The 72,089-nt window shown below is 37.2% G+C and overlaps 1 protein-coding gene and 1 pseudogene across 1 annotated transcript; one reads left to right on the top strand and one right to left on the bottom strand.

The window, feature by feature from the left end:
- Positions 1 to 32,273: 32,273 nt before the first annotated feature.
- LOC129464433 (shieldin complex subunit 2-like) lies at positions 32,274 to 35,115 on the top strand. The gene is given in 4 exon segments (XM_055245652.2): positions 32,274 to 33,361; positions 33,364 to 33,726; positions 33,729 to 34,305; positions 34,307 to 35,115. Coding segments are annotated over 4 exon segments (2,373 nt in total). The 5' UTR covers position 32,274; the 3' UTR covers positions 34,653 to 35,115.
- A 17,542-nt stretch (positions 35,116 to 52,657) lies between these two features.
- On the bottom strand, positions 52,658 to 53,175 carry LOC129464577 (large ribosomal subunit protein eL21-like; annotated as a pseudogene).
- Positions 53,176 to 72,089: the final 18,914 nt, after the last annotated feature.

Below are 72,089 nucleotides of genomic sequence, written 5' to 3'. Positions count from 1 at the left end.
CATGCACACGTATGTTTATTGTGGCACTATTCACAATAGCAAAGACTTGGAACCCACCCAAATGTTTATCAATGATAGACTGGATTAAGAAAATGTGGCACATATACACCATGGAATAATAGGCAGCCATAAAAAGGATGAGTTTATGTCCTTTGCAGGGACATGGATGAAGCTGGAAACCATCATTCTGAACAAACTGTCACAAGGACAGAAAACCAAACACCGCATGTTCTCACTCATAGGAGGGAATTGAACAATAAGAACATTTGGACACAGGGAGGGAAACGTCACACACTGGGGCCTGTCCTGGGGTGGGAGGCTGGGGGTGGGATAGCATTAGGAGATATACCCACTGTAAATGACGAGTTAATGGGTGCAGCACACCAACATGGCACATGTATACATATGTAACAAACGTGCACATTGTGCACATGTACCCTAGAACTTAAAGTATAATTAAAAAAATAAAAAATAATGGAAAGTCCAGAAATAAACCCATGTATTCAGAGTCGACAGATTTTTGAAAGGGGCATGAAGAACATTCAATGCAAAATGATATTCTTTTAAACAAATGACTCTTGGACAACTGGATGACCATACTGCATAATAATGAAGTTGGACATTATGTCTCACCATATGCAAAATTAAATAGAAATACATTCAATACCAACATGCAAGAGCTGAACCTATAAAACTCTTAGAAGAGAGCGTGGACTACATTTCAGTATCTTAGATTTGGCAAAATGTTCTTGGATATGACACTAAAGCATGAAGAAGATAAAAATAGGTAAATGAGACTTCATCATAATTAAAAACTTTTAAGATTTAGGGGAAACTGTCATGAAAGTGAAAAGACAACACGAAGAGTGGGAAGAAATTTGTAAGCCACATAAGGACCTTCTATCCAGAATACGTAAAAAAAAATCTTACAATTCAATAATAAAAGAAACCCCATTTTCAAAATGGGCGAGTGATACAAATAAACAGAGATTTATCCCAGGAAGATATACAAATAGCCAATAAGTACATAAATGATGCTTGTCATCATTGGGTCATCATGGAAAGGCAAATCAAAACCACAATGAGATAACTAACACTTCATACCCACTGGGGTGCTTAAAATCTTGCTTCTGTCACCACAATTCCTACATTAACTTTGGCCTTCTGACTCTCTCTTACAAAGGCCCTTGTGATTACATCAGGACCAGCTGTATAATTTAGGATAACTCTCATCTCATGATCCTTAATTTAATCATATCTGCAAAGTTCCTTTCCCCATGGAAAGTAACATATTTTCATGTTCCCAGATCTAGGATGTATACATCTTTGGGGGCCATTATTCTGTCTACTACAACCAGCCTGTTAAACAGTTGTGACAGGTATTATTTTCTTCTAATATCCATTCTCCCCCTTCTTCCATAGTGAAAAAAGTTTCAGATGGACATAGGTCAATCACATAAAAATGATACGTCCTAACTTTACTTGCAGCAAGGAGTGGTCATGTGACTTGCATTGAACAATAAAATGTGAGCAGTAATGACGATATCACTTGTAGATGAAAGTCTTTAGGAATTGATGCACAATTCATCTCTTTTTCCTCCTGTTATGGCAACCAGTGAAGCTTCAGCCTGAATTCTCGAATGAGGTTTATACTCATCAGGATCCCCACCAACAACCCAAATAAAATGAACATCAAGCATGAGCCTTCAGGATTATTAGTTACTAGATAATAATCTAGTTTACCCTGACTAATAGAGCATGTTTACATAAAACAGTGTATATCACACATGCGGTGATATATACTGCTGGATGCCCGCTCAATAGTCATTTTCTTTCCCCTCTCCTGGTTGGCATAGTCTACTTCTTGTGACAGAGTCTGTAAATGCCAAAAAGTCAATTTCCTTGCAGCAAGATCGTGGGAACACAAACCAATCTTAGTCAATAAGACCTTTTTGTGTTAGGCTGTTCTTGCATTGCTATAAAGAAATACTTGGGTGGGGCGTGGTAGCTCGTGCGTGTAATCCCAGCACTTTGGGGGGCCGAGGCAGGTGAGTGGATCACCTGAGATCAAGATTACGAGATCAGCCTGGCCAACATGGTGAAACCCCATATCTACTAAAAATATAAAAATTAGCCGGGTTTGGTTGCACATGCCTGAAATCCCAGCTATTTGGGAGGCTGAGGCAGGAAAATTGCTTGCATCCAGGAAGCAGAGGTTGCAGTGAGCCAAGATCACACCACTGCACTCCAGCCTGGAGGACAGAGTGAGACTCTGTCTAAAAAAAAAACAAGAAATGACTGAGACTGGGTAATTTATAAAGAAACTAATTTTAATTAGTTCATGGTTCTGCAGGCTGTACAAGCATGGTGCCAGCATCAGCTGAGCTTCTGGGGAGACCTCAGGAAGCTTTTATTAATGGCAGAAGGCAAAGCAGGAGCAGACACATCACAGGGCCATAGTGAGAGCAAGAGAGAGGGTAGGGAGGTACAATGCACTTTTAAACAAACAGACCTCATAAAAGCTAACTCACTATTGCGAAGACAGCACCAAGCCATAAGGGATCCACCCACATGACCCAAACACCTCCCACCAGGCCCCACCTCCAACATTGGGGATTACAATTCAACGTGAGATTTGGGCAAGGACAAATATCCAAATTATATCAAGATCTAATTGAAATCTGTGAGGAATTTTCTGGGAAAGGTTTTTCTATCTAATCAAATATGACCATTTCCTATTTTCTCATTGTGGTTTTGGTGTTATCATATAAAGATATGTAACTTGGAAGTAGTGTAGTCATGGTTCAACCATAAGAGAAAGCCAAAAATCTACTGAAAATAGTTTCATAATTTCTGGCATTATCAAACTGCCAAACCAAGTGTGTTAAATAGCTAGTTATGGATGTCGTATTATGTGGGAAAATATTGTTTGGTGTCAATTAATGTGGATTATGTCACTTAACACTGGAAGACAACAATCCCAGTACTGGGTATTTACCCAAAGGATTATAAATCATTCTGCTAAAAAGACACATGCACACGTATGTTTATTGCAGTACTATTCACAATAGCAAAGACTTGGAACCAACTCAAATGCCCATCAATGATAGACTGGATAAAGAAAAAGTGGCACATATACACCATGGAATACTATGCAGTCATAAAAAAGGATGAGATCATGTCCTTTGCAGGGACATGGATGAAGCTGGAAACCATCATTCTTAGCAAACTAACACAGAAACAGAAAACCAAACAGCGCATGTTCTCACTCATAAGTAGGAGCTGAACAATGAGAACACATGGACACAGGGAGGGGAACATCACACATTGGGGCCTGTTGGTGGGTGGGGGGCAAGGGGAGGGAGAGCATTAGAAGAAATACCTAATGTGGATGACAGGTTGATGGGTGCAGCAAACCACGATGGCATGTATATACCTATGTAACAAACCTGCACATTCTGCTCATGTATCCCAGAACTTAAAGTATAATAACAATAATTAAAATAAACTGGAAGCATACAGTATTTGACATATTAGTTATTTATCTCAAATATGGTATATCAGAAACCAAATAGATTCAGATGAGATGTATTTTGTGATAAATCTGTTGCTAATCGAACTCTTGCTATTCTCTCTCCAAAACTCAGAAAACAAATTCCTTCAGATAATGCCCAGTTCCTTGATGGCAAACAGTCACAGTTCAGACCCAGAGACTGATGATATTTAAAGGTTTATGTGTATATGGTAAAATATACACACATATCCATTCACACACTGTCAAAGTATAGTTAGAATAAGATTTTGGGAGCTGAATGAAGAGAACACAAGGACACATGGGTTGGGGGAACAACACACACTGTGGCCTGTCTGAGGGTGTGGGTGGGAGGAGGGAGAGCATCTGGGAGAATAGCTAATGGATTCTGGGCTTAATACCTAGGTGATGGGATTATCTGTGCAGCAAACCACCATGGCACACACATTGTTTACCTTTGTTAGAAACCTGTACACCCAGCACGTGTACCCCTGAATTTAAAATAAAAGTTGGGAAAAAAAGATTTTATTTTTAAATTAACTTTCACTCTAAGTATAAATATTGACTTTAAAAGAAGTGGTTAGTATGTTAATAAGGTATGTGTTCATTTTATAAAAATATATATATGTATGTATAAGTAATATATTGTGCATTTTATACTTGAGGTATTTTTCATAAAAAGAACAAAAGAAACTAGAAAATACCTGTTTTCTCTTTCTTTGAGTCCATGAAATGCCACCGAGAAGTATCAGTGGGGTAGAAGCAGAGAAAGGAGAAGCAGAACAAAGTTTTACGGTGTGTTCTCTGTAGCTTTCACTGTTTTAATTCAAGTGATTTCTGGTCTTTTAGGTATAACCAATTCCATACAATGATACTTCTATGTAACTTAGCATTTAAGTTTATTTTACAAAATATCTAATATTTCAGAGGCATATAAACTAGCTAAGAGAAGACAAATACGGAAATAAACTTTCACGTTCCATATGAGATAATGGAACAGAATAAGAACAACAATTTTTCCTCAAACACTTATTTTTAATAACAGCTTTTTGAGGAGATAATGCCAATTACAATGTCAAGGTTACTTAAGTCACTCTGAACTGCAGGTCCAGCATGACCTCCTTCTCAGGAAACAAACACAGAGAACAATATAAAACATTGCAGATCAAGGGTGCATCCTGACACCAGTAGCCTAGGAAATTTGTCAAGGTCATGACCATGAGATCTTTCAGCTTAGGCTACAGCATAACAATATGTGACCTTTACTGGGATAGTAAAAGATTCATGCCTTCAGATGCTCAGTGGACAGATGTGCTCTGTCCACTGAGACAACATGAACAGCCACTAAATGCTACTTGTTGAAGTTGGTAGCAAGGGTTAGATTTTTCCCCCCATTTTCCTTCATCTCCTGGTCATTTAATTCATTCTTGCAGCTATTGAACTCCAGGATACCACTTAACTGCTCTACTTCCCAAGAGGCAGCATATGCAACTTCTATTTCTAGTATGGTACAGGATTGCAGAATGTGTTTAGTTCCAACAAAAATCCTTTGAAAACCTAACCCAGTCTAGAAAGTGTATCAAACATGTTTTATGCAGAATGAATTATTTCATGCAATATGGTGTAGTACAAAATGTGAGTTTCCCTTAAGAAGATGAGAAGGGAATATAACCTACCAAGGAGAAAAGAACAGAAAATGGGGAAAAGGAAAATAACTTGACAGAACTAATCAGGAAATAAGTAAGGTGATTATTGTCAAAAGGTAAAATTACAATAAAACCACAGTTAGAACACACTGTTGCATTATTACATTAATTTTATTATTTATATAGTATAAAATTCTTTAAAATAAGTTTTCTATTATAAATACTGATCTGTGTTAGAATTAAGTTGCATAAATCATATGCCATATTTCTGCAGTCTTAAATATTTTTGTAGTAATATTGCATTCTTTTAATCTACCTCCATAACAGTCTATATATAACAGTTCTCATTTGCTTCCTGGGCACAAAATTAGACTACATTTCCCAGCCTCCTTTGCAGTTAGATGTGGCTGTTAGACTTGCTTTTGTCTAGTGGACTGTATAAACCATTTCTGGAACTGGCCCAGAAAATTCTTTCTCACATGATATTCTGCTTTTCTCTTGACTAGAAGCTGAAAGCAAAGGATCAAGTATACATTTCTGCAGCCCTAGAGAACAGCAGAACTACAAGATGTATAGTGGGTATCTCTGAAAAACCATAGGCAGTTCTCCCACCATCAAGGAACATCCGCGTTAGACTTGACATAGCAAGAAATAGACTTTTGTTGTGTTCAGACGATAAGAGTAGTTTTGTTTTCTGTGGAAGCTACTATTAATTTCCCTAACAACAATAATACCATATAGGAGGCTTTATTGCCTTGTATGCAAATTCTTCCATCATTGCTCAATATCAACGTCCATTAGATGAAACATACAAATTCAGCAGATAGGGAAAGAAAAACCTGTCAGTGAGACACAGGTGTATTAGGAAATATTCTATAATGTAAATAGATTGTATATCAAATTTGTCCCATTATAGGAAAATTCCAAATAGGTATCAATAATATTGTGCAGAGTTACTTCACAATGTTTCCAGAGCCACTACAGGGCCTGCTTGTAGAGTTGATGTCTTTCTATGTTTTTCCCTTTAAGCTGTGTTCTACATTGTACAGAACCACCTGCTTGAGTGATTGAGGCAAAAACAACGTCCAACGTGCTTGTGGGTTAAATCAATACTACAAATGGCCTTCGAAGGAAACATAAAATAACCAAAGCCTTTACGTTTCAGCTAGTTAACCATAGAAGCCACAAACATTTATTCTAAGTACAAGTAAGAGCCTGAATAAAGGAAAAGGAGTACCTTTTCTACAACAGTAACAGTGATTGTGACTTCTTTAACTTGATCTCTAGCAGGTGAAGGAGGGTGTATGAAAATGCATCAACTCCTTGGGGTTTGTTTTCAAGATAGTTTACCTCAATTTTTAAGGAATTCATTGTCCCTACATGAATAATGAGATGTTTCATTGATAATGAGGATCAAGAGTATAGAGCATTTTTATAAGTTACTTATTGTTGTGAAACAAATAACCATAAGTTTAGCAGCCTAAACAACATGCACTTATCTCACAGTTGCAATGGGCCAGGACTCTGGTCACAGCTTAACTGGGTCCTCTGATTCATGATCTCTCTTTTTTTTTTTTTTTTTTTTTTTTTTTTTTTTTTTTTTTTTGAGACGGAGTCCCGCTCTGTCGCCCAGACTGGAGTGCAGTGGCGCAATCTCGGCTCACTGCAAGCTCCGCCTCCCAGGTTCACGCCATTCTCCTGCCTCAGCCTCTCCAAGTAGCTGGGACTACAGGCGCCCGCCACCACGCCCGGCTAATTTTTTTGCATTTTTAGTAGAGACGGGGTTTCACCGTGGTCTCGATCTCCTGACCTCGTGATCCGCCCGCCTCGGCCTCCCAAAGTGCTGGGATTACAAGCGTGAGCCACCGCGCCCGGCCCCATGATCTCTCTTTAACCTGCAATGAAGGTCACAAGCTGGGTTGTGAAAGTTCAACAGGGGAATTATATGCTTCGTTGGTTACTTACCTGATTATTGGCAGGATTTCATATATGGAATATTGTTGGACTCAAGGACTTGTTGAGTATTGACCAGATTTCTCTTAGTTAGTTACCATATTTTCTTCTCAAACTTTTAAGATTTCTTCTGTCAGCAAGAGAGAGAGAGAGCATGAAATTCTACTAGCAAGAAAGAGAAGTCACAATATTATGAAGCTGAATCATGGAAGAAATATCTATTCCTGGAAGCAAATAACTAAAACCAACCCATACTCAAAGAGTGGGTATTACACAAGGAGCTTCTCCTTTAGCTTGCAGTCATCCTGTTTAACTTTAGTGTATAGGTTCTGGTGGACTTTTGTGGACTTTAGTTCCAATGAAAGTTTACTTACCTTGTTTTCTTTGTTCTTATTGCACTGCTGGGGCCCCAGCTCAATCCTTTCTGGTGATGTAGAAGGTATCTTCTGAAATTGCCTGCTATTGCTGATTTATGTGGTTTGGATCTTCCTCCCCACCAAATATCATGTTGAATTGTAATCCCCAGTGCTGGAGATGGGGCCTGGTGAGAGGTGATTGGATCATGGGGGTGGATTTCAAATAAATGGTTTAGCACCCTCCCTTTTGTACCATTCTTGCAATTGTGAGTGAGTTCTCATGACATCTGGTTGTTTAAAAGTGTGTAGCACTTCCCCAGTTTCTCTCTTTTGCTCCTGCTCCCACCATGTGAGATGCTTTCCTCTCCCTTTGCTTTCCACCATGATTACAAATTTACTGATGCCTCCCCAGAGATAGAAGCCTGCACAGCCTAGAGATAGATGCTTCCTGCACAGCCTACATTATCATGAACCAATTAAACTACTTTTCTTTATAAATTACCCAGTCTCAGGTATTTCTTTATAGCAAAGCAAGAATGGACTAATACAGAACATTGGTTTCAGAAGTGGTACATTGCTGTAAGGATACATGAAAATGTGGATGCAACTTTGGAACCAGGTTATGGGCAAAGGTTGAAAAACTGTAGAGGACTCAGAGAATATATGAAGATGAGGGAAAGTTTGGAATTTCCTAGAGATGGGTTGAATGGTTATGACCAAAATGATGGTGGTGATATGGCCAGTGAAGGCAAGGCTGATGAGGTCTTAGTTGGAAATGAGGAACTTATTGGGAACTGGAGGAAATGTCACTTTTGTTATGCTTAGCAAAGAGCATGGCAGCATTGTGCCCCTGCCCTAAGGATCCATGGAACTTTGAACTTCAGAGTGATGATTTAGGATATCTGGTGCAAGAAACTTCCAAGCAGCAAAGCAGGGGTGCCCTGGCTGCTTCCAACAACCTATGCTCATATGAGTGAGCAAATAAATGACCTAAAGTTGGAAGTTAGATTTATAGGGGAAGCAGAGAGTAAACATTTGAAAAATTTGCAGCCTGGCCATGACGTAGCAAAGAAAAGTCCATTTTCATGGGAGGACTTCAAGCAGGGTGCAGAAATTTGCATATGTAAAAAGGAGCCAAGTGCTAATACCGAAGACAATGCAGAAAAGGCCTCAAAGGCAATTCAGAGAACTTGTTGGCAGCCCCTCTCATAATAGACCCAGAAGCCTAGGATGAGAGAATGGTTTTATAGCCCAGACCCCATGCCCCACTTCCCTGTGAAACCTTGGGACACTGTTCCCTGGATCCCAGTTGCTCTAGCTCCAGCCATGGCTCAAAGGAGCCCAGGTATGGTTCAGGCTGCTGCTTCAGAGGGGGCAATCCATAAGCCTTGGCAGATTCCATGTGGTGTTAAGCCTGTGGGTACACAGAGTCCAAGAAATGAGGTTTGGGAGCCTCTGCTTACATTTTAAGGATGTATGGAAAAGCCTGGATATCCAGAGAGAACCCTGCTGCAGGGATGGAGCCCTCATGGAGAACCTCTACTAGGGCAGTGCAGAGGGGAAATTTGGGGTTGGAGCCCCTACAGAGTTCTCACTGGAACACTGCCGAGTGGAGCTGTGAGAAGAGGGCCGCCATCCTGTAAACTGCAGAATAATAGATCCACAAACAGCTTGCACCCTGCACCTGAAAAGTCTGTAGGCACTCACTGTCAGCCTTAGAGAGCAACCGTGCTGGCGAAACCCTGCAAAGGTATAGGGGCAGAGATGCTCAAGACCTCGGGAGACCATCCCTTGTATCAGTGTGTCCTGGATGTCTGACATGGAGTTAAAGAAGATTATTGTCGAGCTTTAAGATTTAATGACTGCCCTGCTGGTTTTGGAACTTGCAAGGGGCCTGTCATCCCTTTCTTTTGGCCAATTTCTCCCTTTTGGAATGGAAATATTTACCCAATGTCTATACCCCCATTGTAGATTGGAAGTAACTAACTTGTTTTTTTATTTTATAGTCTCATAAGCAGAAGGGACTAGGTTTGTCTCCAATGAGACTTTGGACTTTTGAGTTAATGTTGAAGTGATTTTAAACTTTGAGGATTGTTGAGAAGACATGTTTTTGTTTTGCAGTGTGAAAAGGACATGTGATTTGGGAGGGGCCAGGAGCAGAATGATATGGTCTGGATCTGTATCTCCACCAAATCTCATGTTGAATTTTAGTCCCTAATTTTGGAGGTGGGGCCTGGTGGGAGGTGATTGGATCATGAGTGCAGATTTCTCATGACTGGTTTACACTATCTCCTTGATACTGTACTTGTGATCATGGGTGAGTTCTCATGAGATATGGTTGTTTAAAAATATGCAGTACTTCCCCCCTTGCTCTCTCTTGCTCCTGCTCCCACCGTGTAAGATGCCTTGCTCCCGCCTTGCCTTCTGCCATGACTGGGAGCTTCCTGAGGACTCCCAAGAAGCAGAAGCCACTATACTTTCTGTACAGCCTGCAGAACCATGAGCCAATTAACCCTCTTTTCTTTATAAATTGCCCAGTTGCAAGTATTTCTTTATAGCAGTGTGAGAACAGACTAATACACTGAGTGATCTTTAAGTGGGGAGTGAATTATAAGCTGCTGAGCCTGCCTCTTCCTATGCTATTTGGTAGAGGGTAGGGAGGCAGAAAGTTTTGCTATTGCTGTTGCTGCTGGCAGATCAGCTTTCACACTCTAAAAGTCTGATTCCAGTCTAACCCGGAATGGTTGTGGAATGGGGACTAGTCAGCTCTAATTGTGGCTACTGTAAGGGGATCAACTGCCTGCTGATAAAATGTAATACATTATTTTATAGGAGAAATAGAATTCTATGTAAGAGTAATGAAAAATAAATAACATGGGGTTGATGATAAGAAAATTTTTCTGATAAGTGTACCTAATTTGTATGACCATATATCCTAGTTATCCCAGAACAGTTACTGTGTATGTCTGTTCTTTTGGTGTAATTATTACTAATTCTTTTGCTACTGTCAAAAGAATCTCATCTTGAACAGTAAATTATGTGGTCACCCTTTCTATAAGTGAAAATAGGGATGACTTGCAGTTATCCAGATAAATGGCCAGAGGTAGAGAATTTTTTGACAACAGTAAATGTCATGCATGTAGATCTTCAGACAGAAGAAAATATAGTATGTTAAGAGTATACTACTAATAAATAATTACTGTTAATTGGATGTACAGTGTGATTGAAAACTAAAGATGAGGATAAGTACTTAATTGGGCTTCACAAATAGAAACTACACAAGCTTACTTAAAGACTCTGCCCTTTACCTTAATACAATGGGGAACCTTTTAAGCACAGTAAAAGTTAGATTTGACTTTAGAAATATCACTGTGGTTGAACTGTAGATAGTGGATTTTGGGGATTTGAGTGAGATAGAAGAATGGCTATGACAGAATTTCTTGGTGATAGAAATGACAGATCCTGGGAGGCTAATCCAAAATACTGGCCATGGGGATGAATGAATGAAAAAGAATTTGAATAATATTTTATAGTTAGAAGTTGTAGAAATGGGTGGGTTGCTGGAATTTAGGGGTTAAGGGAGTGTTAAAGAAGTCCAATTGCCCAATTAAAGATGGGCCTCTCTGACTTGAGCAACTGAGTGGTTGGAGGTATCATTCAACGAGCAAAGAGGAAAAGGAAAAGTGGTATTCAAGATAATTTGTAGAGAAAATGATTCAAGTAATTGAGAGTTAAACATGGGGGAGAATGATAACTGACTGGTGCCTTATATTTCCAAATGCAGGTGGTTTGAAAAAATTATGACAGTTAGCATGTTTAAAAGGAAGAGAGAGCCCATATGGGAATAAGGAGGTTGTTTTTAGACATGTTTAGAATAGTTTTAAAGGAAGAAAAGGTTTAGGTGTTAAATTTTAACAGTTAGTTATGTCTAACAGACCATTAGAAAGGTCCAGGCAAATCTCAATAGACAGAGTAAGACCAGACACAGAAAGCAGGCATCCACTGAGAGAGGTAAAAACCCTGAATGTGCTAATTTCCCAAGAGATCATGGGAATAAGATGCTGGGACATGAACTGTCATGGGAAGAAAGACTGGCAGTGCTAGTTATTGTAATTTTAGCTACAATTCTAGTGCTAAAGAGCAGTCAAAAAGTGTAAATTTAATTTGACCATTTCAACATGAGTGATCTCTGAGAAAATATTTATGTAGAATGAAGGAGATGAAAAATTGAATGAAATGTTTTATAAGTAAAAGAGTAGTGAAAAAGAAGATCCAAAGGATCCAAATTACTTTTGTAGCAGAATTTTTTTGTCTGTAACATACAAAAAAATGACTGTAGATTAAGGCCATAGAAGAGGTGAAGCATTGTTCCTCATGGATGCATCAAATGGGAATGTATTCATAGGTAGAGATGAACCATTGGAGAAAGAAAGTTTCAAAAGAAATTTCAAACAAATCAGTGAAAGTAATGGACCAAGTTCCATAGATTAGAATAAAAAATTACATAGTATTTATAATCCAATAGAAAGACATTTTTATTTAAGAGGTAAGAAGGGAGTAAAAGTGGACTGGTGAAGATATGTTGGACAGGGGTAAAAACCAATGGAGAAATATGTGAATAATATTTTTTAAACTTCTTTTGTGAGTGATGCTTTGTACTGGTTCTATCCTAAGTAATCCTCACTAGAATTCTTGTAATTATAGATCTACTTAATCAAGTTATGTTACCTGATGTAACAACAATAAAAACAACAACAACATTCCAAATATTAGTGGCTTAAATAAACTACAGTTTACTGCTTACTCACATGAAGGTAAAATGCAGTCATTTGGAGGCCATCCAGACTGACTGTCCTGGACCATTGGGTCCTTAGTATTCTCCACTGGATGGCAATGGCCAATAGACCAGGGAAAAGTGAATGTGAAATGGATTGAACCTAAGCTTTTAAGGGTCAGGCCTCAAAGTAGCATGCATCATTTTCACTTAGTCACATAGCCCTGACTCACTGGCAAAGCCTGAGAAGGGAACCTCTCTGAGTGCTTAGAAACAAAAGACCAAACAGGGCCTGGTGAGTTCATGGTAATATCCATGAGACAGCATGTATTGTTATCCACTTTGCAGAGAAAGAAACTAAGATTTAGAGAGTGCTTAAGAAACTTGCCCAAAGGTCACATGGTTTAGTAAATTGAGTCTGATCAAGTCAGTAAATCAGAGCATGTTATCTTCCACAAAAAGTGACAACAGACCACAGAAGAGTGAGAAGCCTTTACTATTGGGGTAAAACAAGTACATATGATGTGGGAAGAAACTCACTGAAGAGGAACTAAAGCTAGAAACAGACATCTCTCTTGAATCCAATTATCTCTGCTTTAAAGACCCCTTTCAGGACACTCAGCATATTTTATTCATTCATTTTATATTTAAAAACAATTATTAGATGCACACTGGCTATCACACACTATTCCAGATGTTTAATGTACCAAACAGATTTTCTGACCTCATGGGGCTTATATTTTGGTTTGCAGATCCAGAGAAGGATAACCATGTTTTCTGATTTTGTTTAACTTATAAGAGAAAGTAAAATAATGTATTGAGAGAATATGGGTTAACTTAATGTAAAACAAACAAAAAATAACTAAAGAATTAAATTTGTACAGAAACTATGGCTGCTCTAAGTATCTATATAACAAACTAATGGGGAATGTCTTCGGTGTGGAACAATTGGGATAAATGGACTCCAAACATTTCAGTCTTTAAATACTTTGATTGACACTCAATTCCAGGAAGAGGTAATCTAAGTGAGCTGGATGATATTTCAACCTTTTGGCTAAGGTTGAAATATTTCAACCTTTTGCCTTCAAGGAAGGTCCCACCAAGACAGTTAAAAAAGAAAAAGAAAAAAAAAGGCTGGACGTGGTGGCTCGCGCCTGTAATCCCAGCACTTTGGGAGGCTGACGCTGGCGGATCATGAGGTCAAGAGATCGAGACCATCCTGGCCAATATGATGAGACCCCGTCTCTACTAAAAGTACAAAAAAAAAAAATTAGCCTGGCATAGTGGCACGCACCTGTAGTCCCAGCTTCTCGGGAGGCTGAGGCAGGAAAGTCATTTGAACCAGGGAGGCAGAGCTTGCAGTGAGCCAAGGTGGTGCCACTGCACTCCAGCCTGGCCACAGAGCGATACTCCTTCTAAAAAAAAAAAATAAATAAAAAATAAATAAATAAATAAATAGAAAAGGTGGCCAATAATTATCTAAAATCATGATTCATGAAACAATTACTACAAAAATAGGAAATAGATGTAAACAAACAAAAAGCATCAGAGTTACCAAAAATCCCTAAAAATAAATTAATTTTAAAAATTACTTCAAAATGTTAAATATTATGAGAAAAAAATTGAGTGACAGAATAGAAAATAATTGAGAGAGTAAGGTAGTTTAGATAAGATGGATAAGGCAAGCTGCCTTAATTTCCTCGGCATTTGAGTCCTGAAGGAGGGGATGCCAGTCATGAAATCAGCCAGGGCAAGTCTAACAACACAGGCAATAACAAGATCCTGGGGCAGGGCATGTTTTTAGGAGCAGAAAATTTGCTACTATAGCTCAAATATAGTAAGAAGCAAGGGTAGAGAGTGTGTGGAATTCACACCAACATATGGTGGATTGTTAAGTTTAGATTTTATTCAAGAGGCTGTTGCTATTTTTAAAAAGTGCATATTAACTCAGGAGTGTCAAATAACTGGATTCTTCTTTTCTTTTCTAGGAGAACATAAGAATTCCTTTTGTCTTTTGCCTACTCTTCTCCTACTACCTCTTTTCTACTACAATGTTATGATAAGAGCAGCTTCCTTGGCAGTTTGTAATTGCAGGTAAGAGTCTTAGAGGTGCCATCTGTTCTTGACAGCTCCTTTGGTTGATAACTCTCCTGTCCCAAGGGTAACAAACACATTGGGAGTAACTCCTTGGAGTAACTCAACCCAGGATCAGTTCTAGCTGAGCCACTTCCTACTCACGTGGCCTTGGGCAAGTTATTTAGCCTCTGTAATCTCAGCGGACTCATTTTTTAAGGAATACAATAATACCAAATTCCCAGGGCTATGGAACAGGCTAAATGAAATAACATATTTTAAGTATCTAGTCTATTCCCCAAAACATAGAAAGGGCTCAATAAATAGTAACATTGAAAAAACATTGTGAAACACAGAATCAGGTGCTCAAGGAGAAATCCAGCAGCACTCACTGCAGATGTCAGAGCACTTCAAAACAGAAGAATGAGATTTCTGGAGTCCTGTCACAACCAGATGATTCTTTGTGTTATTTGGAAATTGACACTCATACTTTTGTCTGCTTTTCTCTGACCATGTTTCAGCCAAAAAGGCTCATCTGGTGGATATTGTGGGAACGTTTGAAGAAATCATTGGTAAAAATTTGATTTTCAAAAAGTTGAGATTGGCTTTATAACAGTCCCAAACTCATTTCATAAGAGATTTAAAGTAGCTACAAAATGATAAGTGAAAATACAATATAAAAGATAAGATATACTTAACTAATACATTAAGTCAAATTTAATCAACCTTTGTTTCTTTTATTTATACCTTAACTACATTAGGAATAAAAACTACTAAAATACAGAACCAATATTATAAGTTAGATAATGGTGAAAGGGAAAAAGAAAATAAGCAAGAAAAATAACGTGAAATGAAGCCATAAATATGGGAAATATGTTACAAAAACCAAACGGTGCAAAACCAAATAATTAACAGGAAACAGGCACATGTTATACATTAGTGAAGGAGGCCAGTATGAGGTCATGTGGGTGGTGGAGACTTTGGTCATTTACTTCCTTTAAAATTCCTCATGTTGTTGCTAGAATTCTATGCACGTGTGCTTCTTTACCTATTTCTAAACCTATGTGTATTTGTAAAATTTCTGATTGTTCAAACATAATTTACAAAAACAAACCAAACAAAAGACATTTATAGAACAAATTAAATCCCTCAGGCAACCAATTAATGCTCCCTGCACCCAAACCCTACTCCAATTCCTCATAGGCCTTAAGGTTAGATGCCTTCTTGCAGCTAGTGCATTCGGGGGAATCCTAGTCAGATATACAATTCAAAATATCTACCAAATAAGAACAAACTAATTGTTATAAGAAGAATAATTGCGATCAGAAGAAGGGAATAGAGAGGACTTTCTGTGCTGTAAGAGGCAATGCAATTCACGTATCCTTAATATAGACATAGCAATTACTTCCTTGGTTCAATTCAACAATAGTTATCAGGTAGATTGTAGTCACTACTGATATTGGAAGGAAAAAAAATCCATTCAATCCCTGACAAAAGATGGCAGATTCTTAATTTTCACAAACTTTAAAAACACAGCAATAATTTCTTAATTCCTTACTTAATCAATATTTGTTATACATATCTTTCTAAAACTCATAAAAGAAGTGAAGTATTTTTTAGAATATACGGAGCTGTGAATTTTCTTTTTCATTCATTATTGAAAATTCTTATTACATTTTGAGATGGTGCAAAATGACACTTGAATTTTTTTCAGAATGTAAAATACCTGCATTAAATACCTAAAAGGCTATAGTAATATGCCTCATAAACACTGAAGATTTAATGAATGCTACTAAAACTGCTAACACTTCTAATATTTTGCATCATTCAATTTCACAGACTGGTAAAACTGTAACACTTTTGTTCATAATTTCGTATAAACTACTTAAATTTTTTGACATATACTAAATTTAGATTATATTGTTGCTGTGTAATTATTTAATTTAGGTGAATTCTTTAATGGTTTAATATTTCTGGTCCATTTGTTCCTAAATATGTTTTGCACATCTTCTAAAGCCTAATAAAAGTTCCCAGGGGGTAATAAACAGTATGGATTGTAGATAAAATGTATTTTAAGGAAATAAGGAATGCATTTTCAAAATATTTTTGTATGCTTGCAATAAAACTTGCCAGGTTTTTCTTAGGAATGTAGTTTAATGAAGACAAGTTAAACCATTCTTTGTGTAAGATTTTTCTATACATAACCAGTTATTTAACCAGAAATGGATTGAAATCAACTGCTATGTATCTGTGATTTCCACTAAAATTTAAATTTTTAGGCAGTAAAATTTGATTTATATTATATATAAATATATAACATAATGGAACTTCTCACTGTTTATGGCACATGGTAGGCACTTAATAAATGTATATTAAATAATTGATACATGTGTGCATGGGTGAGGCAAAAATACTGTCCCTCTTTAAGCTAAAATTGCATTTAGCTTATAGCAATGATTGTATCTATGTATATGTGAGTGTGTATAGTGCTTTTATTCTGGGATTCCTAATACCAGATTGTTTTCTCTGCCTAGGGATAAGATTTCCATGCTCCAGTTGAAGCACGTTATATTTTTATAATATTAATTAAATATACAGTCTGCTCACTTTTACATCTGTACTGTTTTCTCCCTAGATACATTTCTTTAAACAAAATGGCCTTACCATTCTGTTTCCTTGTTAGATTTTTGTCAGAGGGAAAATTAATTGAAATACAAAATGAAAAAGCTAAAGAAAACAAGTGAACTACTGTGAGTCCCTCAGGTTCTTCCATTTGGACCAAAGTTTTTTCCGTTGGTGAATAAGAGCCACTTACTGCTGCTGCAGTTATGGGTAATGGACACCTTTACTTAATGAATTTTTCAAGAACGACAAACTCCTCTTGTAAATTGGGAATTACCAAAAACAATGAAGCAAATTCTCCTTTACTTCTTATCCTTTACAAGGAATCAAATATAGGCAAAAAGAATTGCTACATAAAGAGAAAATAGAATTTGTATGTGCTACTTGCATTTGATTCACTCATATATTTAATATGCTTTCAGAAGCCAGCTTCTGAAACATTAAATATAAATTAGGACAGAAAGCGTTACATCACAGACACTGAAGATTTTACCATAGTAGATAAAGTATTTAAGGTGAGAGTAAGTGTGAATTTAAAGGACAGGCATTGATTGCTTCTGGACAGGGTCAATGGCTGGCAATAGGATTTGATGGGGCAGATAGTGAAAAATTCTTGTGTCCTTACATTTCTCTTTGTGAATGAAGCCATTGTTCAAATGGTGATAGCCTATATTAGTCCATTTCATACTGCTATGAAGAAATACCTGAGACAGGGTAATTTATAAAGAAAAAGAGTTTTAATCAACTCACAGTTCCACATGAGTGGGGAGGCCTTACAATCATGGTGGAAGGTGAAGGAGAGAAGCAAAGGCACGTTTTAAGTGGTGGCAGGCAAGAGAGTGTGTGCAAAGGAACCGCCCTTTATAAAACCATCAGATCTCGTGAGACTTATTCACTTTCATGAGAACATCACGGGAAGAACCCACTTCCATGATCCAATCACCTCCCACTGAGTCACTTCCATGACACGTGGGGTTAATGGGATCTACAGTTCTAGAGATTTGGGTGGGGACACAGCCAAACCATATCATAGTCCTACTTTGGAAGCTTCTAATTAGAAACAGAGGTGATCTATACAATACATCTAACAGCGTATTGTGCCAAATGCACAACTCTCATAAAGCATAGAGGCCTTTGGATAAAATTTAAATGTTCAACATTTAAAACCCCCTTATTTTTCTTAAACTGGGAAGCCCCAAAGCATGAACTTCTCCTGATAAAGGTTGACCATAGGTCTCCAGTCGCCTAGACTGTTCTGGTTTGTGAGGTATAATTATTAATAACATTGCTTTACATTCTCAAAATTGTCTCAATTTGGATGATAAATTATATGATAATCCTATTAATAAGGGATTTTTCATTGGAGATTTGGGTGTGACAGTTAGGAAATATGGTCACTTTGGCAGGCTGAGGCTTCATTATAGGATTTCCTGAGCAGAAAACAGAAAGGTTGACGAACAAGGTATGGAAAAGACAGAGACAACCCTTCTTCTTATAGAGGAGAAGGCTGAGAGCAAAACAGTTAAAAGGAATTCTCCTAAGTTGTGCAGTTGGTAAGTGCACATATGGAATAATAATCTAACTCCTTTAGCAAAAGCATTATTAAAATAAAAGTATTTCATAAAAAAATTTATTTTATTTTTTATAAATAAATTACTTTTTATTTCAAAGGTTAATCTTAACTTTGGAAATCTAGAAAGTAGAGAGCTCTACCTGAAATGTGTATAAAATAATTTGTAGTTCTGGTATTCTAAATGTTTGTACAAGAAGACACTGCCCTCTTCTCCTAAAAAATTCAGCAGTATCTTAAGAGGCCTGGGATATGCAAAAATATACAAGAACCTAGTTTGGGATGTTTAGCACAGACAGCTAACAGAGACTCAGATATGGTTGGAAGTTGACAGCTGGGGAGACAGGAGGTAGAGAGAGGAAAAGCTCCAGCAATGTGGCAGGACGCCCAGTTGGAGGGAAAGAGGCAGCCAGTGGGGAATTCCCCATGGCAGTAATGGTAAGGGACTCTGAGAAACAGAAATGTTTAGCTGTAATTTATACATTTCAATCTCAGTGATGTAATTTTTTCAGAACATTTCATTAAACATTCTATATTCAGAACTGTGGGAAATTAAATGATTGGAATGAGGCAGGAAGCGAGGCCTTGCTATATCATCAGACATTGGTGAAGGGCATAGATGGTAATCCACAGTGAAGAGAAAGGAGATGTTGGGAATCTCTCAGAGTCCTGGGAGGAACCCAGCGACCAAGGAAAGCTGGCCACACAGCAGGCTAACCCAAAGTTGGACAGGATCCAGGCTCTATTCATCCTAAATATATTAAAGAAAGGTAAATCTCAGTATTCAAAGCCCAACTCACACCTCATAGCTATACGATCCTTGACAAGTTATGTACTCGCCAAAACCTGCCTGCTCATCTGTAACACTGGAATAATAAAAGAACCTACATTTTTGGTCTGCTTGGAAAATTATGTAAGATGATGTTCTTAAGACAATCAGCCATGTGGCTGGAAAGTGGCCAGAATGCTATAGAAGCTAGCTGATAGATCTAGCATTAGTATATCATTTTGCATGATTTCTATTTTGTAATCACTTGATATTTTAGCATAAACATTCTCCTATATCACTGACTATTGTTAGAAAACATAATATTTAATGAATATCTAATAGTTTTCTTTAATGAATCACGTTAATTTAAGTAATTCTCCAGTTTTTTGTCATTTATTTATGTTGCTTCAAATTTTTAACCATCATAAAAGACAATGTCAAATTTCCATATTTAAAAATTGATACACATTTTGGTTATTTAGTCAGATAGTATTCATTGGATACTATTTATGTGTGCCAAAATATACAAATATTTTAAGATTCTTCATACATGAACAATTTGTGTTACAGGAAAAGAATACCATATTACACCACTTTGATTATGGTGTTCCAAATTGCAAGTAAAACACAATTATCAAACTGGCTTAAATAACAAGAAGAAAGTATTAGATACTCCAAGGGTAGGGAAGACTTCAATGTTGATTAAGCACAAAATCATTAAGAACCTATCTTCTTTCCATCTCATCCACCTGTCTTTATTGGTGTTGTCATCATACTCAGGCAAATAGCAAGGTGGCTGTGAGAGTTTCAAATGTTCCATCCGGACAGAGCAAGGCCCAACGCCACTTTTATACAAACAAGAAAGTCATTCAAAGAAGCCTCCACAGACTTCTCTGGTTATTGGTCAGATTGACCATGTGTCCACCCCAACCACTCCCTCTAAGGGAAGTTGGATGACCATAATTGACCTGACCAGTTACTCAGGATGGACTGGGGGTACAGAAATCAATAATAATAATACCCATGATTTCCATGTCAGTGTTTGTCAGTATGACTTTGATTTCATCCTCACCAATACTACATATTTTGGTAAACTTCCATTTCTATTTATATCCCATTAGAAAATGTGTTTGGGTACAACATACTATGGTTCTGCACAAATACTGTTCACTGACCCTTGGACTGAATTACACAATTAATGACTAACTGATGTACTGGGAGTTACCAAGTCTTTAGTTCAATTGAGTTGTATTCTACAAAGTTGAACACTACTAGCTTGAGAGGAGATGGACCTTTTAAAATACAAAGGGGATATTATATGAAGTGAAAAGGTCTTGAGCAACATTACCCAATAGCTAAATCATTATTTGGGGGAATCTATAAATGAACTGTAAATTAAAATGTGAAAATGATTGTAGAAAGAAGTGAAGTTTAAGCTCTCAATGGGATAATCCTTCAGCTGAAATGGCCTCACACTGTTTTTCTTGGATTATTTTGAGGCCCATTGTATTATCTGAAGGAAGTCTATTGAACAGTGATTGAATGGTGCTGACCTGGTGCTCCACTCACTTTGCACAAAAGCTTCTCTGCTGTAATGCTTGGCGAGGCTATACATTGAAGCCAATTGTGACCCTGAAACAAAACGAAACCACTTACTCACTCCTGAAAGGTTTTAAGTATGACACATTTTATTATAATTTTGAAAAGCATCATTTTTCCTGATGGCTAATTATTAACTTTCAAATAGATGCTGTGAAAATTGCAATCAAATATCTTTACTTTATTGAATGCATATGTTGTCAGGAAATATAATTCCACATTAAAGTGTTTCACAGATTTACTGACACCCAGATCTCTTTGTTCTGATTTTGGTCTCCCTCCTGCTGCTCCTGGCAAATTGAAAAACTACTTTATTGAGCTCCATGCTTCCAAATTCCCTGATGTGTATCACAGTACAACTAAGGTTACTTCTAAGCTTTCTGTTGTTGCCATTCTTTCTTTCTTTACTTTTACCTGAATGCTGTGGAGAACCTATGGTCCAGCAAAAGTGTTTAAATAAGAACACCAAATATTATATGTAAAGATGTTAGGTGCATATACACATTTCTATCCCAAATTTTAACTTGACCATTGTTCACATCCGGCTTTGGAATCTGTTTATAAAATGGTTAGGATCTTTGGGTCCAAATAAATATGTATACTTATGAATAATTATATGCATTTATGAATAATATGAATAGAAATGTCTATATATACAAAAATATATATGCAAATATGTATTATATATAGTATATAGAGATATTTATATGGATGTGATACATATATATGTACATGTGTATAGAAACAGACACACATAGTATGTGTACATTGTGTGTGTGTGTGTAGGTATATACATGTGTGCTAAAATTGACAGTATGTTTTCATTAAATCTATCCCACCAGGTTTAGGTAGATATTTCTTCTTTCTGTTCCTTATCACTCTGCATGTTCCTGTTCTGTAGCACTTATCAATTTATATTGCCAATGCCTATTTTACAATTAAATTGTTAGCTTCTTAAGAGCAGGACCAGCACATTTCTGTACTCCCATGCCATCCATTTCCTGGATCTAAGCACTCAACAATAATATGTATTGCATAACTGGATTACTTAATGAAAGAAGAAAGAAACCTGTTTAATATTTACCCCCACTTGAAAAGGTACTTTTAAAAATATTACGTTGCAGGAAAAAAAACCCATAAATGATGTCTTAAATATTGTACTACTAGATTTTTGAACTTGCAACGCAAAATGATTGAAACAACTGCTAAAAGAACAATAAAACAAAAACATTATAATTGGCCTGGCACGGTGGCTCACGCCTGTAATCCCAGCACTTTGGGAGGCCGAGGCAGGCGGATCATGAGGTCAGGAGATCGAGACCATCCTGGCTAACACGGTGAAAACCCGTCTCTACTAAAAATACAAAAAATTAGCCGGGCGTGGTGGCGGGCACCTGTAGTTCCAGCTACTCGGGAGGCTGAGGCAGGAGAATGGCGTGAACCCAGGAGGCGGAGCTTGCAGTGAGCCAAGACCGTGCCACTGCACTCCAGCCTGGGCTACAGAGCGAGACTCAGTCTCAAAAAAAAAAAAAAAAAAAAAAGTATAATCTACTCTAAACAATATTGGAAAAAAAATGAATGAATCCAATAATTAAAGAAGGACAAAGCATAAACTCTAATCCTTGCACATTCCAGTGACCTAAGTCCCTTAGATCCCAATAAATAACATTGTGCAAATTGTGAGAATATCAATGACACTAAAGACTGTAGGATTCTGTCTTCAAGAATCATTGTACATTTGAGATGTGTGGCTTCTTGGACATAATCTAGTTTTGCCTTTCATTTTATGTGTGAGATAGCAGACTCCCAGAAATAGGATATAATTTGCAAGGATTAGCTCCTGGACATGGAGAAGGGAGGAATTCAGATACTGAGTAGTCAAAAGTACACAGCATTGCTGATGACTGGAAAGGTTAGAAGTGACGACTGCAAAATTGGATAAGCAAATATTATGCATCCAGATCACTCAGAAAGCTTTTGTAAGGCAGGAGATGACACTAGTATTTTATCCTCAGGAACAGTGGTTCTCAACAGGGGCCAAATTTGCCCCTCTGGGGATATACAGTGATATCTGGAGACATTTTTGATAGACAGAAATGTGTACATGTATGTGCAGGGGGGTGGGCGGTGTGGCAGGAGGATTGCTACTGGAAGACAGTGGATAGAGATTGAGGATGCTTCAAAATCCTGCAAGGCCCACAAGAGGTGAATAGAGAGAGTTTTGTTAGTCATTCTTTAAAGTGCGTAGAATTGCACATACATACACAAGTATAGTCATCTGCGGCATAGTTGAGCTGTGCCCAGCGGAAGTAGCTCACAAGGTTAGTATTCACAGATGGAAAGATTCCTCAGCTGTGCCAGCGTGCGAATTACTATGAGGCCATATATCTGTGAAGTTGTGTTACCCATGGAGGAGAGCCTAGACATAAAATGGCATTTGGAATCTTAACCAGGAAGTCAGCCAGCAGTCAAGATTGCACATGTTTTTCCCTCTACCAAGATGGCTGTGCTCCTTTATCTCCTGTCTTAGTGTGCTTTATGTTGCTATACTAGAATATCACACTGGGTAATTAATAAGGAAATAAATGTATTTCTAGCACTCTCACTGGATGGCACAAAGTTCAACATCAGGATGATGGCATCTGGTGAGGGTCTTTGTGCTGCGTCATCTCAGGGTGGAAGGGCCAAAGGGCAGGAGAGCATACAAGAAAGCAAGATGGAGGCAAACTCACCCCTTTTATCAGAAACTCATTCTAGTGGCAACTAACCCACTCTCATGATAACAGCATTAATCTATTTATGAAAGCAGAGCCATAGCATCTTCCTGGGCAAGGAAGATAGCTCCTTCCTTCTTGGCAAAAAGGTTTCAGCTCAAACACCAGCTAGCAGCCATTTTTGACGACGGAATTTAATTTGACTTTGCCATCTTCAGACAATTTATGACATCACTGCTTTCATGATCTGAAATAAGAACCTTTGTTCATTTGTTTGCTTGTTAACTATTTTCCTCCATCAATTCAACCAAGAGTACAATTTTTGGAAAGGCAAACCTATTTATAGTCTTTTTCATGATGATACTTTTAGTGCTTATTGTAGGTGTTCAATAAATATTTAATTTTCCCAGTTTATTCAACCAACATTTATTGGGTGCCTACTGTATAAAAGATACTCTTGGCCAGGTGTGGTGGTTCATGCCTGTAATCCCAGCACCTTGGGAGGCCAAGGCAGGTGGATCACCTGAGGTCAGGAGTTCGAGACCATCTGGCCAACATGGCAAAACCCCGTCTCTACTAAAATACAAAAATTAGCCAGATGTGGTGGAGCAGGCCTGTAGTTCTAGCAACTTGGGAAGCTGAGGCAGAAGAATCATTTGAAAATATACTCTTTTCTGGGGGGAGGAGGGGGAAGGACTCTCTCTCTGTCGCCCAGGCTGGAGTGCAGTGGCACCACCTTGGCTCACTGCAACCTCTGCCTCCTGGGTTCAAGTGATTCTCCTGCCTCAGCCTCCTGAGTAGCTGGGACTACAGACATGCACAACCACGCCAGGCTAATTTTTGTATTTTTAGTGGAGACGGGGTTTCGTTATGTTGGCCAGGCTGGTCTCGAACTCCTGACCTCAGCTGATCCACCCTCCTCGGCCTCCCAAAGTGCAGGGATTACAGGTGTGGGCCACCGCGCCTGGCCTAAAAGATACTCTTATAGTCATGAAGAAAATTAAGATTCCTGACCTCATGGAGCTTGTGAATGAGTAAGTAAATGGATAAATACATGAATCTACCTAGGAAGCCTAGGTAGTAGTGACAAAGAAGAAAACAATAGGCTCCCAGAAATAATAACGTAAGCATAATGAAAGGAGGTCAATAAAAGTAATGAATCACCATACTTATGACTAGAGTTTACCAGAATGTTACTTTTACAATGACTGTGGGGCAGCTAAACGAACTGAATGTCTGAGGCAGTGTTCACCTTGTTGGTGGAAATAGTTATACCCATTGATAGTAATTGAAAATGTTATAGTATTGCAATTAAGCCTTAACATATTATTCATTTAAGCTTACACTCACAGATAATACTTCTACGAAGGGCCCATCTGATTATCTTGAGTCCTGTGAAGTCAAATGGATAACTAACATATTCATATTATAAATATGAGGACACTGAGGCTAAAATAGATAAAATAACTTGTCCAAGATCACACAACTACAAAAATACAAAACATAGCCTGTATGTATGTCATATGTATTTTCCTTACTTTTTTTGTGACCTGAAATCATTTTGCAGTATTTACTTAGTGAAGACTTTAGGTGAAAAAGGGAGATTGGTAAAGGGAAAAACAGAAGATGTGCATTTGTATAAACCAGTGAGTATAAAATTAGGAAGGGTAGTATAAATTTTAAATTTGTTTAGAAGTAGATAGACTATGAACACATCATCTAAATATGTATGTCTAAAAGGACTTTGTCTTAGGGAAATATATTTTTTTCTTTGTAAATGTCATTTTTAACTTATTTATGAATAAAACTTTTAATTTCCTTAACATCATACAGTAATAGAATGTGAAAGAACTTTAGTGATATTAGTCTTTTATTTGTTATTCTTCTCCTTTTCAAGTAATTAATTGCCATAACAAAAAGTATATATATGAGAGGTTGATAAAACTAAAGTACAGAGAAAGCAATCAGAACTATGGAAGGAGAAAAATATATTTTAAATGAAAATCATCCATGTCATTAGAATTGAATATCCCAGGGCACCTTGGGAATCAGAATAATTTACATAGTTTCCCTTATTTAAAAAAATTGAAGCAAATCAACCACTTCTTTAGCAGACATGACTTTTTCCTGGCAGTAGATTTTATAAGTATCTTATATAGAAAAGAAAATTACTTAGTTAATATTCTAACACCATATATTCTTTTTTTTTTTTTTTTTTGGACAAGAGTTTAGGTACGTGCAGGGATAATACGTTTCATTCACTCATCCAGTGATTCGGATGACTTCTATTGATTTTGCACATGTTCCAGGAATGTAGAAACAGACCATGTCTCTGTCTTTGTGGAATACTGAAAGGATGAAAAGGATTTTTAAATTAGTAGTCTTATGCTAAAATACAGAAATATGTAAGTATTTTGTTCTGGAACTATGGAAGTGACAGCATTCAGTTTTGTTCATGTGAGAATCCTGAGGAAGATTAGTGATTATTTTGAGTTGATTCTGGAATTGAGAATTTCACAAATTGATAAAGAATGTGATGGACGTTTTAAGAGTGAAGAGAAGGAAACATCAAATTGCATGAGAACTTTGGAGAAATATAAGTAATTCCATCTAAGAAAGTAGGGAGGGGTGACATTGGAAAGGCAGTTAAGGTTTTCTATGCCAGACTAAGGAGTTAGCTTTTAGGCTTTTGGAATGAGGGCCATTAAAGGATGGTAAGGGCTGAGGATTAAGATTCTATTTGTATTTTAGATGATAAGTCAGCTGTATATATTTTTAAGGTATTTTCTATATTTATAAAGAATAAACCTAAATCATTTACTCAATAAGTGTTAAACATCTATATGTGCCAGGCACTGCACTGGATATTAGTAGAAAGAGCTCAATAAAGTAAACATGATCTGTGTACTCATGGAGCTTATAGACTACTCTGAAGACAGGTATTAAAAATGGTCATAAGTAACTATGTAAACAGTTACAAGTATGTAAACTACTATGAGGGAGAAATAGAAGGACCTATAGGAATGTAAAACAAGGGGGAACCTCACCTTGACTAGCGAATCTAATCTTGACAAAATAGGCTTCCCTGAGAAATTGATGTTTAAGTGGACATGTTGGTTAGATTTAGCTAGGTGATGAGAAGGATTCGCAAGACTAGAGGAGGCAGAGAGCATGGCTTTTTAAAGATTCCTAGAGAAACCCAGCATGGCTGGAGACGAGAGACAGGGAAGAGTGGTGCAAGATGAGGTCGGAAAAGCAGGAGGGATTGAATCAAGGAGGCTTTACAGACCCCATTAAATAATTTATTCTTCATTTTAAAGGCATGGATGTTGGATACATTTATGGTATAAATTGCAGTGATAGTTGCATGGGTAAATATCTCTACACTTATCAAGTTCACATTAAATACACAAAGCTTTTTGTATGTCAGTTTTACCCCAATAAAGTGGTTTATAAAAATTAGAAATAAATAATTTGATGGCCTCAGGAACTTGGTGAAGTCCTACCTTACACAAGATTCAGCTTTGCAATAGGCCCTGATTTGTATTTGGTTCTCTATTTTCAGTAGGAAATTCTAATGTTGAATGGACTGAAAGGCCTAAGGCATGCCAACGAGCAATGGTTTTGGGTAAATGTTCAGCCATTCTTGGGCTTCTATAGTCTGGATAATATCTTTTCTGTCAATGGAAGATTAATTTCCTCACTGAACCTGTCAGGCAATCCTTTATTTATTTAAAGGTTGAAGAGAAACATATACTTTGTTAGTGAGATACAAAATAACTCATCTGGCTTTGCCCCTTACATTTATAACAATGGAGAATGCAAGGAAAAAGCTGAATAATGTGTTGTTTTAGGGATAAGGGAAACAAACACGATGGAATCAGAAATAAGGCAGAGTTTTCACATTGGCTGAGTGATCCACTCTTAAACAGTTAAGCCCCATCTTTTGCTCACCTTACCCCTATCCAGCTTCAGGGAGAGGTGCTGGGGTGCTGTTGAATCACCCTACAAAAACCTGCTATTTGGATAATAATAGTGAGGAATGGAGGTTACAAAGGCCTCATGATGCAGGGTGATACTATGTTAGAATGGAAAACACCTTAACTGGTCATTTCATGTTTTGCCAGTAACTATCCTGCAGAAGGTGGCAAAATATGTTATCGTTGACTTAAAATGGAGCCTTTTCCCTTAATGGTACAGCATAGGTCAGCACAGTGACTACTAATATTTTCCTGCATATCATATTATGCTCTGAAAGTTGTCTCATTAAATTTATATCAAATAAGGAATGAGGTTGCAGTTAGAAAACCAGTGTTGTGACTATGAAATTACAATATTTCAGTTTTATAACTTTGGCCTCATAATCACTGCAAGCATTTTTCCCCAGAGATTAGATTTTTCATCAACCATATTCTACAGGGAACAGCAAACTCGAGACCTTTTCACGCCAGTATGTAAACATCAGCAAGAACTGGTACATAGAACAACCTGCAGGTCATTTCTTCATGCAGAAGCTGCAGAGTCCCTTCAAAGCAAACATCCCTTCCACATATGGCCACCAGCGCAGGATTTCAAAACTGTCTTCTAACTCTCTCCCTTCTTCCTGTCTGCCTTATGCCCTCAACCACAATCATCTACTTTGCATACAAATCTGCCACTACTTGCCAGATTACAATCAGGTTTTCTTACCTATAAAATTAGAGATAATATCTATACCTATTTTATAAGTATTGTCAGTGACTGTATTAGTCTGTTCTAATTTATAAAGGAAAATATCTAATTGACTCACAGTTCCACATGCCTGGGGAGGCCTCACAATCATGGCAGAAGGCAAATGAGGAGCAAAGCCACATTTTCCATGGTGGCAGACGAGAAAACTTGTGCAAGGGAGCTCCCATTTATAAAACCATGAAACCTGGTGAGACTTATTCACTACCAAGAGAACAGTATGGGGGAAACCTCCCCCATGATTCTATTAACTCCACCTAGTCCCACCCTTGACACATGGGGATTACTACAATTCAGGGTGAGATTTGGGTGGGGACACAACCAAACAATATCAATCACACTACTGTCATTATCTGGCACCCAGAGTGAAGCATTTTGTAATAATATTATTAAATATTACAAAAGTAGTTTCATTAATAACCATAAAATAAGGTGAATAGTAATAATACACAGAAAAAAACAGTGATCATTTTATTTTATTGAATTTTGTATATATATAATTATGCCAGCATATTAAACATGAATAAATAATTATAATAAAGTAATAAATTAATATTTTTAAATTACTTTGATTTTTTGATAAAGGGGAGACTATGTATATCCATGTATTAGTCTGTCACAAAAGTGAACAAGTAACAATTAAATAGAATAAGGCATTTTAATTCCAAGGATATTATTAAAATGCAGTAAACTATTTTCTGTACCACACACAATAGCCCATCATGCATTTCTCACTATTTCATTGTTTTAAATTTTAAACTAATAAGAACTTCAACTGACCATACACAATGACAGAATAAAAGCCACTCAAAACTCACAGTATCAGCAATTATAGGATTTAAGCCAACAAATGATTTGTTTCAGGAACTACTATTTTATCATTGACATTTTAAAGAGTTACCAGTATTGGTTACATGGGGATAACGATAGTTTTACAATTGTTTTTAAATTGTTGACAGAAAAATGCAACTTCTTATTGCCTAGTAAAAGGGCAGACTGACACCACTGGCTGGCCTGTGGTATGTTGCCACTTGGATGCTGAGGAGGTTAAACTGGATTAACATCTAAAGTGGTTAGAAGAGGGCCTGGCATACAGTAAATGCTCCATAAACTTTGTTATTACTATTAAATAATTATGATGCCTCAAAATACTGTCTATGCTAAATATACTTTGAACACAAGGCCTAATCTTATTGGTATATTTAAGACCATCTATTGTCTGGTCACGTTCTAACTGCTAGTTATTTATTTCACTTAAATGAGTGAAGAAAATCCTCCAGTAACACTGAAATTTTTATTCTTAATCAAATGTATCATTCATTCACTGCCAGGTCTTCTCTTATTTTCTTGCTGGCCAGCCCTGGTTCCCCTTTTATTTCCTGAGGACCACTTCATTCTTCATTCCTCTGATTCCCGCTCACTTTTATCAACTTTACTGCTCAGATAGAAGATTCATCATCCATCTGTCCATCCATCCATCCATCCATCCATCTATCCATCAGTCCATTAGTTTTCTCATCTACTATCAGAATGTTTGCAATGCTCATAGCAATATTCTGGAAGAAAACCATGAACAAAAACGTGATTACTATCTCAATCAGTGAGAGTCTGCTGGGGAATATAGAGAAGTGGCAATTACCATTCGCTAATTTTAGTGCTATCTTTAGATATAAGAATGGAATGCAATGGGAAGAATACTTGGGAGGGTAATTTAAAGTTTGGGAGTTCACAGAAGGCTTCTTAAAGGGTATCAGAGGTATCTAACCTGAAATCCAAAATCTGCCCCAGCAGAAAGGGGTTAATAAATGGGGAGAGTGTCCCAGAATTATCAGGAGCATGAATTATAGCTTGGGGGAAAAATATACAGAGGGAACTAAAAAGAGTCTTGTGTTTTTGTAGGACAGAGAAGAAACTTGAGAATGGTGAACAAACTCTGGAGTGGTAATCTGAGGCCATATACAAAGCTCTGTCAATCCTATGTTCAGGAGTTTGGGTATAGGCTGTGAGCACCAAGAAGCCACTGAAGGTCTGAAGGTTTTTTGTTTTTGTTTTTTTTTTTTTTTTTTGAGATGGAGTCTCACTCTGTCACCCAGGCTGGAATGCAGTGGCATGATCTCTGCTCACTGCAACCTCCGCCTCCCAGTTCAAGCGATTCTCCTGCCTCAGCCTCCTGAGTAGCTGGGATTATAGGTGCCTGCCACCATGCCCGGCTAATTTTTGTGTTTTTAGTAGAGATGGGGTTTCACCATGTTGGTCAGGCTGGTCTTGAACTCCTGACCTCATGATCCACCTGGCCCAGCCTCCCAAAGTGCTGGGATTATAGGGGACTGTACCCGGCCCCACTGAAGGGTTTTAAGTGGAGAAGTTATTTGATTTACAGTTTTAAATATGACTCTGTTAGTAGAATGTCGATTAAAGAAGGAAAATACTCATGAAGAAAGATACTTTGGTTGTTGTAAGGATCTTATCATGAGATGATGGATGGTGATTCCTTTAAAATGAGACAGTGGAAATGGACTTTAAGGATTTAGAAGTACAATGTACAGTAACTAGTGATTGGATATTGGTAGCTAAGGACAGGAAGGGATCAAGGATGGTTTCTGGACTGACTTCCCAGATGGACAGTAACACCAATTACTGAGAGGGAGGAGATCTGAAGAGATGATGCTGGTCACCAGGATTGGTCGTATTGCTGGTAGCAGGTTTTGAAGAAGGATGATGAGCTCCATTTTGCTTTTGTTCAGTGTGAGAGGTCTATGGAACATGAAGTTGGAAGTGCCAAGGGAACATCATTTGGAATTCATTCATTAAGAGACTAGAGTGAGAATAAGCTGTCAAAAACCATGTAAAGGGTGTGAGGAGAATCTGGCTGAGTACAGAGCTCTGAGTCATGCCAGAGTTATAGGAATGGCAAATGAAGAGAAGCCAGCAAAATAAACTGGTTAGTGGACAAAGAGGTGCAAGGAAATCTTGAGAAAAATGATGTTGGGACAACTATTTTTGACATTTAACATTCATTAGAATTCTGTATACATTTATTCATTTTCTTGACTAGAATTCCATCTTTTGAGGATAGGAAGCATGCTTTTTGTATGCCTAGTATATATCATAGTACCCAACACACCTTAGGTTCTCAGCACATGTAAGATACCTATAGTGCCCCAAAATAGAGGTAAGTTTTCAGTCTGTTATTTTTCTGAAACAGCTAAACATATAAATGATCAGGACTGGTGAATTTAGATAGAGCTAGTGTTGTCTGCTGGAGAGAGTATGCGAGCATGTTATTCTTCATTGTGACAGTTTACACCAATCTGAATGATCTAAACCTGAGTAACCCTGGCTTTTGGTTAAAAGCCCTAAAATAGATGGCAAGTTGCAATTGTGCAGAAGAAAAGCAGTCCGTGAAAGAAATAGTGTCAGTCATAATAAGCCAGTGTAGATTCCAAGAAGTTCTGATCACATTAAAGAAAACATGTCAAATGCATCAGAAACCATGGACTGCAGGGAAAAAGTTGTAATAAGAATCTTGCAAGAAAGAGCCTGTCCAATCAGTGAAGGCAGGAGGTATGTGCCAGGATAGAATGATTTATGTGGAAATTTTGAAAACCTAATACACACCCTATTTAAATTAGTGGATCATGGAATATGTGGTTACTAGGTCCAAAGTCAAAAGGCTTGATTTCCTATTCTCAATAGACTATCAAGTAGGTAGTGAGGAAATGAGACTATTCCTGCCAGAAAAAGGAGTGGATAGGACAGACTTTCTCATAAAAGTGAAATGTGGAGGGAGGGGCGGGGAGGGGAGGGGCGGGGAGGAGCGGGCCCACTGGCAGCTGGATCTGCCCGGAGGCCCACCCGCCTCCGGTGGGGTTCTCAGTGAATAATATACTCTGACCCGAATCCTGAATTTTCCTTGATGGTCAAAAGATTAAGAAATCATGAGTGGAGGATCTCAAGTCCACATTTTTTGGGGTGCTCCAGTTGCTCCACTGAAAATGACAGTATCACAAGACACAGCTTCTTTAATGTCTGTTGCTGACCCCTGGAAAAAAATTCAGCTTTTATACAGTCAACATTCTTTATATCTGAAGGATGAAAAACAGCACAAAAATCTTGAAAACTATGAAGTCCCAGAATCTATTGGTCCTCCAGATCTTAGTGGTCATTTCTTAGCAAACTGTATGAATGGCCATGTTCATGTGAAAGATGACTTTGTACATTCTGTTTCTGAAACACAGAATATAGAATCTCAGAAGATTCACTCCTCTAGACTGAGTGATATAACTAGCTCTAATATGCAAATATGTGGATTTAAAAGCACAGTTCCGCATTTAACCAAAGAAGAAAAGTATCAAAAGCTTCTCAGTGAAAATAAAATTATAGATGAACAGCCTAAACATCAGTCAGATATATGTGGTCAGAACTTTAACGCAAGTTTGTTTCAGTTAGGCCATAAATGTGCAGCTATGTTGGATTTGGTTTGTAGTGCTGAACAAATTAATATAGGGCCTGAAGTGGTACAAAGAGAGTGTGTGCCAACGGGATATCATGAAATACAAAACCAGTGTTTGGGATTATTTTCCTCGAACGCAGTAGATAAGTCAAGGTCTGAAGCAGCAGTTAGGAAGGTCTCAGACCTTAAAATATCAACTGATACAGAATTTCTCAGTATAATTACCTCCAGCCAGGTTGCTTTTTTAGCTCAAAAGAAAGATAAAGGGCGGAGTCCTATAAATAAAGGGAATGTAAACATGGAGGCTGAACCAAAGGCAAGTTACGGGGAGATAAGAATACCTGAAGAGAATTCGATTCAGCTTGATGGTTTTACAGAAGCATATGAAAGTGGACAAAACCAAGCATATTCCCTTGAACTTTTTAGTCTTGTTTGTCCTAAAACAGAAAATAGCCGCATTCACATAAACTCTGATAAAGGTCTTGAAGAACATACAGGATCTCAAGAACTTTTCAGTTCTGAAGATGAACTGCCACCAAATGAGATACGTATTGAGTTGTGTAGCTCAGGAATATGTGTTCTCAACTAAATACCTTCCACAAAAGTGCTATTAAAAGAAGCTGCACCTCTGAAGATAAAGTGGGCCAGTCTGAAGCTCTATCTAGAGTCCTTCAAGTAGCTAAGAAAATGAAGTTGATTTCTAATGGAGGAGATTCTGCTGTAGAAATGGATCGGAGGAATGTGTCTGAATTTAAGGGTATTAAAAAAACATCATTAATAAAAAACTGTGATTTTAAAAGCCAGAAGTATAATTGTTTAGTCATGGTGCTATCTCCATGCCATGCGAAGGAAATAAACGTAAAATTTGGACCAAATTCTGGCTCTAAAGTGCCTTTAGCAACAGTTACAGTAATTGATCAATCAGAAACTAAGAAGAAGGTTTTCTGTGGAGGACTGCAGCATTTTGGGCATTTACAGTGCTTCTTGGAGACATAATTTTACTCACAGATGTTGTTATTCATGAGGACCAATGGGTTGGCGAGACAGTACTACAATCAACATTTAGCAGTCAGTTATTAAATCTTGGGAGTTATTCATCTATTCAGCCTGAAGAATATTCCAGTGTAGTTAGTGACGTTGTACTTCAAGACTTACTGGCATATGTGTCCTCAAAACATTCCTACCTCAGAAATCTTCCTCTGAGGCAGCCTCAGAGGGTGAACAGTATAGACTTTGTAGAATTGGAGCACCTTCAACCTGATGTATTAGTCCATGCAGTACTAAGAGTTGTTGATTTCACTATACTGACAGAGGCAGTATACAGTTATAGAAGACAGAAGCAGAAAAAAGTTATGTTAACAGTGGAACAGGCCCAAGATCAACATTATGTGCTTGTATTATGGGGTCCTGGAGCAGCCTGGTACCCTCAACTTCAAAGGAAAAAAGACTCAGAAGACATGTGGCATCACTTCCACCAAATTCCGTTCATCAGAAGTGAGTTTAGCTGCGCGTTGGAGAGTGGATTAGAATGAAGCTAGTGCAGAGAAGAGGCCAGTGTTAATGACTGTCATTGATGGAAGACATGATGTTTGCATCCGTGTAGAATCAAAGCTGATAGAGAAGATTCTTCTCAACATTTCTGCCGACTGCCTCAACAGAGTGATAGTTCCTTCCTCAGAGATCACCTGTGGGATGGTCGTGGCAGACCTGTTCCACTCCTTGTTGGCAGTCAGCGCAGAACCTTGTGTATTGAAGATTCAGAGCCTTTTTGTGTTAGATGAAAACAGCTATCCATTACAAGATTTCTCCTTCCTGGATTTTTATCCTGACATTGTAAAGCATGGAGCCAATGCCCATCTCTGAGGCCAGAGGAAGAAATTGCAGGCATTTCAAGGAAGAAGTACTGAAATGATTTGTCTTTTGAAATAAATGAATGACAGGGCTTTTGCTTTGGATTTTTTATGAAATATATTTTACAAAGAGAATTGCACTAGATATATAAATTAAAACTTTTTTCTAAGAAAATCCTGTGAGGTTTAAAAAGATTGTTTTTGTCTTTTGGTTTCTTCCTTTCTTCTGGAGAAATGATCTACCAGTCAAGGCAATATGTAGCAGATCCCTGGGAATTAAAGGTTTGCCCATTTGGTTACTGTATTTAGTCCCTACTACATTCCACGCATTGTACTAAGAATGGGCAACCACAGGGAAGACATTCCCTCAGAAACTACTGCAGTGCTTTTGCTTATCCCTACCTAAAAAACCGTCAATGTGAAATCATTTCCTTGATTAAAACTATAATGATAATGGATTAGTTTATATGAACCTATGTTCAAGACAAGCGTGTCTTTCTATAAAAAGTATTGAAAATGAAGGAAATGAGATCCTGTTTCAATTTATTAAAGCAGGGAAGAGCATTCTGTGGTTAGTTCGTGTCTAGGATTTGAGTGCCTTACTGAATGTATTTACCAGCAAACATGTAGCAATCTGTTCTCTCATTGTGATTGTGGAAGAAGCTCATGTAAAATGGAAGTCATTAATGAGGAAGTATGGCGTGGTACTTATTCTGTAAGTTCAGAGTATGCCGAGTGTTAATAGATTATCATATCGCCTGAAAATCAATTTATGATGACATGAAAAAAAAGTGAAATGTGCTCAGAGGTAAGTAGGTTTGATACCTAATTTATAGGCAGTTGGATGTAATTGAAAGAGGACACGTTTTGGTTTTGGAGTCCTCATAACCTCAGTTCAAATCCTAGTGTAGCTACATACAAATCATATGGCCTTGAGTCAGTTACTTAAACTCTTGGAATCTCGGTTTTCTTATTTGTAAAATTGGCATACTTTTTTCTGACTTACCATGTTTTTCTGAGGATTAGTGATGAAATGCATATGAAATATCTAGAGTAGTACCAGGGTATTAGGTGTTCAAAAAAACCTGATTTTTCTTAATTGTGACTATAACTTTCCAAAAGGTATCCAGTAGTATCAGACTCATGTGAGGGCAGCTAACTCTGGTTTGAGATTATTCTTGTTATTATGTAGTTTTAAAAGGTGTATGTTTCCAAATTATTTTTTAAGTCATTCAACTTTGTAATTTGTTTCTATTATGTAGATAAGGGTTAAAGCAATTGTTATTGCCAAAATATAGGATTACAGGAATTACAAAGTCCTGTAATCATATATTAAAATTAAAACACACAGACATACACACAATTACAAGAAAATAACCTTAAAAATATTTATTTCTGATCAAAATAAATGTTAACTTGTGATAAGCTGTTAGCACAAGTGCTAATAACTTGTGCATCATTCCTTCTGCAAAACCTGCTCCCAGCAATACGACCAGTCATAATGACCAGTGTCATCTCTTCTGGTCTCAACCCACTTAGTAACTGGTGTTACTGTCTATCTTGGGGGCCAATCCAGAAACTGTCCTTGACCCCCGCCTGTCCTTAGCTACCAATATCCAATCACTAGGTACTGCTAACTGTACTCCTAAATCCTTAGAATCCATTCCCATTACCCCATTTTAGAGGAGTCGCCATCATCTCATGATAAGATTCCTACAACCAAAGTAGTCTTCCTTTGCTGAGTATTTTCCCTTTGTAATATCTAATTTATTCTACTAACAGAGTAATATTTAAAACTATAAATCAAATCACTTCTCCACTTAAAACCCTTCAGTGGCTTCTCACTGCCCTCAGCCTATATCTAAATTCCAGTCCTATCTAAGCAAAAGCTTTTCCTGCAAATGTATCCAAAGTGAAAAGTTAAGATTTTATATTATTTCAGCAACATAATGGAGGGTCAGGAGTTATAAGGAAAGTCGCAGGAAATCAAAACTTGCCCCCATTTTTTTTTCACTTTACCTACAGAAAGTGAGAGAACTCAGGAATCTCCAAAATAGTAAACTAAGCTTTAACAGCAAGAGAATCCAGGGGCCTTAGTGATAGTAAACTACACATCATTATTGCCTACATTGTGATATAATTAAGGTACTTTTTAATGATTTAAAATTATTAGAAAATAAAGGATAGAAATAACTGTATGATTAATCTTTCCTATAACTATTAAAGTAGAATGAGAATATATAGCAAGAAGGTCATGCATTTTTATTATGAGTGATAAAGTGAATTGAACAGGCTTTCCACAAACATTATTTCAATTTGATTTTGATAAAACTTCCGAATCACCACCAACCATTTAAGATGTGATAGTATAAGTTGCTAAACTAACATAATTTTCTTGTTTTTGGAAAATGAGATTTTAAAATATTCAGATTGCTTTATCAAAGTGTGATGTTATTTATATCTGGCCACAAATAAAAGGAAACGTGTATTTTGACTAGAGTTTTTAAGCTTGATTTGCAGTGCTGAGTATGGATGCCACATCTGAAGTGAACACAGTATGTCTATTATAAAGGATCTAAAGGTAGTCATGGAATTTTGAAGACAGAATGGAGATTAGAGGCTAGAAACAAAAAGAAATGATAGTCAAAATGGAAGAGGAATATAAATCATAATATTCGTGGAGAGTTGTGGTTGATTAGGATCAGAAGTAAGATTGCTAATATCTAACAACTGGTATAGCACCAAACTGGGTGCCAGTCTTACTATGGGAGCCAAGTCTTGGAAAGTCAGTATATTTTCTAGAAGAGTCTGGGAATCTATTTCCCAGTGAAGGGCTGAGATGACTGGGATGGCTAAAGGTATAGGAATATTATAACAAGTACTGTGTACTGGCTAACTGTCAACTTTGGATATTCCTTACTCAATTTTCATTTGAAGCAAGCCAGAGTGTTGAGGACTCAGCCTCGGGTAGGTAGGGAGTTTCACATGAAATCTTTATATACACCTAAAATCTAGGAGAATGTGATTTCTTTCCTCATTAGAATCCAAAAATCTCCAGTTACCAGCCTTGGGTTCTGGCCTGTTAGTAAGCCATACCCCTCATTCCCAGGAGAAATCACAGCATCCAGCAAAACCTCATGTATGTGGAACTCCAAATCATTCATGCAGTGTGAAAATTCACGCCTGAAAACTAATCTAAAACTGGCCTAAAAATAGAAATTCCTGTAGAGACTTTTCACAGACAAATGTATAAGCACTTCTTAAGAATGTCTCCAGAAACCGGGAAAAAATGTGATTCCTGTGAGAGAAACCTCCACTTAATGAGATGTAATAGATAAAATAACTATGCACCGAAGAAAACCCACAACCAGAGACATGCAAGTCCAAAATCCAGTGGGTCAAAAATCTTAAAGCTCTAAAATCTTAAAGTCCACAATCTTAAAGGTCCAAAATGATCTCCCTTGACTCCATGTCTCACATCCAGGTCACACTGATGCAAAAAGTGTGCTCCCACAGCTTTGGGCAGCTATACCCCTGTGGCTTTTCAGGTATAGTCTCCCTCCCAGTTGCTTTCATGGGCTGGTGTTGAATGTCTGTGGCTTTTCCAGGCACATGGTGCAAGCGGTCAGTGGGTCTACCCTTTTGGGGTCTGGAGGATGGTGGTCCTCTTCTCACAGCTCCACTAGGCAGTGCCCCAGAGGGGGACTCTATATGGGAGCTCTGACCCCACATTTCCCTTCCACACTGCACTAGCAGAGGTTCTTCATGAGGGCTCTACCCCTACACTAGACTTCTGCCTAGAGGATGTTTCCATACAGCCTCTAAATTCTAGGCAGAGATTCCCAAACCTCAATTCTTGTCTTCTGTATACCTACCCGCAGGCCCAACACCATGTGGAAACTGCCAAGGCTTGGGGCTTGCACCCTCTGAAGCAATGGACTGAACTGTACCTTGACCCCTTTTACCCATGGCTGAGATGCAGGGCACCATGTCCCAAGGCTGCATAGAGTAGGGGGGCCCTGGGCCTGGTAGACAAAACCATTTTTCCCTTCTAGGCCTTCAGATCTGTGATGGATGGGGCTTCCATGAAGGTCTCTGACATGCCCTGGAGACATTTTCCACATTTCTTGGTGATTAACATTTGGCTCCTCATTACTTATGCAAATTTCTGCAGCTGGCTTGAATTTCTCCTCAGAAGATGAGTTTTTATTTTCTATCTCATTGTCAGTCTGCAAATTTTCCAAATTTTTATGCTCTGCTTCCTCTTGAAGACTTTGCCACTTAGAAATTTCTTCCTCCAGATACCCTAAATCATCTCTCTCAGATTCAAAATTCCACAAATCTCTAGGGCAGGGACAAAATGGTGCCAGTCTCTTTGCATAGCAAGAGTGACCTTTATTCCAGACCCCAACAAGTTCTTTATTGCCATCTGAGAAAACCTCAGCATGGAATTCATTGTCCATATCACTATCAGCATTTCAGTCAAAACCATTCAACAGGTCTCTAGGAAGTTCCAGACTTTTCCATATCTTCCTGTCTTCTGAGCCCTCTAAGTCTCTAGGAAGTTGCAAACTTTCCTACATTTGCCCGTCTTCTTCTGAGCCCTCCAAACTGTTACAAGCTCTGCTTGTTACCCATTTCCAAAGTCACTTTCACATTTTTGGCTATCTTTACAGCAGTGCCCCACTCTCTGCAGTACTGATTTCCTGTATTAGTCCATTTTCATGCTGCTATGAAGAAGTACCTGAGACTAGGTAATTTATAAAGAAAAGAGGTTTAATTGACTCACAGTTTCACATGGCTAGGGAGGCCTCAGAAAATTTACGATTATGGTGGAAGGCAAAATAGGCATGTCTTACATGATGGCAGGTGAGAGAATTGAGAGCAAGAGAAGGGGGAAGCCCCTTGTAAAACTATTAGATCTTGTAAGAACTCACTCACTTATCATGAGAACAGTATGTGGGAAAGAGCGCCCATGATTTGATTATCTCCAACTGGTCCTGCTTTGACATGTGGGGATTATTACAATTCAAGATGAGATTTGGGTGGGGGACACAGAGCCAAACCATATCACAGACATTGTTGAAAGGACATGATCTCTTTCTAGTTTCTCACCTTATTCGGTCAGATATATAGCAGGGCAATGAAACTTTCCAGTAGAATCAGCAGGATTTCTGAAACTTCTTTATATCACTTAAGAAGTTGCTAACTCATTTGTAGGTATTGCGTATGGTGTGAAATAGGGACTTTTCCTTTTTTTTTTTTCAATCCTAGACAGATAATTCAGCATTCTAGCACTATTTATTAAATATGTCATTATTTCCTCATTGAATTGAAATGTCAGTAATTGGTCTTTGTGAAGTTCACGTATATATTCCAATCTGCCCTTAGATTGTCTTCTTTTCTACTGATGTATTTGCCCTTTCCGTACCAATTGATTAAAATAGCTTTAGGATAAGTTCTCTTATTTAGCATAAGCTCCCTCACAACTTTTTTCATTCATACTTCTATTGGCCAGTCTCATACCTGAAGTATTTTAAATGGGTTTACAATTATTTCATTTACCTCCAGAAAAAAAGAAAAAAAAGGAACAAAAACTCTTATTGACTGGTAACATGCAAATTTGATGTAGAATTATTATTTTTTAAAATTTATCTATTTCTATTTATTATTATTAATGTATTATTTACACATATTATTTCACTTATCTTTATTGTATTATATTGAATGTTGTTTTTATTCCTGTGTATCTACCACTTATATGATAAAATTAATCATTTAAGCATAAGATGTATTTTCAATTGGGAAGTGAAGGTAAAAGTCAGATTTACCAAGATTTAAACCCTGACTCTTCCATGCCCTAGACGTAGAGTAGTATTTTGTAAGTTGATTCACCTCACTGTCTTAATGCAGCAGTCAATTCTTTAGAAAACTTCTTTGTTAAGTTCCTTGATTTTATAAAGTCATATCATTGCATTCTTAGAATAGTAGCATAATTGGGACAATGTAAAGTTTCTCTTAGTTGACTAAAATGATATTTTTTGAAGGAAATTTCTTTAACAATTTTTGAGATAACCTAAAATCTATGTTGAATTTCATCCAGGTCCTCAGAGAATTAAGTAACTGGATTGTGTTGATTTTGCTTTGGGGGAACACTATTAATGGAATTGGACTTTGGCCTTTGGCTTTTTGTTTACATTGTAGGAACGCTATAATAAATGATGTGAGGCCATCACTGATGTATCTACTGTAGTGATATTGGCGAGTGCCTTGTTTACATTTTCCTCTCTGGTGTCAATACCAGCAATACTGCGGGCCCTCCTGAATTATCAGTGGCATTTTTGTATAAGGGATTTATTTCAATATTGCCATTGGCTAGTTTCTCTTTGCAAAGGCTAGTAGAATGCTCAAAAATAAAATTTTGAGTTTAATTCTCTTATTGGAAAGCAAATTTTGTATATGAATCTGAATCTTTGTTTATTTTACTTCTCTACATTGTTGCCCTTTGCTTGCAATTTCTTGGTCCCTTTTTATCTTCTGTGACTTTTTTTAAGCCACCTAAAATCAATTTTGAATTACAGAGAGGGCAAAAGTAAATACACAATTATATAATAAATGAAACAATCTTTCTTAGCATCAGTTGCTTCGATTAAGACATCCCTTCTCCTCTGCTTATTGAAGCCTCTGCATCATTAGCATCTCTGCTTATTGAGGCTTTTCTTGATCATTTTCAAAGACAACACCTGCCCTTGCAAACTCTATCCATCTTTCTCACTTTATTTTTCTCTACTGGACTCACCACTATCTTGCTTGCTAAATAAATATTTTACTTATTTTTGTTACTATTTATTTTTATCTCCTTCAAGTACAATGTGGTTTCATATTGACTGCTTTATCTTCAGAGTAGCTGGCACAAATAGGTGCTTGAGTAAAATTTAATGAATATCTGCTTCAAAGGTGTTCCAAACATAGTAATAATATACTTTTGAGACAGTGTGTGACTCTACTCAGGCTGAAGTGCAGTGGCCTGATCAAGGCTTACTGCAGCCTCAGCTTCCTGAGCTCCAGCGATTCTCCTGCCTCAGCCTCCCAAGTAGCTGGGACTACAGGCACGCACCACCACAACAGGTTAGCTTTTTATTTTTGGAGACATGGGGTCTCCTCAGGTTGCACAGGCTGGTCTTGAACTCCTGGGCTCAAGTGATCCTCCTGCCTTGGCCTCCCAAAGTGCTGGAACACTGTGCCTGGCCCATAGGACATATTTTGAAATCACTTGTGCAGTGCCCAGTACATTGACCTTCCTTCTTCACATTTAGAGCAGGCTCGGTGTGAGGGACTCTGGCTGTAATCTACTGTGATGGGCATCCCCAAACTCGGGGTTCAGTGGTTGTTTTTCCTATTTCAACCCAGATGACAGACAGGGAGGGCAATTTCTATTGAATATTCAAAGATGAAATGTTTTAGAATAATAATCAAAGACAAACATATGTATTTTAGCTTTGTGATGGCAGGAAACAACTTTGGGTTACCCTTTCATAACTACTTTATAGCTGCGAGTAGCACAAAGCTGAAGAACAATACCTATTTGTTGGTAATGAATGGATAATGATGATTAGCAGAAGCTGGCTGGGCCTGGTGGCTCATGTCTGTAATACCAGCACTTTGGAAGGCTGAGGCAGGTGGATCATGAGGTCAGATCAAGACCATCCTGGCCAACATGATGAAACCCCATGTCTACTAAAAATACAAAAATTAGCTGGGTGTGGTGGCATGTGCCTGTAATTCTAGATACTCGGGAGACTGAGGCAGGAGAGTCACTTGAACCCGGGAGGCGGAGATTGCAGTGAGCCGATATTGCGCCACTACACTCCAGTCTGGCGACAGAGCGAGACTCCGTCTCAAACAAAAGAAAAGAAAAGAAAACAAACAAACAAACAACAACAACAACAAAAAATATATATATATATCTGTTTCTTAATGGGTTGTTATCACCCTTAAAATATTTTAACTAATACTTACTTTAATTCCTCGTATAATAATGTAAGTTGAATATTGTTACCAATCCCCTCATTGTAATCCCCATTTTACATCTGAGAAAACGAAGGCTAAGAGAAATTAAATAATAATTTTTATAAACTAACTCTGGTAATAAGGACAGAACTTGGACTTGAAACAAAAGGTTTCTGATTCTAGCACTATATGCTTAAATTTCAGCATCATTATTCTTGACATGACCTCAATTCCTTTTTTATGCCAGTTACATTTCTTTTGCGTTTCCTCCTAATTGCCTGCAACCTTCAGTAAAAGTTTTAACAGGTAAAAGTGTAAATAGCCCTGTTTGAAGATATTAAAGCCAAGTTCTAGAGCTGCAAGACTTTATTTTCCAAGAAAAAAGCAGTTGTAATAAAAATGTCTTTTGAGCCCCTTAGATTGTCTGATAAGCCACATATAATGCCTGAGCTAATCTTTTCTGAAAGCTCTTAGGGCAAATTGCTGTTAACACTCAGGTCTGACAGTTTAATGCTATTACACCACAAAATATATGTCTTTTCCCAAAATAAACATGTTTTATAATAGTAATACAAATGTCGTCAAGGGGCAAGGTTATCGGGAGATAATTAGACTCCAGAGAGATTACAGGCTCTTAGATCATGAGAGTAATATAGCGAGCCTGCCTTATTAAATAATTGTAAGAAAGTCAAAGTCAACTATAAATACACACATTTCCCTGTAATTACTTTAAAAAGTACAAACCCAAGTTGCATGCCAATGTGCTGAGATGATAAGCCCTCTCTCTCTCCATTACCTTAAAATATCTAAATATAACCTAGAAAATCAACTTTCAATTTGAATTTTAAATAAGAATGAAAAACAAAAGACACCTCCTTTTTCTTTTGCTAATATTTTTAGGTTAGCTGTTTTCAGGACATTTTTAAAACCTGGCAAATGAATGGCTGGGTTTCAGGAAATAATCCACCATCCAAGTTCATACTCCATTAAAAAAAAAAAAAAAGCTAACAACACGCAATTCTTCTGATACAAAGCTCTATTTATTTACACCTAATATACCCCTGTCCTGAAAGATCATCCTCTCTCTAGATATTAAATTTGCAAATAGAATTTAACATTTTCTTCGAAAATAGTTTATTATAACCTTTGTGATGTCTTCTCTTACTACCACTACCTACCCCATCTCCTCAATATTCAGACATTTAAACATTTCTTTTTTGGCATTTCAATAGCATCTTATGATAAGTTCTATTAACAATTATCTGATTATATTGTCCATAAGCAGATTTTTGTTCATATTAGATTAAGAAAAAATGCATACATTTCCAGTTCCTGCTGTAGTGCTTAGCACAATGCATTTGCTCAATAAACATTTACTGAATACATAAATGAAGAAAAAAAGAGGGTGAGGTTGTCCAAAGCAGGTTAATAAAATCAACTATGCTATGCAGGAGAAATTATTTTCCATAGATGACAAGTTTTTTGTTCACTGCTTCTACCCTTAGTCCCAGAGTGAGGCTATTAACTCACTTCTTCCAGGAGAAGATATATATTCAAGTGGAAGATTTGCAACCTTGAGAGTCACATTCCTATATAAGCAGCTCAAATTTACATATAAGCTCCCTGAAAGACCTGAAGGGTTGTATTTGGTCCTGCATCCCCAACACCTAGAACATTGGCACAAACTGGTTCATGTCTGATTCCAAACCTGCAGGAATTCATTTTCATCTTTTTCTCTTAAAAGTTTTCTAAAGTTTTTTAGGGTATTACAAATAATTAGTGATATAGCTGAAATTCAAATAATAAGATTTTATGTGTCCATGTATGTGCATTCTCCCTGATATTATTTCTGGCTGGCAATCAGCCCCACTTAACACAATAATCCTGTATTAGGGATCTCCAGAGGGATAGAACTAATAGGATATATATATATATGAAAGGGAGTTTACTAGGAAGAAATGGCTCACAGAATCACAAGGCAAAGTCCCCTGATAGGCTGCTTGCAAGCTGGGGAAGAAAAAAGTCAAATACAATTTGGCAAGTTTAATATAGGCAGACAGGGTGATCTTTCAGGACAAGGATATGTTAGGTATAAATATATAGAGCTTTGTATTAGAAGAATTGCATGTAGTTAGCATTTTATTTTTTTAACGCAGTATGAACTTGGATGGGTGGAGTATTTCTTGGAATCCATCCGTTTATTTGCAGGATTTAAAAATGTCCTGAGAACAGTGGCTCAGTCTGATTCCCAAAGCCTTCAAAGTAGGGAAGCCAACAGCACAGACTTTGGTCTGTGGCAGAAGGCCCAAGAGCCACCAGCAAACCACTGGTGTAAGGCCAACAGTCAAGTGGCCGAAGAACCTGTAGTCTGATGTCCAAGGGCAGGAGGAGCAGAAGGAGGCGTTTAGCAAGGGAGAAAAATGAAAAGAGAGAAGTCTCAGCAAGCCAGCTTATCCCACCGTCTTCTCCTGCTTTGTTCTAGCCATGCTGGCAGCCAAATGGATGGTGCCCATCCACATTGAGGGTGGGTCTTCCCCTCCCAGTCCACTGACACAAATGTCAATCTCCTCTGGCAACACCCTTCCAGACACACACAGGAACAATACTATACCAGCTATCTAGGTATTCCTCATTCCAGTCAACGTAACACCTAATATTAACGATCATGCCACCCCAAAATTGTTCCTTATCTATGCACTTGAAATTTTCTGGAATCTTTAAAGAAATATGAAGTATCTCCACCTCTTGGGGCATTGAAAACATTGTAAACATTCATGATTCTGAAATTCTGCCCTAATGAAAGATCTGGTTATTATTGTTTACTGATAATACAGCAGCAACCTAACAGAATTCATTGAATATAAAGCCTTTTTAGGCTCATGGTGTCCATGAGCTGAGTCAACAGAGAATACAAAAGTTAGACTTATCTCATTCTTTTCTACTACCATATATATATTTTTTCTTTTTTTCTTTTCTTTTTTTATTATTATATTTTAAGTTCTAGGGTACATGTGCACAACGTGCATGTTTGTTACATATGTATACATGTGTCATGCTGGTGTGCTGCACCCATAAATCGTCATTTACATTAGGTATATCTCCTAATGCTATCCCTTGCCCGTCTCCCCACCCCACAACAGGCCCTGGGGTGTGATGTTCCCCTTCCTGTGTCCAAGGGTTCTCATTGTTCAATTCCCACCTATGAGTGAGAACATGAGGTGTTTGGTTTTTTGTCCTTGCGATAGTTTGCTGAGAATGATGGTTTCTGGCTTCATCCATGTCCCCACAAAGGACATGAACTCATCATTTTTTATGGCTGCATAGTATTCCATGGTGTATATGTGCCACATTTTCTTAATCCAGTCTATCCTTGTTGGACATTTGGGTTGGTTCCAAGTCTTTGCTGTTGTGAATAGTGCCACAATAAACATACGTGTGCATGTGTCTTTATAGCAGCATGATTTATACTCCTTTGGGTATATACCCAGTAATGGGATGGCTGGTTCAAATGGTATTTCTAGTTCTAGATCCCTGAGGAATCGCCATGCTGACTTCCACAATGGTTGAACTAGCTTACAGTCCCACCAACAGTGTAAAAGTGTTCCTATTTCTCCACATCCTCTCCAGCACCTGTTGTTTCGTTGAATGTACACATTTGAACCACCCACACAAATAGTATAGGGTCTAAAAAGTATATGGTAGTAGACCATATACATTCAACTCTTCCATACTGTGTTTATTTTCAATTCCACATTCAAGCAATAAAGGACTCCTTTACATTTATATTTTCAGTGATTTCACTTCAATTTAAGCATCAATGTAAAACAAAATCCTGCCATGTTCATGAAGATTTCTTGCTGGCAATAGATATATCTGTATTTTGAAAATTGCAGTATTCAAATTGAATTTTTCAGGGCTTTTCAAGCTACAGAACAAAAGAAGAAATATTTTCCAAAATTAGATTTTCTCATGAATATTTATATTAGTCAGGATAAGATAAGCTATGCTGTAGGAACAAATAAGCCAAAGAGTATTAATGTCTTCACAATAAGAAAAAAGTATATTTTTTGCTGATGTCACATATCAAAGAAGAGTCTTTTTTGGGGTGGAAGTTTAGTTGAACAGGGGAATCTGCTCCATGTGATCACTCAGAGACTAAGGTTGATGGAAGCCCCATACTTTTATAGCTTTGTGACATGGAACATGAGGACTCTGGAGTGGCTTTAAGATGGGAACAGATGGCATAGAAGTGGTACACCAAATCTTAAATGCCTCAGACTTAAAGTAATACTTAGTGATTCGATTCACATTTCTGTGGCTCTTTGGCTAGAATTAGTCACATGGCCCCAAAATAACTGCAAAGAAGTTTGAGAAACGTGAGGAAGGAAATTTATGTTTATTGATCACAAAATGCCTTTTCTACACTACCAAGGAGGGTTAATTTGAAATAAGTTAATCTAATTTAATATGCAAAACTAATTTTCATGACGTATGTAGATCTGCCAGTAATTTAGCTCCCAGGTCTTTATTGTAGGAAAGTTTTAAAATAAGTGATGTCATACATGGTTCATACTGATAGTTGAATTACAAAAAAAAAAAAAAAAAAAAAACCCACCATATTATAAATGTTTTGAGATAGTAACTTAGAAACAATATACTTTTGTATTATAGTACTATCTTTTTTCTAGCTGAAATATTCAAACATTAAACAAGATGCTCTCTGTCCCTCTTTTTCCTCCCTTCAGCAAACATCTTAGCTGGATGGATTCATTGGAAATGAATGACTCCTATCCACATCATTTGATTGACAGAAAGGGATTTCAAAACACAAAATTTATACTAATTTAAAAAATAAGAATTTATTCCTGTAGCACCTTTGTTTTTAGTAAGTAAATTGATTTATGGAACAATGTAAATAAATTAGATTTATTTTGGACGGCTAATTAAGTTATGATATATATTTACAAGAGAATGTTATGCAGCTGTTAAAAATGAATAAGGGAATTCACAATGTATGGATAAAAAATATCTCCATAATATATTGAGTGTGAAACCCGTAGGCCCAGTACAGTATGCATAGCAGCTACCTTTATGTGGGAGAACTAGAAAAATATACGTAGGTGAATTATCTCTGAAAGAATATACATAGTAACAAAGAAATTCGTATCAGTGGCAGCTTCACAAGAGGAAGACCCTCTACTATAAGCACTTTTATACTTTTGAAACTCATTCCTATATAAATGAAGATATAACCTGTTCAAAATACTAAAAATTACTAAAGAACATGAGAATTTAAACTATTCTTAAATTCCACCTTGTTGTGATAAGGAGGTCATATTATATGTGAATGAATGAATGGCCACGATGAATCATGATAGTAGATGGCACTCTTACCTCCCCACTGGGTTTACCAATAGTTTTGGGGGGCGAGTATTTTTCTTTCATTCATTTATTAATGCATTCTGCAATCAATTATTAGATGATTGCAATAGCCAGGCTTTGTTCTAACTCTGTAAACACAGCAGTATGTATATAAAAAGCTTTTTGTTCATATGAAACATAAATGCTAATATGAAAGGACAAAAAACAGACAAATAATGGAAATCCAAGAGTCATAAGAAGGAGAAAATAAAAAGAAAACACTGCAATGAAACATACAGTGATTGGTGAACAGTGTTAAGAGATATTTTCAATGTTATCTGATATGATAGGGCAGAGCAGAATAAAGGCTGTTGGATTTGGCTTTTACTATTTTATTGGCATCCTTGCCAGTAAAATAGTAAAATAAATAGCCAATAAAATCAGATCGAAAATTCTTGAGTGAAATATGAACAAGTGATGTCAATGAATAGTTGTTATTCTTTCAAGGTTGATAGTGAAGAAGTCAGTCAGTTGCTTTGGGAGGAAGTAATTGTGAAGGCAAGATTTTTTTGTTTCTTTATTGTGATGAAGAGGTGAACCTTTATTTCTTATAGTGCTTCTATTTTTATATACTTTTTGTAAGAAAAAAAAAACGCCTGAGCTTTAATAGGTACATCATATTCGTTGAGCACTTACTTTGGGTTTGATAATATTGCAATAATGTTACAACAACGTAATGAATTACTGATAACCCTTCTTACTTATGCAGTCAACAGACTCTTAAGGTAGTCCCATGATCTCTGCCTCATGGAGTTCATGTGATCCCCTCTTCTTGGGTGTAGTTGGGTGTGACTTGCTTTGAACCGACTGAAGTAGCAAAGGGAATGGGATGTACAAGATTAGGGATATGTGATTATATTGTATTAGATCGTAGCATCTTTCTTCCTAGAGTCCCAGTGCCTGTCTCTCTCTTGCTGCCTTCAAAGAGGTTTAACCCACACTGGAAAGCCTCGTGTGTAAAAGAACTACAGGTGGCTTCTAAGATATGAGAGTGTTCTCTAGCCAGAAGTCAGGATAAAACAGATCTTTGGTCCAACAGCTGCAAGAAACTAAATTCTGCTAACTCCCTGAACAAGTGTAGATGCAGTTCTTTCCCTGGTCATTTCTCAGATGAGAATGCAGATCAGGCCACTTTGATTCCAACCTGGGAGACTTGAAGTAGAGGACTCAGCTAAGCCATGCCCAGAGTTCTAACCTGAGTTCTTTTAAGAAACGTGGGTTGTTTTAAGCTCTTAAGCTTGTGGCAATTTGTTATACAGCAATAGATGAGGCAAATAATTTAAAAATTCAAGCACAGATAATTTATTTGATCAAAGATAAAACAACTAGTGTTGGAACCAAGGGTTTGGAATGAAAAGGAAGTTATACAGATCTTGGATTTGCTAATTACAATTATTTGGAGACAATTTACCAAACTCAGGCTTTGTTTTCTCATCTGTAAAAACAACAATATCAATTTTAGCTTGCTTTGATGATCAAATGATGTATCAAATATACGAAGTCTGAAACCATTTAGATACCTAATAAGTTGTTTTTCATCCCTTTTATTTCTGCACCATGTAATACTTTCTGTATGAGCGTCACAATAATTGAATGAGCAATTTCAATAATGTTCTAGACTCTATTTTGTTTGTCCTAAGGAAAGCAGTACCTCTTTTTAAATATGATGCTGGCTTTTTATATTTGTCATAGGTGAATGGTAGAATTATGTGCCCAAAGACTATGCATAAATATGGCACCTTTATAACCAAGAAGGGTATTCATCTTGGCTAGCTCTTTCTAAATGCCCAGAGAGCTGGCAGGAGGCAGGCATGAAGGAGTTAAAAGAGAACGCTGCTGGCAAGTTTCCTTCAATCAAGTGCCTTTCACCAAAAATGGAGAAGTAGTAAATGGGGAGGGGGGTGAGAACAGGAGGAGGTGAAATAAATAGTCCTTCTCCCTAGTGCAGAACTCACTTCTATAGGCAAGAGAGGAAGGGCAGAGACAGTTATAAAGGGTCTTTTATGCAAAGCATTTCAAAGGGCTATGATGAAAATACAATATAAAATACACTCTTAGCATATTAGCCGACAGCTAAGCCTAGACAAATAAGAGCATTTTCAATTTGTTCTTAAAAGTCTCCAAGGAGCTGGGAGTTCTTACAGCTGCAGAGAAAAAAAAGGTGAGTTTGAATGCAGCCTGAAGAAAATATTCTTGCCCTTATTGAATCAAGTTGAACAGGGTCACTAGTGGAAAGTAAATCCCTGAAGATGGATAGCATATAAGCAGCAATATTCTCTGAAAAAGAATTGAGGTCTTGGTTGTAGAAATCTCTGAAAACCAGGAATGAAGTGTACAAATGGGCCCAAAGTCTGAAAGACACGAAAGATTACTCCATTAAATGCCGAGAAAAAAGACAACTGGGTCTCAGGGAGGACCCTCACTAATCCCAGTGTCTCTGGAGTTAAATATCAATGCTGAGTGTGACATGCATACCGGCCATAAAGCAACACACATTTATTATCTCAGGTTTTGAAGGTCAGGATTTTGCAGTCCCATCTGAGGAATAACTAGGGAAAGATCTGCTTCTACATTTGTTCAGGTAGTTAGCACAATTTAGTTTCTTACAGCTGCAGGATTGAAGATTTCAGTTTTATCTTGACTGTTAGTCAAATGCCATCCTCATCTCCTGGAAGCCACCTGCATTTTCTTGCGACATTTCATTTCCTAGTGACATTTCATTTCCTAGTGTGGGTTCCACCTTCTTGAAGCCAGTGGGGTGGGGGGAGAGAGAGAGAGAAAGAGCGAGAAAGAGGGTGAGAGAGACTTCAGCCAGACAGGTGCTACAATCTAACACAATGTAATCAGGTAACCATAATCTTGTACCTTCCATTCCCTTTGCTATTTCTATTGGTTCAAAGCAAGTCACATGAAGCATATTATATGGACAACTGATATCTGTTATTATATGAATGTATTTTCTAATTTATTAAATACAGGTGTGTTCTATCATTTAGGTTGAATTAAAAGGCTAAATCAATGACTATCTTTAAGATTTTAAGGTGTCTAACTAGTTCTTTTCCTTGTCTAGCTGTTCTTTTTCATTTGCTTTTGAAGTTTTCTTTATATGGATGTTTTTCCCTTACTTATCTTTTTGAGTAACCCAAACATACTTATCTCAAAACCCTTGTCAGCAAGTTCTAAAAAAAAAAAAGTTTCACTAAACTGCATTCTTAACCTAATAATTAATTTTGGTGTCTGTTTCCTAAGGATAATTTTAACACAATTATTTGATATGGTTTGGCTCTGTGTCCCCACCCAAATCTTATCTTTAATTGTAGCTCCCGTAATTCCCATGTGCTGTGGGAGGGACCCGGTGGGAGGGTGGGAGATAATTGAATCATGGGTCAGTTTCCCCCATACTGTTCTCATGGTAATGAGTAAGTCTCACAAGGACTGATGGTTTGATAATAGGAAACCTGTTTCTCTTGGCTCTTATTCTCTCTCTTGTCACCACCAAGTGAGAAGTCCCTTTTACCTTCCACCATGATTGTGAGGCCTCCCCTGCCATGTGGAACTGTAAGTCCAATAAACCTCTTTCTTTTGTAAATTGCCCAGTCTTGAGTATGTCTTTATCAGCAGTGTGAAAATGAACTAATACCTTATTCAAATAGAGATTTAAAATAGTAAACATTCATTACCTCACAGTGTCTGTGGGTCATAAATTCTGGAGAAGATTAGCTAGGTGGCTCTTGTTTATGGTTTCCTATGAACTTGTAATCAAAGTATCAGCCATATTTATATTCATCTGAGGGCTTGACTAGAACTGTAGGATTCTTTTCTAGGATAGCTCATTCATGTGGCTATTGGTAGAAGGCTTCCTTTTATCAGCAAATTGACCTCTCCATAGGGCTTCTTGAGTATCCTCTAACATGGCAACTGGCTTCCCCAGTGTGAGTGATGCAAAAGAGAGTAAGATGGATGTCATGTATTTTGTATGACGTCACTCTCGTTCCCACAGTACCTCATTGATGATAGAAGGCAGCCCTAATCAATATATAAGGAGAGTAAACAAGGACATGAACACCAGGAGGCAGATTGGGGCCCCACCTTGGACAGTGGTTACAACAATTATCTCTTGGTTTTGCAAGATCTGTAATGTTGAGTCACAGGTCCTGCTCAAAATTGGTATGGGGACATCAACATAGTGGGTAGATGTGTCTAAATTTTTCTTGCTAGGTACAACTTCAGCTTTGTACCTGTGGTCAACAATCAAGGGATGGAAGTGGTTTTTTTTGTTTGTTTGTTTGTTTTTTTTGAGACAGAGTCTCGCTCTGTCACCTGGGCTGGAGTGCAGTGGCACGATCTCAGCTCACTGCAACCTCCACCTCCAGGTTCAAGTGATTCTCCTGCCTCAGCCTCCCAAGCAGCTGGGATTACAGGTACATGTCACCGTGCTTGGCTGGCTTACACCATGTTAGCTAGGATGGTCTCGATCTCCTGACCTAGTGATCTGCCTGCCTCGACCTCCCAAAGTGCTGGGATTACAGGCATGAGCCACTGTGCCCGGCCTGAAGTGGTTTCTTTTTTTTTACAGCCCAGAGGTCCTTTTTTTTTTTTTTTTTTTTTTTTAACACCTATTATGCCATGAATTCATAGGGAATAGGTTCCAGCAGCTCAGACTCCTTCCCATTGGTTCTCACAAAGTGTGCTTCTCTGGGTGGAGCAGGCTGGCGCTTTAGCTGAACCCAGGTACCTTTCTCTTTGGCTTCTTTCTTTTTCTGATCATTTTCCTTCACGCATCTCAGGAAGCTATCTCGGCTCTTAGAGTGCTTAATGTGCTCAATACGCACATTAATTCTCTTGGCAAGAATCTTGCCCTTAACTTGTTTGTTTACAACAATGCCAACAGCATGCTGGGTAACATTGTAGACTCTTCCAGTTTTGCCATGGTAACACTTGTGGGGCATTCCTTTTTGAACAGTACCCATTCCCTTGGTGTCTACAATATCACCTTTCTTATAGATTCGCATATACGTGGCCAAAGGAAAAACTCCATGTTTTCTAAAAGGCCTAGAGAACGTGTATCAAGTGCCTCTCCTCTTTCCCTTTGTGTTCGTCATTTTGGCGAATTACTGGTTGCTTAAACAGCTGCTCAAGAATGCTACTCCAGCCTCTGGTTTCCAGCAACAAACCTTTCCAGGCCTTCTTCTCACATGGGGCAAGTTTTAGCCTCCACTTTCTTCATGCTTATGGATACAGATTCCATCAAATATGTTCTTGGGTTCCACACAATGCTTTGTATTTCGGTTCTGATTCTGGTTGCCCTGATCCCCAAATATTACTTTAAAAAATTAAATATATAAATATAATTTGTATCCATCACTACCAAGTATTTGCCACAAATAAATACATCATATTGCAAAGTTCTTATTATAAATGGAAGTTTTCCTGATACAAGCTGGGCAATTTTGTGCATGTTTTATGCTGGTATAGTGCAGTATTAAAATCAGTTGATATACAGCTTCTGAAAGAAATGGATAGAAGTGGGCATCAAGAATCACTATTAATGTGCCAGAATGGTCTCTGAGGAATCATGAAGGTGTGCAGAAAAAGTGTTTGGTTACTTGACCTAGAAACAATTCAAGACATGTTACCAGAATAGCATATAATTGGTCATAAAGATTAAGCAGATCTTTGACTTCAGCAAAGGTAAAGGTAAGAAAGTAGCTCTCCTGGCACGCTGATACCTATCACAAATTTGCATTTAATTATGGCTCTTTTATGGTTAGAAAATCTAGATTGGGTACAAATACAGAATAGAGTAAAATCCTAGACTGGAGCTGTGTTCATTTGTATAGTGGAAATGAATTTATTTCATTTGGCTTCTTTCTGATATTGTTTGGCGTTTCTCCATTACTGAATCTCTTTATATTAATTGCAATTCCACTGCTTGACTTCATCTGACACTTGTGATGCATATGATATCTTATTTACTTATTTATAAACTGTCCCATTGTAACAAACTGTGAAATCCATGTCCAAATGACTATAATCGCTCAGTCTTAGAAAAAAAATGAACACCGTTAGAAACATCAGTGCCCAAGCAGAAAATTATTTTGACTAGTGAAGTGGAGGATTTATTGAGAATTATCCTTCCAGATAGATCTCTACAAGGTCAATTTATCCAACCAATACAATGAGAGCATAGAGAAATTTAAGTACACATTGACTGTCAATTATAATTCTCTTAAAGAGTGAATAAACTTTTACATAAAACATTAAAAGTGTTTAGTTTGCTGAGAAATAGTGTTTATATTCACAAATGAAATAAGAACATGACACTAGAACACAAAAGAAAGTTGAAATTTCAGAGATGATTTAGGATTCATCAAGAGAAAGAAAAATGTTAAGATTTCTAGAGAATACACATTCAGACTGAATATCAGATATAAATAGTCATATCCTTGACTTTTATGTTGAAATAGACACAGATTTTCAGGAAAGTGGATGGTGTTGAAGAGAATTTGATTTTGCAATCCTTAAGAAACTAGAGTGCTAGGAAAATAATTCAAAAGAAAGATCTATTTCAAAATTTAATAAGCATAAATGAACATACTAAAGATCAAGTACCTCAAAAGGAAAGAGCTCCATCTAAACTGAGTGACAGCTATCTGCGAGGTACTGTGAAGGATGCTTTGGCATAGAGGATGTCAGTAATTTTCAAAAATGAAATGCCTGACTAGGCATTTACACCTATTGCATAGGTGACAATGAAGAATAAATCCCTTCCTAGATCCTTCATTCATTACACAAACTAAATTTCAAGATCGTGGTGGCCTTTAGTTTCCTTAGTTTGCTTAAACAATTTAGTAAGTTACTGAAAATAATATCAAAGGAGAAAGAATTACAACCAGGCTCACAAAGAGAGAAAAGATAATCTACATAAGAAAAATTAACACACATCAAGATGTAAGGATGATGTTATGAACTTGGTATATTGTTTGGATTTCTCAAATTCTAACACTCAGATAATGATTTTCTTGAATCAAAGCAAAGCTAATGTGTAATATCAAAGAAAACCATTAGGGAATTATTTAGCAAGCATCTTGAAATCTCTGCAGCACAAATAAATATATACTTGGGTCAACTGATAAAGTTACCAAATCATCAAAGTTGACAGAGTTCATTCATCATGAAATCATTGCTTATTAATCACTAATCATTGCTTATTCTGCCCAGCACTGTGAAATAATAGGACAAGCTGCTAACTTAATATTACAACTATAATATAAATACTTAATTTTAAAAGTGTGATGCTTATCTGTATTGTGTATTATAAAAATAACAATATTTTTGAAATATTTGCATTATGATTTACATCTATAAACACCTTCTATCCTGATAGAAGTTTTGCAAGTAGTTGAGGCAGGGAGAGTTATTTGCATTTTATGGAAGCCACACTCTGCATTTTGAGATCACATTAAATTTACCCAAAGCTGCGTGTTAAGTTGGTGGAGCATGTTAAACTGAAACATAAATTTACTGATTCCTAACATAGTGCTCCCTCCATGAAATTCATCCTTCATAATGCAGCAGAAAATGCCCTCTCATCTGCAGAAGGAACACTGGATGCTTCTTCTTTGGTGCTTGTCAATGCTTTAGGCATATTTCCAATACATCACTCAACGTGTTGTTTTCAAATGCAAACAGAGGGATAGAACTGAAGCAGATTGTTATTAAATGGACATTGCAACAAATTAGGAGCTAGTGTTTCACACAGTTCTTTAGATCAGTTAAGACATGTAAAAAAAAAAAAGACAACCAAAACCCTTACTAACTAAGAACTAAATATTATAGGGGAACCAAGAAGTGATTAAAAGTTTGTGAATATAAACACAGGGATTAGTTAGGGGCAGCCATTTTTAATTTTCTTTACCAGTTGAGAAATCTATCTAGGGCAGTTTATTTAACTCATTAACATATCTTAGAAGCCAAATGAATTATTTGTCAGAAAGAATTATCTGGAAAGAAATTACTGAGTTCAGTGTTGCATATCTTTGTGGATATTGCCACACCAAAATTAATTACAATTATTAATAACAGTTTTCTCTGGGGATGCTTCTCCTGTTACCCAAATAAGTCATTCAGTGTTTAGGCTGCTTATGATCTGTATTTTCCTTGAATGCTATTGCATATTTTAAGAAGTCTGGAAATAATGGTTACTCTGGATCACATATCTTAGAAAAGTAAAAATGCATTAGTAATGTAGCTGCTCAAAAATTGAAATTCTGCAGAAATAGCTCCATAGGTAGCAAGATCAAAGATACAACTATCCTCTGCAAGAGATACTTGGCAATATTTCTCACCTAGAGATGTCTGTTGTTAATAATTCCATGAATGTTAATGGGAGCTTTCCATTTACATGACAAAGAAAATAGTCTTATTTGATGTGGGATTATTAAATGACCATCTATCATAGTTGAGCAAAACTGGTTGCCTTTACATAGATGCTAGCTGAAATATTAGACTTCACATAAATGAAACAAGTTATTTTTCTACAACCATTTTTTTTCTTGTTTGCCAAGAGCTCCTTATATTTGGGCAAATTACTTATGTGTTACACTTGATATTTTGAATGAGTTTGTCAGAAAGTAGATCTTATCTAAGTCAGTCATTTTCTCAGAGGTTTAGGGGAGATAAGAGATTTGTGTGAGGTCACTTAGCCAGGGAACCTGGGGCTCTCTTTACTGAACAATTTCAGCAAGCTTTTTAGTCAGATCATTGGAAGGTCAATGATATTTACTGCTATATTCCAGACCCCCACATTTTTTAAAGTTTATTCAGTTCTAAGCACTCAAGAAAAAACCTAGAAAAATGGTAGTTGTCTCTTTTGAACATTCTACCACAAATTTTTGGAATTATATCTATCTATATAGATGTCATATCACAGTAATTTCATATATACATCTTAGACCAGAGATTTATTTACCAGTGCGGCTACTAATAAAACATTTTCTGACAGTTTTGGAGGTAATAATAGCTATTGTGTTTATAGTATATAAGCACATTATGTAGTCACACTATAAACTATGTTACATTTTGTTGTTTAAAAAGCCTCTTACCAGGTCTGGAAAGGAAGGCTTTCAGTTGTCTCTGAATTTTTGCTAAGGCCTGTTAGCTGCAGACAAAAGATAATAGAGCAGTGATAGCCACATCTAGGCTTTCCAAGACAGCAAAACTGGTATAGACATTATCAGCCCATTACTCACTGCCAATCTTTAAAGAGACATTTAGAAATCTGCAATTTTAGATAGAGAATCAAAGAGTGAGGACGTTTTTGACTCAGGAGACAAAGATCTGGTGTTTCCCTTGCACATCCAGTCTTGGGGGAAGAGAAAATGTCATTCTAACTTACCTCCAGGCAGGAGAAGACGGTTCTGAGAAATGCATTCCTGAAGATTTAGTGGGTACTAGCTGAATATGCTCAGAGTTATGAAAACTAGGGCACTCTGTGCCAACGGGCAACGGCAAATATGACAAGAAAGTTCTTGGAAGAACTTGACTTATGTCTTCTGGAGTTTGGGGACACGCGTGACCAAAGATGAATATTTTGTTTCTCGCATACGTAACTTTGAAGGCAGGCAGTTACCAGGATCATACTGCAATGGCCAGAAAGCAGAATCTGAAGGAAAGAAATTGTGCAGTGACCATGAAAACTTATCATAGAGCCTGGACTCAGAGGCCCTCTGTAATGAAAACATAATGGCCAAGAAAAAATGATTGTAACACCAGGATGTGAGATTTGTGCTCATTTTCTTCTAAAATAATCCCCTCCACTGACCCTAACAGTGAAAGACCACACAACAGCCAGTGTGTATTCCATTAGTAGGAAAGATTACACTTCAGTTGCAGAACAAGGAGAAGAATTAATTATATGTGAAATTGAAGTACAGATAAAAATCTAGGTCAAAATTCTAAATTCAAAAAATTGAATAATAACATTTTCACTTATCTCTGTTTTTTTTTGTAATCAAATTATGAGAGCCAAGATACCAGCCCAATTTATGACTTTGGGATAGGAGAGGGAAACCCAACATAGTATAGATGGGTGGCATGATGGGAAAATGATAAAATTAAATCCTATTTGCACATTCATCAGATTTAACTTATTACATTCATTCTGTGTGTGTCAGTTAATCTTTACAACAACCCTGTGAATAATATCACCAACGCTTTCTTTACAGATGAAGAGTCTGAAGAATTCAGGTAGTCAGGAAGGATCTGGCAATAAACCATTTGTGTCTAAACCTAACACTTTAGCTTTAGTAACTACAATTTAGCATTGCTCACTAGAACTTTCTGCAGTGATAAAATATTCTTCATGTGAAATATTCAGTATGATATTCACTAACATATCGTTGCTATTGAGTACTCAATATATGCCTAGTTTAACAGAGAAAGTGAGTTTTTAATTGCATTTATTTTAAATTAACTTAGAGTTAAACAGGGGCATGTGGATAGTGCTTTCTATATTGGACAGTAATACTCTGGATTGTTCCACATGTCCAATGGTCTTATTTCTGTGGATCATATATATGTGAGACAATTGTTCTAGCTCTTAGTGGGGCTTCACATTTCTCAGGCATTGAGAGCATAAAGACACACACATACACACACATGCACAGATACACGGACACACATTTAGAATCAGTTTAGAAGAGCACTGTTGGAGTGTGAAACTGTTGAAGCTACCACTCTCTGTGCCTCTGTGAGAGGAGTAATAATTGTGAGCACTCAAGGATGGGACAGTGGCCATAGGACCTTGTCCTTCACCTCTGATGAAACCTGACCAAATTTACTTTGTTATGTCCTTGGCTGTATAAAATTTTATTTTATTTGAATTATATGAATTATATATTATTTATTTTATTTAATTTTATTTGAATTATATGAATATATAAATAAATAGACGGATACATAGACAAATAAATGAAATCTATTTCAAAATGCATTATGAATTCTGGAGAGCTTAGATTTTTCCACTGACTCTTTAAGTTATTAAGAGTGTAACCATAGGCAACTTTGTCAACCTCTTGGGTTTCTAATATCTCATCTGTTAACTGAGGAGGATACTAGATCTGCTTCCCTCAGAACCTTTCCTGACTTTTTGTTGATCATAAATGAGGTGCTGCATGAGAAAGGAATGTGTGAGCTGTGAAGTGTTACACAAGTGTGGATTATTATTCATTTGTTGCCACAGCAACTGAAGGGCATCTCTGTGACAACAAAACGGCTAACTGAAAAGCAGTGATTAAAAAAAAAAAAAGTATTGTCAGAGCTGAAGTACATGATACTTTAGCAGCCAGAAAGCCCTAATAGTTATATTTTTCTCACGTCCTTTATTGTTTTTCCAATCAAGAATGTATTACATATACATATTGATGATTCAGAAAATATGGAGAACTGTAAAAACAATCGCTGTTTTGATGTGTCCTTTCAATGTTTTCTTTTTGCTTATAAATATGTCTATATATAGATAGATATAACACCAAATTTTGTTTTTCTTGAGAGTCTACTGAATATGCATATTCTACTGTACATTTATATTCTGTTTATTATCTTTTGTCATGTTTGTTAATGCAGGTTATGAAATATTTTCCTAGAATATCACATTTATAATTAATTGCATAATATACTATCATATGGCCATGTCATAATTTTTAAATAAACCCTTCGTTAGATGTTTTAGAGTTTTTTCTATTTCTCTCTCCTTTTTTTCTTTGTGGTTACTTAAGAATGCTACAGCAAATATCACTGGCTTCTAGATATGCATAGACAAGAGCTCTCTCAAGGAGTGGCATTTGAGCCGAGTCTGAATGACCAAAAGAAGCCAGACATTAGGACAGAGCACTCAAGGCAGAAGAACCAGCGAGTATAAGGCCTTTGTAAAAGCTGTGTTAATTGATAAGGCACTGTGTTACCTCTCCAAGGAGGATGTATACCTTACACCTTATTCTGACCATGTAGTGGATTGGATAAAGTTATTTCCTTATTCCATTCCAGACCAAGGCATTTGGGATTGATGTTGTCTCCTATAGACTCTTTACATTGTACATATAGGATAAATGCTGAAGCCAAGATCTTTATACATCTCACATTACCATTAGCTCTTAAAATACTTGCCATACATTGTCTTGTTAGGAAACATGCACTGAATGAGAGCAGAGGGGCAAAATACTTGCAGTTTCGCCTACTATTTTATAAAGTAATAACTTCAAGACAGATTCCCACCACATAGCGCCTATTCAAGAAGAAAATATTTTATACGCTAATAACTAATATTTAATTCATTTATAGAAAATATGAGGAAGAGCGAAAAAGAAACTATATAGAACTCCAGATCAATTAATTCCTTCTAAATATAAATTTCTGCTGTCTCATACCCATATACAGAGTAAAAATATAAAAAAAAGGAAAAATATTTGGAAGAGAAACTATGCAGTGATACCAGTTATGAATAAAGTGGTGAGTCTCATATATTTTAATTCTATTTTCCATATTGATAATAATTCATAGTTTATATATTTATAGTCAAGTGTAACATATAGTATGTTTATTTCAAGATTAATGCAATTAGCATAAGCATTACCATATGTTATAACTTATTTTCCAAACAGATTTTTCTCCCTTGGCCGGTAGAATGCATTGGAACCCTTAGGGCTTAGAAAATATGTTGCAATATTACACTCTGATGGCAGGCAAGAGAGACACGCTTAGCTTATAGGCATCACCACCTATACCCTCAACTTCTCCATCTCCTAGCTTAGTATTTATTCCAGTCCTCTGTTATCCTAATATGCTAGAAAACCAAGTTATTGATACACAAAAATGTATATTGTTTGTGCTGAAGACCAGCTGCAAAGCTATTTTAATACACCAAATTCATATTTAAACCAACTGCTAGAGAAAATAATGCTTAACCAGTTCATGTCTGATTAATGCAGATAAAAATGTCATCTAATCATTTGATGGCAGGGATAAAGACCAGGTGTGCTATTCAGTTCTCAGGTATCCTCAAGAACGTCACTGCTAATAAAACAGTGATTTCAAATAATCAAGGGACACTGGCACTTGCTGTGGGCTGAATTTTGTTTCCCCCAAATTTATATGTTGAAGTCTTTACCTCCAGTGTGATATCTGGAGATGAGGCTCTTGGAAAGAAACCAGGGTTAGATGAGCTCATGAGGGTGGGTCTTCATGATGGGACCGCTACCCTCATAAAAAAATACATCTAAGATCTTGCTCGCTGTCTCCATAAAAGCACAAAGAAGAGATCATGTGAACACGCAGTGAGATGGTGGCTTCTGCCACTCAAGGGAAAATCCCTTAAATTTGACAATGCCGAAAACCCGAGTTTGAACTTCCAGGATCCAGAACTGTGAAAAAAATAAATTTCTGTTGTCCAAGCCACCCAATCCGGCAGTATTGTGTTATGGCAGCATCAACTGACTAATACAGTTCTCCACTGAGGAAAAATTAAAAGGAAACACTGAGAAGTTTGTTTGTTATGGTATATTAGTCCATTCTCATGCTGGGTAATTTATAAAGGACTGGGTAATTTATAATGGAAAGCGGTTTCATTGACTCACAGGTCTGCATGGCTGGGGTGGCCTCAGGAAACTTACAATCATGGTGGAAGGGGAAGCAGACATCCTTCTTCACATGGGGGCAGGAGACGGAAGTGCCGAGTGGAGAGGGTGAAAAGACCCTTTTAAAACTATCATATCTTGTAAGAACTCAATCACTATCATGAGAACAGCATGAGGGTAACTGCCCCCATGATTCGATTACCTCCCACTGGGTCCCTTCCTCAACACGTGGGGATTACAGGAACTAAAATTCAAGATGAGATTTGGGTGTGGACACAGCCAAACCACATCATATGGGTATCTCACTAAGAGACCTACTCCACAAGAGAACTGGAGAATTCCAAGAAAGCCAGGTCATTCACAGCTGCTCTCAACAGAAATGCATATCTCCCCTCACACAGCTCTCCAAAGACATGCACATCCACTATGGATTATGAAAAAAACCAAAACAAAAACAAAGAAAACTTCATTCTAATTGTTTTGATTGTGTACTCTATGATCAAAGTAGGGGCTATTCTGGGAAAATCAGTGAGTATATCTCTGGGCCACCCTAATTTAAAGACAGCTGAACTGAGCTGAGCTGAACATCATCCCTGTTGATTTCCTCATGCCTTAAGACAGTCTGGCTGGCAGACCAGGCAATAGGACATTCTCCCTTTCACCTCCGTGGAGACCTGTATGGATATTTGAAAACTGCCTTCCTCTTCTCAGAACCTGAAGCCATCTGAAAGTCTCTTTTATGACTTGTTTCCTTTAAAGCGTTATAGGAGAGGAGTCCATTGACCTCAGAGAGCCTCAAAGAAAAATATAACACTGAAATACAGTAAATACAAATTTGAAAGTCTTCATTAAAAAGAACACTGGCAGAGAACTTGGCCCAGTTGTTTTCTAGTGTTTTGTGGAAAGCAGAACTTTTAAATAATGATGAACTTGAATATTTAACTGAGGCAATATCTAAGCAGGGTTGAAGGCACAGCCTGATTCTCCTTGCTGATTACGGTAAAATCAAGAGGAGGGAGGTGAACCAAAGAAGAAACTGTTAAGCAAAGAACATAACTTGATGACTGGGAAGGCTCTCAGCCTACTGAGATAGTGTGTTCTGGAAATAGGACCAAGTTTGTGGATGAACAGTTGTTCACTAGACAGACTAGATATGTGATTCATGGATCCAGTAAACTATCTCAGCAGAAGGCAAAAATGGAGATGCATTTATCTATGACAGATCTGTTAAGGACTCTCTCTTTGATGGCTTTGACTTCCATGAATTCTTTCTTGACATCAATGTCAGGAACAAAATTACTGTCAACCTGGATTGAAAAGGGTAGAAATAGGATGGAATGAAGAACATAGGACTTTGTGAGCAGTGCCACAGATACAGAGACAAGGAGTACTCTTACTGTCACCATAAACCCAGAGGGCATAGTCCCAAGGGGCAGAGCATCTCCTCCTGGCTACAGAAGGACAGAACCATCTCTTAGGTTCTAGAAAGAGTCCCACCTTCCGAGCTGTTGTTCAGGCTACCACCTGTTGTTCAGGCTACCACCTGTTGTTCAGGCTGGGCCTAGAGGCAGAGCATCAAGCCAAAAAGGATGTTTTTTTAAGCCTTAATATCTAATGGAATTTGCCCTGAACATTTTCAGATTTGCTTGGGAACTGCAACCTCTTTTTACTATATGATTTCATCATTTTGGAACGTGAATGTCTCTCCTATGCATGTCCTACCATTGTATTTTGAAAGCACAATAACTTGTCTGGTGTCACAGGCTCAGAGATGAAGAGAAATTTTGCCCCAGGATGAACCATACCTTGTGTCTTACCCATAACTGAGTTAGATGATGTTTGGAGGAGACTTTAGACTTAGAGATGATGCTAGAATGTGTTAAGATGTTTGATCTTGCAAGTGAATATATTTTGCATATAAGAAGGACATGACTTTTAGGGGAGTCACAGATCAGACTGATATGAGTTGAATTATGTCCCTGCTACCAAATTCGTATGTTGAAATCCTAACCCCCAGTAGCTCAGAATGTGGCTTTGTTTGGAGATGGGGTCCTCACAGAGGTAATTAAGTTAAGATGAGGTCATTAGAGTCGACCCTAATCCAGCATGGCTGATGTCCACATACAAATGGGGAAATGTGGTCACAGAGACATGCATGCATGTGGAGATGATATGAAGAGACATAGGGAGATGATGGCTATCCAAAAGCCAAGGAGAGAGGCTTGAAATAAAACTTGTATTCATACCCCTCAGAAAGAATTAACCCTGCTGATACCTTGATATTAGACTTCTAACATCCAGAACTGTGAACAGTAACTTTCTGTGGTTTAAGCCATGCAGTTTGTGGTACTTTTTTATAGCAACTCTAGCAAAGTAATATAATAAGACATGATTGAGATTCACTAGTTCTTTCACAACCTGTGATTAAACTTATAAAATAACCTCAGTGTTATCAGTTCAATAAATAATTAAATGCCTACTCTGTGTGGTGCTTTGTAACAACAGCTAAAGAGAATAATAATAAAAAAACACAGTCCATGCTCATGGGTTATGGTTTGGAATAATCAAATTCTAAACTGTCTGAAAAAATGTGAGTTGGCTGCTAACAAATGGATTCCTAGAGTAAGTCATACAGTTGAATAGGAAACATTTTTTTTTTTACTTTTGAATTGGAAAACATTTTTGTTGTTTCTTCAAATGACCTGACTCCCACCTTTAATAAGACTCAAGCAGCACTGCTAGAAAGTGTAAAGTTATTTTCAGTAGGGTGATGATAGAATGTCAATGAAAGCCATTGACATTCTCATAGTGAGTACAATATATCACTGCCTGCTTCACAATTGTGCACAGAGCTATATCAGTTTTTCAACTCAAATATATATGAAAAGTATAGTTCTTATTTGTTCTATGCTTCTGGATATGTATAAAGTATACGCCAGTTACTTTGATGAGTTGTATTGCTACTGAACAAAACTACCTAGTGACAATCTGTGAGCTCTTTGTTTTAAAGTATTTTTTAAGTTTTTTTTAAATTTTTTTAAAAAGCATCACTTAAGTGTAGTTGTTTTAAGAATTTGAACTCCAAATTCTTTCAGGTATGATTTGCACATGTTCTTCTATTTTATGTAGAGGCAGGTTTTACAAGTACTTTACTAAGCATTCTTTGATTTTTATCTGAGGAGCTAGATAATTACCATTATGTTCTACTGCTATCATTTTTCAAAATAAATTTGGTATTTGATGACAATATGTCTGCCTAATATATTATAATATATCATGTTGTGCATCACAGGACAATTTGTTGATAAATTCTGCTAGTAATGATGGCAATCATTCATAGAGACAATTCATGAATCAGGACAAGACTACAACCTTTAGATTTATGAAACAATAAATTTAAGAATAGAGGTAGTTTAGGAAGAAATAATGGTACTGACAAAGCTTCATACATTTATGAAAAGTTTAGTTGTAGAAACAAGAGTAGAGAATAAAGTCTGTTAGTGTGGCATCTAGACCAATCAAGCAGTAGTGGATTTTTTATAATGAAACGTCTGGGCCATATATTGCTCCCAGGTATACCGGATTTTCATAGTGCGAGGAAATTCTAAAAGCTAAGAATGGAAAAGGGTGAGCTAGGTAACAACCTGGACACTTGGGTTATTAACTTTTAATGGGTGAGAGTGGTCATAGCTATGGAGGATTCATGTATGCAGGATTAATGTAGACTTTTTACCACTGTTCTACCAGGATGGTTTAATGTGGCGTGTGGGGCATAGCAAGCTCTTGACAAGTACTAAATGATTTCCCTTCTTTCACAATGTGGTGAAATATTGGGAAATAGGTTTGACTTTTAGGAGAAAGGGATATTTTTGTAAATAAATCTTTGCGTTAGTGCTACCCAAATGGTTTGAAATTCAAGATTAAGATTATGTTTCATGTAACATATTATATTAATTATTAAATTCATTTATAGATGTGGAATCTACTTCAAATGAGTAAACTCTCCAAAGAAAAGTGTACTTTTTTTTGGCCACAGGAATCTTAAGTGACTTAAGTGGCATTGCTCCTGAACAGAGCTACCTAGCATAATCTGTGTTACCTTTGCTTTAAAATGTTCTCTTTACTCCATTTCCTTAGTTGATATGCTTGAGGCATCTTGTTGAATCCATCATTTATTCACCCACTCATTCATTTAACATGTATTTGCAGTTGCAAAGCAGGCAGTAGGAATAAAATTAGGATCAAAATAAGGTAGTAGTAACGAAATTTGCTGAGTATGTTCTGAGAGAATAACTGAATATACATTTCTAAATGGATGACAAATCCATTTGGAAGTCTTCTTCTCCTGTTATTTTGTAAATGTCCCTGCTCCTCACAATTGGGTAAGGTGTGATATGGTGAGAGTAGTAGGATTAACCGGAGAGGGGATTGCATAGCATTGCACTGGGAGGAAGGAACTTGTCACATACATGATTCTCTGTAATGATGGATAAAGTTCCTTTCAGGTGTGCTTGGTGATAGGTTTTAGTTACATTACAAGGACCTAAAAGAAGTGAAGACTACTATAAGTCTGGTATCACAGTATTTATCTCTCTTCCCTTACTTCTAGAGTAGCCAGATTTAGTAAAGAAAAGTAGAGATACCCACATAAATTTGAATTTTAGGTAACTAATGAATAAATAAATAAATGAAAGTGCTGTGGCGATCATACATCCCACATAAAGCTCATTACTTCCTTCTACAACACAGACCCTTTAAGCAACATCTAGAATAGTGCCTTCCAGCTGAAGATACAACCTTCTCCATCAGTAGCAGTATATTAACTCTGACAGTAATTCTTAACTCAGGTAGTGGGCACGTTCTCTGGGGGACAAGTTTTACTTAGCTTGTGAGCAAGAGGGTAGTCATGTTTGTTTCTTAAAAAGAAGTCTTCTTCCATGTGATTGCTATGGAACATGTGGTCCCCAGAAGGATCATATCCAGCATCCATACTCATCTACTCTGAAAGGGATCACTATACTGTGGTAAAGACAGCAGTGTGTATTTTCTGTCATTCTGCGGACGGGCACATTGCTTGGAGCCTTACAGTAGTTATACCGTTATTATATTAAGTTGGATGACTGCTGTTACTCCTCTTGTTACTGCTGCTGTTACTCCTGCTGCTGCTATTACTAAAATTATCTAATGAGCCTTTAAACACATGACTCTATTTTAAATCCTCTTAACTCAGTAGCCCTGTAAACTATGACTATGTGGTCATTATTAGTGCTATTTTATAGACGGAGACACAAAGACTCAGAGAGATTAAGTAATTCACTCTCTGTCATATAGATAGGCAAAATCAGAAATGAAATTCATGGTCATGACTAAGTCTTCTAATTCAAAAACTAAATCTTTTTCTACTACATCACACTGCAGTTAGCATAATCTTTTCCCTTTTCCAAGAGATAACTAGAAAATTGAAAAAAAAGGAGATATTCCTCCTTTACATTTGTAATACACTCCTAATGCATAAATGATAAACAGGCCTTTTCATATCCTTCTGTTTTTACAAATTTGTAAATTATAAAATTAATTAAGAACACAACTATATCTGCTCATCTTCAAAGATGTTCTCTCATCAAAGAAGCAAGATCAGAACACTAGACATGGAAAGGCACATACTAAGTCATAAGAGAATATTTTGCTCCATCATCACTAATACATTAACTGCTGTCAGCTAATAAAAACAAGTTAAAAGTATGTTGCTTTTCCTGAATATTTTAATTATGTATTGGATGATGTATTTATTTAAGGATTATCTAGGAAATTACCTTATTAATTATACCACATATTATATTAATCAATGGAATGTAATAAACAAAACATCTCATTACAAATATCTAATTAAATAGTGTCTTTCTGTGTTTTGATGACAATTCAGTTGGGGAGGCAAAATGTGAATATAGAAAATGTTAATTACAATAAAAACAAAAGTTCTGAAAAGTAATATAAGATAGATCACAAGGTAAATATGGCAGCATCATATTGAAAATGATGTGGAGTCACTGTGATCCCTGAACTTTATTTCTTATGGCCGATGCCTAGAATATTACCTTATTCTAACTGTCTCCAGAGTAGTTATAACAATCTAATATTTTCTCTACGTTTATTAGTTTATGGCTCCTTTCTTCCGCTAATGTGAAGTCTTTATGAGAACAAAGACCTGGTCTGTATTTTTCACTGTAGTATTTCTAGAACCTACAAGAGTGTATAACACATAACACGTGAATTATGAGTGAGCCAATGAATAAGTAAAATTTCTAATTACAGCTCCATGATCTTGAGCTTTTCTGGGCTCTTAGTTTTTCTATTTGTTGAACAGCATTAAATAATCACTTTCTCAAAATTTCTGTTGATTATTAAGTACAAAGTAAGCAAATTATACTCCAGAATGACACCCAGTATATAAAGGTTCAGCAAATGGTAGCTATTAAAATAAATGTGGTGGCCAGGCACAGTGGCTCACACCTGTTATCCCAGCACTTTGGGAGGCTGAGGCAGGTGGATCACCTGAGGTCAGGAATTCGAGACAAGCCTGCTCAACATGATGAAACCCAGTCTCTATTAAAAATACAAAAATTAGCCAGGCATGGTGGCACATGGCTGTAATCCCAGCTACTTGGAAGGCTGAGGCAGGAGAATCGCTTGAACCAGGGAGGTGGAGGTTGCAGTGAGCCGAGACAGTGCCATTGCAGTCCAGTCCGGGCAACAAGAGCAAATCTCCATCTCAAAAACGTAATAAAATAAAATATGGTACTCTCACCTTCACAATAGATGATTATACATCCCCTCCTCATCGTTAGGTTTGCCAATTGTCATAGCCAATGCAATATGACATGTGCTACATCTGAGCAGAAGCTTGACTTCTCTCACTCCTCCCTCTTTCATGAGAATGTTCCTTTTCCACATCAGGGCTGTACCTTAATCCTGGATCCAAGAATAAAGATACATGAGGCAAACTCCTACCTAATTGCCTGCTTGAACCTGAGATTCAGGAATAATAAGCCAACTTGTTATATGAGAACAACTAGTTGTTGTTGAAAGCCACTGATATGGTTTGGATGTTTGTCCCCTCCAAATCTCAGGTTGAAATGTAATCCTCAGTGTTGGAGGTGGGATCTGGTGGTAGGTTATTGGATCATGGGGACACATCCCTCCTGAATAGCTTAGTACTATCTCTTGGTGATGAGTGAGTGCTCACTCTGAGTTCTCATGGGATAACAGTTTGTTTAAAAGTTTGTGACACCTCCCTCCTCTCTCTTTTGCTCCTACTTTTGCTGTGTAATACACCAGCTCCCTCTTCACCTTCTACCACGATTGGAAGCTGTGTAAGACCTCACCAGAAGCAGATGCCAGCACGATGCTTCCTGTACACCCTGCAGAACTGTAAGCCAGTTAAACCTCTTTTCTTTATAAATTACCCAGCCTCAGGTACTTCTTTTTTTATTATTTTTTTCTAAAAAAAAAAAAAATAAGGGGGCGGGGGGATACATGTGCAGAACATGCAGGTTTGTTACTAGGTATACGTGTGCCATGGTGGTTTGCTGCACCTATCAACCTGTCCTCTAAGTTTCGTCCCCTGACCCTCCCACCGCCCAACAGGCACTGGTGTGTGTTGTTCCCCTCTCTGTGTCCATGTGTTCTCAATGTTCACCTCCCACTTATGAGTGAGAACATGTGGTATTTGGTTTTCTGTTCCTGTGTTAGTTTGCTGAGGATGATGACTTCCAGCTTCATCCATGTCCCTGCAAAGGACATGATCTCATTCCTTTTTATGGCTGCATAGTATTTCACAGTGTATATGTACCACCTAAGAATTAACACAGCCACTAAGGCTTTAGAATTGTTATGCAGGATAAGCTATTGAATACTGACTATTGACACATTCTGTGGAATCCCAGAAGGTGAGCTGTCCAACTCTGCATAAAATATTTCTTCAAGAAAGACTGTTTGGTAGTGGGACAGTGGAGTTGGGTTTGAGTTGACAAATGAAAAGCAATACGTTCCTGCCATGAAAGTATGACATAAAAATTGGCCGGCCCCTGTTTCAGCATGTCAGCATCTTATTTTGTTTTATTGTCTTTAGGCTTATGCTCTTTTTCTCACTCTCCCTCCCCCTAATTCAGTCCATTAACCATGAATCTCATAAATCTGGTCACATCACTGTTGGCAGACCAAGCACATTGTGAACGTGGGTCACTTCCTCTGTCATTTCTATTCTGGAGTTTTGCTCTTGCTATACTGAATTACTTGAGTCAGTTAGTTGCTTGTAACTCTCATGCTATTTTCTGTTTTACATACTTTGCATAAGCCTTCTCTTTGCCTGACATGTCCTCCTTCTCCTCAGAAACACCATATTCCCAACTTCCGTAAGTGAGGTTCTCCTTGTTTCAACAATCCAGTTCAAGAGCTGGTCAGTGTTTAATTACCATCATCACTGTAACATCTTTTGAAAAGGGTCATTATTGAATTGCCTTCATTATCCCTGGTTATTAACACAAGGCCTGGCCTGTAATATGTGCACAATAAATACATGTTGAAAGAGATGATTAACAGGTCACTTCAAACACCAAAAAAGTTTAAATATGTCACTCTGACTAAAATCTAGCCTGTTAAAAATGTGATTCTAACCATTGCATTTCAATGAATTAGGTTGGGGACAGATGTTTTTAATAGATAAAATGGCATTTGGAAGGATTCTTAAGCCCAGAATATAGATCTCTTTTCCAATTATTCCACCAGCAATCAACACTATGTTGTCTGGTCTTCAAGTCTCCAGTTGGTAGGTTAACATCTTCATGCCAGGACTGCATTAAAAACTAGACAAATGTAACAAAAATAAAAGAAGAAAGAAAGAAAAGTGAAAAATAAAGATCTCTGCTCAATTTCTTTCGTTTAAAATCACAATAATAACATTTTGCTACTATATCTCATAGGGTTGGTATTAGCCCATGAGAAATCGTGATATAAGTTGTTATAATTATTATTAAAAAAATGAATACCTCCTCATTTTTTACATATTCTCCAAGCAGATATGAGCAGGCATAAGACACAAGAAAACCCGAGAGTTTGTATATATAGAAGAAAAGCTACCCAAGAGCCAGATAATGAACCTGTGAGAGGTGGGAAGCATAAAGGCTGATTTTTCTGACATTACAATTTACCCTCAAGGTCAAGAGTTGAGAAGTCATAAAGAAGCAAACAGAAAACAATAAAGTTGTATTTTCAAAAAGAAAATGGTGAAGAGGAAAAGTAAATCCCCAAAAGGCATGAAGAAAAAAAAATGAGAGCTGTATTTTCCATGCTATATGAAGTTTTATTGTAAAGGATCTTTTCAGCTAGGCTTACAAATGCTTACTCTTTTGACATATGATGCTTTGCTTATATACTTTAGAAAACATATTAATTTCCCATTTGCTTTTACATGTCCTCAGTAGGAGAAATGCATTTGATTTTAATGCCAACAAAAGCAAGTAACTAGGAAGACCTAGTTGGCTGCCACAAAGAAATAAAATGTTGAATAGAGTCATCAATAATTCACATGCTCTGTGTAGAAGGAACAGATTACATGACTGTATAAAGATTATTTCTGCCTTGATGCAGAACCAATGAGTCTCTCCTCATGGGTTCTTTTGACTCCCTCTTTGACTGATGGTCACCTGATAAAATACTACATAGGAGAAAAATAAATTGTATAAAATGTAATGTCACTTAGATCACTTTCTGCTTAAATCCTATCCTCAATCTCTAAATTTAGAGATTGAGATAAGTCTTAAACTGGGTTGTATGGTCTTGTGATTGCTGAATCAAAGTATTGAGATTACTGGGTTGGATATACTTCCAATCAGTTTTTCCATATTCTCTCTTTATGCCACAAGGCTATCATGGTTAGAATGAAACAAAACCTAACCAACATAAAGTTTGAAGAAAATTTACAGATCTAAGAGGCACATTGGCAAAATTCTTTGAAGTTTCTCAGCTCACCTGTCCCTCCCCACAAAATTGCCTTGACTACATTAATGGAAGCTTGTAGTCCGCCTTACCTTTCTTGCTTTGAGGGAGAATTGTTCTTATAAGTATGCTGTGAACAAAAGGACAATTGATACTTTAGGCAGTGAAAGAGGAAGTAAAATCTGCTGGATAAAGGAAAAGCCAAGAATTAAAATGTTCCCAGGAATTATGGCTGAGCTATAATAGTGTATGTAGGATTATTCCACAGAAGTAATTTTGCAAGTTTTTTTGTGGCAAACATAGAATGATAGGGGAACACTGTGATGTATAGGATGTTTCCATTATATTCCATAATTTTGCATTAGAAGTTGGGAGTAACATAAATAATGCATGAT

Source organism: Symphalangus syndactylus, chromosome 16 (genome assembly GCF_028878055.3).
Source record: "Symphalangus syndactylus isolate Jambi chromosome 16, NHGRI_mSymSyn1-v2.1_pri, whole genome shotgun sequence".
In the NCBI taxonomy this organism is placed as follows: domain Eukaryota; kingdom Metazoa; phylum Chordata; class Mammalia; order Primates; family Hylobatidae; genus Symphalangus; species Symphalangus syndactylus.
The sequence above is the reverse complement of the archived record's forward strand: the minus strand, read 5'-3'. Positions and strand labels throughout refer to the sequence as shown.